The sequence below is a fragment of the Ictidomys tridecemlineatus genome, chromosome 13, assembly GCF_052094955.1.
Source record: "Ictidomys tridecemlineatus isolate mIctTri1 chromosome 13, mIctTri1.hap1, whole genome shotgun sequence".
Lineage (NCBI taxonomy): Eukaryota > Metazoa > Chordata > Mammalia > Rodentia > Sciuridae > Ictidomys > Ictidomys tridecemlineatus.
Genome location: NC_135489.1, coordinates 8453409 through 8525497, shown reverse-complemented (window position 1 = coordinate 8525497; position 72089 = coordinate 8453409). Strand labels below are relative to the sequence as shown.

At 37.0% G+C, this 72089-nt stretch overlaps 1 protein-coding gene across 3 annotated transcripts; it reads right to left on the bottom strand.

Moving 5' to 3' along the window:
* Positions 1-31133: 31133 nt before the first annotated feature.
* On the bottom strand, positions 31134-69154 carry Tmx3 (thioredoxin related transmembrane protein 3). 3 transcript variants are annotated; one of them, XM_005340231.4, is made up of 16 exons: positions 68881-69154; positions 67977-68031; positions 64919-64958; positions 63276-63399; positions 55736-55781; positions 54384-54464; positions 52037-52136; positions 51261-51338; positions 47335-47401; positions 43022-43120; positions 41267-41324; positions 41031-41084; positions 39687-39743; positions 38131-38260; positions 36690-36758; positions 31134-34564 (listed from the first exon to the last, which is right to left on the bottom strand). In XM_005340231.4, exons 1-16 carry the CDS (start codon positions 68933-68935, stop codon positions 34301-34303), a joined length of 1377 nt encoding a protein of 458 aa, XP_005340288.1. In that variant the 5' UTR covers positions 68936-69154; the 3' UTR covers positions 31134-34300. The 3 variants fall into 3 exon arrangements, 2 of the variants coding, with proteins under 2 accessions (XP_005340288.1, XP_040128128.1); XM_040272194.2 differs by lacking the exons at positions 63276-63399; positions 64919-64958; positions 67977-68031; positions 68881-69154 and adding exons at positions 59589-59740; positions 61970-62318; XR_013429487.1 differs by lacking the exons at positions 31134-34564; positions 36690-36758; positions 38131-38260; ... (2 more) ...; positions 41267-41324; positions 43022-43120 and adding an exon at positions 49410-49523 and having other exon boundaries at positions 47360-47401.
* Positions 69155-72089: the final 2935 nt, after the last annotated feature.

The window sequence follows — 72089 nt, the reverse complement described above, 5'->3', positions numbered from 1 at the left end:
TCTCATATCAGTTTTATTATTTTTCACTTTTCTCAAATTACAGTTATCACTTTATCTTTAAATCATCTGGGATTTTAAATTTGATAAAACTATGAAGCAATATTTTTAGAAATGTACTTTAAATATAGCTCATAGGCTTTATTTTTTATTACCTCTGTTGTTGATGATAAGTAGATTTCTTAGTACTCAGAGCACATTGTTTCTCTGGGGAGTTAACAATATAGTTTGCAGCTTAACTCAGGGTCAATTTCTGAGACTGCTTATCAGTGTTTAAAAATAATGCAAAGTTGCCCTTCATGTGTGTTCTCCTGAATGCTTAAGCCTAATGGTACTGTTCAAATCCACAGTATACATACTTATTTTTTCGCTACTTGTTCTGTCTGTTGCCGAAGAATTTTTAGTTTCCCACTTTGATTATTTATTTCCATAGTCATGTATTTTCATCATTTTCTATTTTGGATGTTTAAAATTTGCAATATGCATGAACATTCATGACTTTTATATTTCCTTATTGGATTTAACATTCTATCAATATGAAATATGTTTCTGAATCCCCTTTACATATTTTAATATACAATTCTAGGTTGTGAAAGAATACTACCAAATCTGCTTCTTTTAAGTACTTGCCAAATATTATTACTTTCCTTTCTTCTCTTTCTATCCATTTCTCATTCTTGTGCGCTTTCTCTCTCTTTCTCTCCCCCACCCCTGTTTCTCTCTCTCTCTCTCTCTCTCTCTCTCTCTCTCTCTCTCTCTCTCTCTCTCTCTCTCTCTCATTTTTTAGTTTCATAAAATGATAAAAGCTAGGGCAAAAGTAAAATTGTACTAACGGGCAAATGAAATCGTTTTCCTCTTAATCAAAATCTCTTCAATCTTCAGTGTATTTTAAAATTAGAAATCTAGATCATTAATACATATCATTTTATCTAAGCATTGTGATTTCAAGAGTTATAACTATGATTTTTAAAGACTTCTTCTAAAATAAAGATCGTTTTGCAGGCAATTACAGTTTTTCTATCCTGGTGAAATTTCAAAATCCAAATTTCTCCAATTCTCCTTCTCTGCCCAGTAGGAAACAGGGACGTGATTATTTAACATCGCAGACCGGACAGGAAGAATGAACAAGAGAAAATGGTGATCGTTTTAAAATTCCAACTTTTTTTTCTTTCTTTTTAAGGAGAGAACGAAGATGTCAGAGGTGAAGGGAAGGAAGGGAACCCCACAGACTCCCACGGGCTGCGCAGCTGGCGCCAGTGTCCTCCTGACGGCGTTTGCTGCCCCCTGTTGGTCGGCGCTGAATGCAAAAGAAAAAGGGGAACGGAACCGGGGCTCAGAGGCCATCTCTAGGGACAATTCCAGGGCTCGGTGAAACCCCGCTGCAGAGGACTCCGCGAGCCTGCGGCCGCCCCACCCTCAGCCCCTAGGGATGCCGCGGTGGGGACTGTCCCTCTGTGTTATCTGACTGCTCCCCCTTCCAGCCGCCGTCTACACAGCACAGGTGGGACTGGAGAGCCCCACTCAGAACTGCACAGGAAAAGCCCTTCCTGTTGAAAAATGGTGAAGTCACTTTGCAGGACTACTAAGAGCAGCGTAGGAAAGAGAAGCAGCCAACAAAGGTAGAACTAGGAAAGCCAGAGGCGGAAATTGGGAGGGGAGGGTGGGGAGGGATGGTCAGGAGACATCAGAGAGAAGTTGAACTGGGAGAAAAATCAATAAATAAAGAGTTCACTACAGCAAGTTAACAGACATCCAACATCCAGTTCTGAGGGGACACTGAGGCTACTGTCGTGCCTGCCCAGAAAGGAATTCCAGCTCCAAAGGACACCTGTTTGAGAGACTTAAAATACTGAGATGATTCCCTATACATTTTTTACTGATTTATTCTTACGTTCTAACTAAGGGGACTTAAATATGTTTTCTTCTATGTGGCTTAAAAGCCTGTGGTGTCTTTCTCTATTATTTTATGTAATCTAATTTAAAGATGCAAAGGTATCACATTTTTTAATATGTAACAAGGCCCCTAGATATGGTAATAAGAAAAGATCTGGCCCTGCTATCAATTTTTAGGAAATACAATTCAATAACAGTGAAATTATCATTCATATGCATGTGGGGAGGGGGGTATTTCCATAGAAAGTAAGTTGAATTGGGAGTCTAATCTTAGGAAAGTAGTTTAATTTCTCAAGTTTTGTACTGATTAACTATTGCTACTATTCTACTACTTTAGATGATTGAGGAATTGAACAAAAACCGCTTGATAAACCGCAAAGTGCTGTTTGGATAAAGTATTATAACAGTAAGGTTACATGACCTATCTTACATGAAGAGTGAGGATATAATAATAGATGTTTGTTTATCCATAAAACAAATGATTACTGAGTACCTCATTCACTGACTACAGTCTTCAGCCTCTATTCTCATCTAAACCCACTGCAATTAGGCAGAGATGATTGGTTGCCCCCAAACACATGTGCTTTTCCTATGCACTGAGCTCCCTTTATTTGAGAAATAATCTACTTCGTAGGCAGGTGTGGCCATCCAAATGAGCTCTGGCAGATGGAATGTACACACAAAGAAAGCCTCAGTAGTCTCTCCTGGCTGGCCCACAGTGCTTCCTACCCAAGATCCTCTTAGCTTTTTGATCTCCACTGGCTTGATGTTCGCAAACATATAGGGATCTGTGTTGAGACTTAGGAGCCACAGGGCATAAGGCTCCTGAGTTCTTGAGTCACCATTCAGAGAAATCCTGTAAAGTAAAAACAACTGTGTTTTGCTTAAAGTGAGAAAAACAACTGCTTCTGTCATCTTGAGGATCACCCACTTTGAGGTTTACTTCTCATAGCAGCTAGTCTTACTCTAATACAAACTCTAATGACCCTACTTTGAATATGTTCTGTTAAAGGCTCCCAAAAGTGATCTGAAAGGCTAATCCAAAACCCTCATGTGGGAAGTTGCTATGCAACTGGGCACAGATTCAGTTATGTGAGATGAACAAGTTCTGGACATCTGCTATACAACAAAGTTATAAGGAAAAGGAAATGTGAGACAATAATTTTATTCCCATTGATTTTTTTCTAAAAGTATGAAAGGAAATGCTTTCAAGCACATATAACTCAGGGAGCACAGGACTCATGAACTCCTCTTAAAAGAAAAAAAATGTATTTTTAGGTGAAATGCAGTCAACCCAGAACTGCATAAAACAATCTCTGGAAGGGAATCTCGGCCACCATCCTGGGGAGGAGTAGGGTTGATTTACAAGCACAGCCACTGCTCACCAACCGTGGAACGTGGTTCCTGAACAGAATGTAGAAATTACACACCCTGTTAAAATTAAGCCATAAAATCAGGAGTGTAGGAGGGAGGCATGGGACAAAGGGTAAGTATGTTGTTGTCCTCATTTTTCATAACAAGGAGTCTATAGAGGTGTCCAATTTTAATAGTCATTAGCTGACTTTCACCTCCTCCACTCTTCTTCAGGATCTTTGTTCCTAACTTGAGGGGAACTTCTCAGGAAAAAAAAAAAAATACCTCTTATCCTGAAAGCCTTTGTTTGATTTCCCTGTATTCCTGCAGCTCCACTGGAAGATTCAAGAGAAATGATTTTATGCTTACTGTTTAAAATTATATATATAGAAATTAATATCCATCCTACAATGAAAAATAGCATTATTATTACAAAGAAAAGCATGAAATAGCATACTCCAGGCTTCCAGGAACTTATTCAATTTTTGCAGTGCCTGTTTTCAAAAGGCAATCCCTGCTGAATCATATCTTCACTTCTAGGGAAAAAATGCAATCGGTGACATTAATCTGTATGGTCTGGTACCTTGAATGGTGATAGTCTGATATGATAAACATAAGTCAGTGTCTCTTTGCAGTGATACCCTGATGCAGAATCCTAGGTGACATTGTAATGTCAAAAGTTTACTGCTCAACTATAAAATGACTGGGACTTAAAACGAAGGGACACGCTGCTTTTCACCTGTTGCTGCTGGAGATTAGGAATGTAACACGTACCTCTGTGGTGAGAATGCCAGCCGAGCAGTATTGAAACAAGCACCTGTAAGAATCTGTCCTTTGGGGGAAGGACTCTGTCTATCCCCATGCCACACAGTGGCTCTGGAAGACCCACTCCTACGCTTCAGGGAGAAGAACTTGAAATGCTAGTTTCTTAACCAGGCAAATCAACATGCAGATAGCCACACCTGAGGACCCAGAGTCAGCCCAGACCTCAACCCAAATTGCTCATCCTTACTTCCTGCCTTCTTTATTGTCATAGTTCTCACTAGCATCCTATATTTTCTGACTTATCTCATTTGTCATGTGCCTCTGTCACCTACACATGTAGTCATGGAAGGGAGAACTTTTGCTTTTGTTCAGTCCTATGCGCCCAGAAGGAAGAAATAATGACTGTCACAGACTAAAGTGTATTAAATGTTTGTTGACTGAACAACTGCATCCATCAATCCATGAGCTATAATCACAAGTTATCTGCAATAAAAAAAATATATTGTAAGGAATCTTCTATTCCCCAAAGGAGCTGTGACTCCAGGGTAGGCACATGCTACCCCTATTCTATGCCTCCAGCATTGTATAGAATCATTTTAATGCTGAGTGTGTCATCCAATTTGGAAAATTGGAATTTCTGTTATGAACGGCATCAGGGGCTACCATCGGGTGGGGGGGGTAGGAGGGTCAGGCAATGGGACAGCTCAGGAGTGGATCTGCACTTTTTTGTTTCATAACAACACATATTTGAGGGCACTGATGGAGATCCTGGTGGAATAAAAATGGCCTCAAACTTTCTTGGGTCCCCAATTAGCATCGAGAAGCAAACTGCCCTTTCCTTTAACTCACAATGCTGTGTCCCCTGCACCTTGACCTGGAGTGTGGTGGGTAGTTGAGAGGCAGCCCTTCTGTTCAGAACGTGGCTGCTGAGAGCAGGAACTAGCTAACTCTACTGGCTTCCTGGGTTCCCCACACTCTCTCTTTGGATTCCCTGATGCTTCTTTTGCAATGCTGCAGACATGGGTAGGAAAACCCGTGTTTGTCAAGCCTCCATCCTTCCCTCTGCAGGATCTCACCTGCTTATGTTTTAGTCCCTGTCAAGAGTAGGTGACAGTGAGCCCTGCCAGATGCTGCCTTCCGGGTCTCCATGGAATGCCCTGATCCCGCGGGCCTGCCAGGGAGGATGGCAGACGGGCTATCTGGGGTTTGCGCCTCCTTCTCAGGGAGTCGCAATCTGAAGTGGAGGCTTCGGTCCGTGGTCAGCATGCGGTGGCTTTGTGTCCTTCCTGTGACTCTGCCTCCTCTCTTCAAAGGATCTGAGTGAGCTGCCATTTTATTTTAGACACACTGCTCAGCCCGGCTCACAGACAATCCACTTTGCTGGGGGCTGGTCTGTCCCTGGAAACCTGCTCTTTAAAAGTTTTGTGGTATTTTATTGGAGAGTCACAGAGTTCGAACCAGTTCCTCCACATATAATCTCTCTCTAAATAACCACCCAATAATATGCGGTTAGAGATGAGTGACAGGATGTAATGAGAACATTTGTTTGCTCAACTGCTGCACTTTTTTTTTTTTTCCTGAGGAGGAACTATAAAGCTAAATAATTCATGTAACGTTACTGACTCCCACACTATTGATTATAGTCGCTGTCGTCAATTGCTGCCCCTCCAGCCATCCCAACAGGTTATTACTTACAGATTGTGGTATGACTTGCTGCCAGGATTCCATTTTTAAAAATAAGTATTAACAACAGGAGCAAGGATTTAGCACCAGAGAGTTCCTTTCCTCTCCAAAATCACATAAGCTCTCTCTCTGGCTTTTAATTAATCAGATGCCAAGAGTTGATCATAAAATTTCAAGTAGGATCAAAATGAGTGGCAGGTGATAAGACTGAAATAATTACTACGGGAAGGGAAGAAGATTATTAGAATTTTTTTTTTTTTTTTTGTAATTTAAGACCAATGCCAAAGAAACAAACATTGATCATTATTATTGAAAAAAGACTAAGATTAAATGGAACATATTCACTTAATAGACAATGAGATAACTACAATCTTATAGTAAGATAAAGTTGGGTTCAGAGAACCCAGAAGAACACGGCTATCTCTAAACATTATTTATTAGCACTTAGGAGAGGGCTTACCTTGAGTTTCTTGCATTCTTTAGAAATTTGAGAAATTTCTAGTTATGCTGCTTCAATAGCCAGAATAATAACAACCAATCTAACATGTCAATACACCAATCTGCTGAAGGTAAGAGTAGGAAAAAACACCATCACATAATACAACAAAAATGTTCTATACAATACATATAAAATAGTACAAAAGTGCTGATTTTTTTTTAAATGCTTAGTTTTACTAAGCTGTTCTTTCTGCCACACAGGCAATCAGAATTCTAATAATTTTTAAGTCCTGAATTTCTTGATGCTAGAATGTGGTTTGTAACTGGAAGATTCTCACAATTTATTCTAAAATTTTTGAGAAGTTATGCTATTCTTCAAAATTATTTCTAGGTACTGTGTTAGTCAGCTTTTCATTGCTGTGACCAAAAACCTGACAAGGACAATTTATAGGAGGAGAAGATTATTTTGGCTCATGGTTTCAGAGGATCAGTCGGTGGTTGGCCAGCTCCATTGCTCGCAGCCTGAAGTGAGGCAGAGCATCATGGCAGAAGGGCAGGGAGGGGGAAAGAAGGTCAGTGCATGGTGGTCAGGAAGGAGAGGGGGAGAGAGAGAGAGAGAGAGAGAGAGAGAGAGAGAGAGAGAGAGAGAGAGAGAGAGAGAGAACAGAGACAAAATATCAACACCAAAGATGCAAGTAGGATCAAAATGAGGGGCAGGTGATAAGACTGAAGTAACTGCTACTGGAAGGAAGAAGATCATTCTTATTAGAACTCCGCACATGCCTACAGGAATTCCAACCAGTACTCTAGCAGACACAGCAATCCCCTGGGGAGGTCATAGCTCTCATAATCAAAGCACCTCACCTCTGAACACTCCTGCCTTATCCAATATGCACTGTGGGAAGACACCTCATATCCCAAACCCTCACAAGTACAACCTCAGCTCAAGATGATCCAAGGTTCCAAGAAGCCACTAAAAGAGCACCAACACTGACCACAACCCAAGGCACATTCAAGTCCAGTTCTCGCCCTGCGGGTGAGTGCAGGTACAGGTAAGGGTAGGTGCCCTGGCCTCTGTGTGTCCACAGGGGAACAGCTGTTCTACACTCTGCTGTGGCATAGTAAATGAGTCCCTCAGGAAGCACGTGTTAGAAACGTGATCCCCACTGCAGCAGCGAGGGAGGTGAGACCCTGTGAGCAGCAGTGAGGCTGTGCGGCCCCTGCCCTCATGAGTGGACTGGCACCATTATCAAGAAGTAGGCTCCTTCTGGAAAGACAGGTTCAGCCTCCCTCTGTCCCTCCATCCCCCTCTCCTTGCCCTTCTGCCATGGAGGACACAGCAAGAGGGCCATTGCCATATCCTAGGTCATGGTGTTCCTCCCCTCCAGGAAAAGGTTTCTACTTATCCTAAATTACCCACGGCCATGTATTTTGTTAGAGCAGCCAAAAATGTACCCAGACATAGTAAAACCACATTTTATTATAATTTTCCCATTTATGTATCTGTCATCCCCTCAAGACTGAGAGGGCCGCTAAGGTTTAAATACTTTTTCCTACTCTGGTTTTCAAACCTAGTACTTGTTGTATAATGGATGACATGCAAACTCTCGTTACATCAAATTCAGTTGAAACTACCCAACTTAGGGGACAAGATTTTTAAAAATAAAATTATTGGAGTAGTTTCTTTCTCACCTTTCTGTTCATCATGTACACACACACACACACACACACACACACACACACTCACCCTCTCTCCATCACACTGGTGCCTTTGAACTCTACTACTGAAAGCCCCTTTGTTCTCCCTTAAAGAATGAAATACATTCTCAGTTACTTGACAAATCACACACCAATCACCTGGTAGGCTTTGGCACGTCATTTAGCATTTCTACATCACTCTGGATATGCTAAATGCTTCGTGATCATTTTTATTCCCTTGGCTGTCATACTTTTGGTAGGCAGACGTATTTCAAGTGCATCTCGGTTGCTCCTGTATGTCACTAAAGGGAGAAACACAGATCTTAGGGGATGTCCGTGCACAACATGCATTTGAGAGTTCTACTCAGAGTTTGAATATTTCAACCAAGTGGGAAACTTTGGAACAAACAGCACCCTGTGAGTTAAATCACCATTACGTTCCTATAATTTAGAATTTTTTTATTCCTCAGGGGAAACCAGTGCAGCATCCTCTGGGTACTCGGTTTCTAAAGCTAACTTCCTGGTGAGTCAGATCTGTCAGCCATTCCCTGATGGCTTTTCAGATTCTGTGCCACTTTGTTTTTTTCTTTTACATCAGATCATGGTCTCTGAGCCTCTTGAGATCATCCTATTACATCTTCAACTAAAGAATGAAAACCTAGGGATACGGAGTGGCATCTAGATTTAGCAGGGCTCTCTATAAATATATTATTTCTGAAATACATCCTTCACTAATCATGAGACCTGTAGCGTTTCATCATCATTTGCTTATATCTACACTGTTTGGTTTCAAAAAGAAACTAACACCACAAATGCCTTAATGACTTTTGAAGAAAAGAGACATTGAAACGACAAATGAGAGCTATCAAGTTACATTTGTTTTTGAATCTAACTTTGAGTTTAATTAATTAGAGAAAGAACCAATCCATCTATAATCAGGTTTTCCTGACCCAAGTGTCTGACCTGCACTGTTCTGCACATGATGCAGTAAAAACACGACTGCTGTACACACTTTTGAGCTGTGCAGGGCTTTACACCAACAGCATACATTATGTTATTCAACTGGTAAGTGTTGCTCATTGACTCCAAGGGGCGGAGTAGTGTGCAGAGATTTAAAATCAATTTTCATGTGATAAATTTGGGTGATTCTTTTTCCTTGAATTGTTTCGCTTTAGAATAATCATAGATTTGAAAAATAGGTATGATTTTCATTTACTTTTACAAATGAGGAAACTGAGGTTAAGCGAAATAAATGAAATTCCCAGTGCTAAAGGGATCAGCAGCCAGGCAGGAGTCAGGGTTCGGGCTTCTTAGGGCGCACTCCGGAACAAAACCCGAGAGACCTGAAGAGCTGAAGTACTCTTGTCATGCAATCCAGAGTCATACCCCTGGGTATCTACACACTGGAGTTGGAAATATAGCCATAAAAACCCTGCACATAAAGGTTTAGAAAAGCTTGATTCGTAATTGTCCAAATTTGGAAGCAACCAAATGTCCTTCGATGGGCGAATAGGTAAATAAACTAATAGGCACAAATGATGGAAGGAGCTACCAAGCTGTAAAAGACATGGAGCACACTGACATGCATCTGATCAAGAGGTCGATCAGAGAAGGTATCAAATGCATAATTTCAACTGTCCAGCATTTGGTTAAGGGCAAACCATGGAGACAGTGAAAAGATGAGCAAGTACAGGGAGGTCGGAGGGACTGGAGGCTGAGCAGAGCACAGGGGATTTTCAGGACAGTGAGACCAGCCCACGGTACTACGGAGGCAGACACACAACCACAGTCATCTTTCCAGATCCATAGGGTGAGCAGCTTGGAGTGAACCTGATGCAGACTCTATGGAGTTCTGGGTCACGATGGTGTGTCAGCGTGGGTTCCTCAGTCGTGACAAAAGAGCCTCCCTGGAGGCGGACACTGTGATGCGGCCCTGCATGTTTTAGGGCAGGAAGTATATGGGAACTCTCTGTACTTACTGCTTGATTTTGCTAGAAACCTAAAACTGTTCCAAAAAAGAAAGTTTACTTTTGAAAAATGTTTATCAGGTCTCCACGGAGGTGCATTCAAGTGCACGTTGCTAGTGATGTTTAGGGCAACTGCCAGTTAGTTTTGCTGAGAGTTAGCACCTGCTCCTGAGTCAGGTGAGGGGGACAGCCCAGGAGCAGTCAGGGTGTCAGGTCTGGTCTGTAGATATGGAATTTTATAATTCCTCTTCTTATTGCTCTGGCTGCTTTGGTTCCTGGCTACATCTTGTCTCTGTTTACCTCAGAGAAACCAGCAATATAAATCCTGCCCATATAAATCCTGGGCATAAATCAGTCTACGGGAAATATGTACCTAGATGGCGATGACTATTCTCTCAGAAGGACTAAATATAAGTCACTTCTATATACTTCCAGGTTTAATTTTCAAATATAACTTTTCAATGTATTAAAATCGCAAAAGACTTTATAACTTGTAAAATAGACTGCGTAACTGTCGGGAAAATATATTTCACGTATTTCCATTATCTGCCTCTATTTATCCAAAATAATTATAACCAATTAATAGAAACAGCGATGGCAGCAGTGAGAAATACATATCTTCACACAGAGAAGGAGAGAGAAACAGGTAGAAAATTTCAAAAGTTGTCTGGGTTCTACTTGTTCTTCAATGTTCCCCATAAACCTGTTGAGGACAGTGTAGGATTTAAGATGCATCCAGCTGCCAGTAACAGGAAACCACATCCTAAGCTCCACTAAACTACAAGAAAAATGAGGTTTCTTGTAGAGCAAGAAGTACTCAGAAGAACAATCTTAGGCTATTTGAGGCAACAGCTTACACTTCAACCCATCATCATGACCCTGGTCTCCCTTCATCCATCTATACGGCTTGCCTGACCCTCAGTTCAGTGGTGCATAGTCACAAGAGGGCTGCGAGAGTCCCAGTCATCACATGCTCACCTACCTCACAGTTATAGGAGAGCGATGGGATATCTTCCTGTATGTCTTTTGTTCTGGGGGTAAGTACCTTTGGGGACAATTGACAGAAATGTGCCCCATGCCTATTTCTAAATCAGTCACTGGCAAAGGAAAGGAGATTGCTGTGGCTGACTTAGGGACTCACATGAAGAAGGTGAATTTTGGAATCCATCAATGTCTTTAGCTAGGAGTATATTCTGCAGTTCTGGCACCAAGAAACAAGTTATAATAAATAACTGAGGCATATTATTTATTCCTTGCTAAATGACCCTAATTTTGTGTATTCCTTTATGTTTGGCTTTGCGTACTTAAGGCTTAAATTCATTATTTTGAAGATAATCCATTTGTACATTAATTGTACGCTTATGCAGTAAATATTTTTTTTGCAATTCATTACATGGTGATTTAATAACTCATAAGCAAAATACTCCAGGGGTTGGCAGAAGCAGTATGCCTCCAGTTGTAAGCTTCAGTGAACACCAGTGCTGATTAAGGTTAATGCAGGGGACCACGGCAGTGAGTTCCCAGAAGCATCATGTTCAAGAAACAGAGAGTCATTGATTTCTTATTCGCCTAAAGCCACACCTCCTGTCATGTCGGTGGTGTGCCCACATTCATGCAGTCATTTCTGATCCCGTCTTCCACTCCCTAGATGTCTGTCCTTTGATGAGCTGGAGGAGGCACGAGTCACTTCCTCCCATCCCACTGTCTAGAACCCAGAAGTAGGGTCCCAGTGAATCAGAAGGCATAGGGGCTCTGTTACAGCAGGAGGAGGACACAGAGGTAGCTGGACTCCCAGGCATACACAGATCACGATGCTTAACTGGTAAGAGCCCAACACACAAACCTGAGGAACTGTCCCTCGCTGCCAAGGACAAAGCGGACGCTCTTAATAGGTCAGCCAAGTCTGTTTTACATGCAGCACTGGAGCCTGGAATAAAATTCCCAAATTTCATTCTTTTTATGTTACACTATTCAGTTCTCTAGAGGAAATGAACTTTAGTTGTTTATACCTCAAAAGAAGTTTTCTCAATGTCAGTGCATTTTGCTTCCACAAATTTCCGACTGCCAAGGCCTGTCCCTGTGCAGGAGGCCAGGCCAGGCTGGAAGTGCCAAGGAATGAACAGCTGCCACCCGCACACAGCCCTGGATGACACTCCCGGGAGCAGGTGTGCAGCCACCCAGCTCCCTCCCCCCTCAGGTGCCATGCTTCCCAGGCCTGGGCTCCACACCATTTCCCAGAGTTCCCTGCCAAACGAAGCCTCGGTCACCCTCTGCACCTGATGTCTCCATGCGCACCCCTCACTGGCTTCCTCTGGCCTCTCCGTCACCCCACAGTCACCTCCTCGTTTTCTCAGAACTTTCTATGCAAAACTGTTTTCTTCAAACCATTATTTCAGGGCCTGCTTCTGGGAGAACTCAACTCAGACAAGAGTTCTCAAAAGCCTGCATGAAAGAAGGACACACGTGGGAGAATTCACGGACTTACATACCGTTATGTGAAGGTTAGAGACAGAACTAAATAAAACATCAGGCAGGGATTCCTGCATACACGGTGAGTCCCTTCAGGAAGGAGTGCAGGAGCTTGAGCCGTGTGGCACCCCGTGGGAGGGCAGAAGAGCTGCCTTCTGAGATGACAGGGACTTACTTCAGTGGTACTGGGGACGGCCCAGTCTTTCTCAGATGGAGACTGAACTGTGCTTCTTCCTCACTGCACTTCAGAACTTACAAGGGAACAGCACGTATTCATCAGTATGGAAAGAATAACACAGGATTCCAGAACGAATCGTGAGGAGGAAGGAGGGTGGGGAGGGAGAGCTGGGAAAGCTTGACTCTAAGTGCGAGCCAAAGAGGGGTGTGCAGCTCTGGGGTGCTGTCGCAGGGCAGGGTGACTGCAGACCACACCCTCCAGAAAGCCAGAAGACATGATCTTGTTAGAGTCTGTAAACAAGTCAGGATGGCGCCTGGCATTTTGCCAGGGGGAGTGGTTTGTGAGATGGCGCCAGCGAGCCATTAAGTGTGGAGATTCCTTATTGGTTGACTGCTGTATCGAGTTTATGTTAATTAAGATAAGCTGTGTGGAATGTATATACCCCTCCTGTCCTACAATAAACGGCTCCCACTCCTGCTGTATCAATCCACACAAGTTGCTCGTCACCCCTCCCCCTGTCATTTTGCTGCAGCCGGACTGTGGCAGATGGTGGCCCGTACAGGGAGCCCCAGGACACTCGGGGATAAGTGACGAAAAAAACTGCCCATCCATAGATAGGACGGGAGCAAATCTGCTTGTTCCTAGGCAGATAGGCGAGAGGAAAAATGGCCATTTTGAGAAAATGGAGAAGATTGATGCAGTATGTTTGTGTCTTGTTTTGTCTCAGTGTATTGTATTGTCTTTGTGACGAAAATATGGAAGGGGTGTTAAGTAAATTACTAAGGGAAGAAGGCACCCCAGTGGAACCAAGAATAGTTAGGGCATGTGTTGATGGAAGCCCAGGAACTCTAGTCAGAAAGAAGAAAGTTCAGAGGAGGAAGAATTATCAGGAAAAAAGTTGCAGCAAAAGGCTATTACTGAATACTTTTTGTTACCGGAGGGTGCGTGAATCGGTCTGGCAGCTGCCACGTGCACAAGCCAGTCATGGCGCAGCAAGGGCTTTCCAAGTAGTGGCAGCCGGCTCTTCCCCACCCCCCACCCGGGCAGTGGGATGCCACTGCCAGAGCCCAAATCCAGACCTGACCTGGAGGCACAGTCTCGCAGGCTCTTGCTCCCTGTGCCCTGTGGCAGTTTGAGTCCGGGACACTCCCTGGACTCTCTCTGGGGCCATCTGGGGCTGCCCAGGACACTGCAGGCAGAAGACAGCCCTAGTCTCTGAAGTATGATCATTTCCAAGGCTGGTATCTACAATGTTTCTCCCACACCTGGAAGCTAATGAGTAATGAGCACTATTAAGGCTTATTTCAAATGTAAAAAAAACCCTTGAGATAATGTACTAAATTGTTCAGAAGGTTGTTTTCTTAGTGGAATACTACAGGATTTTCTTTAGCCATCCAGAGTTCCTGTCTTCGTCTCAGTGCCAATGAAGATGAGGGTGGAAGAATTTCCAGTGTTGCTGAGAACTGGACGAGACTTTGGATCAAGCTAGCTGCCTGCAGAACTTACTGGGACTGTGATTTAAGCTGGCTGCCTGTAGAACTTACCTGGACTATGATTTACCTAGACTGTGAGGTAATCTATTGAGACACTGCTTTACCTGGACTGAGACAACAAACTGTAATCTACAACAAATTGTAACTCTGTATCTTTGCTAACGGTGTCATTGCTGGTATAATTTTTCCAAGGGCTTCTTGCATGGAGCCATCAATTGGCTTGGTATTGTGGCATTTTGTATCCTCCCCTTCTGCTTGTAGCAGGTTATTTATGGTGTTTCTGTAAGAACCACTATGGTTGTTATTTAAATTAAACAAAAGGAGGAAATGTTAGAGTCTGTAAACAAGTCAGGATGGCGTCTGGCATTTTGCCAGGGGGAGTGGTTTGTGAGGTGGCGCCAGCAAGCCATTAAGTGTGGAGATTCCTTATTGGTTGACTGCTGTATGGAGTTTATGCTAATTAAGATAAGCCATGTGGAATGTATATATACCCCTCCTGTCCTACAATAAACGGCTCCCACTCCTGCTGTATCAATCTACACAAGTTGCTCATCACCCCCCGGTTATTTTGCTGCAGCCGGACTGTGGCAGATCTGAACACCTTCCCCACAAAGAAATGATAAACGTGTGAGGAGATCACTGCCTATGTCCAGACTGCAGCATTACACAATGCACATGTATTGAAACATTCCTTGGCACCCCATCGTATGTATGGGTTTTATCTTTTTAGGTATTGGTTTAAAAATAAATTTAAAGATAAAAAGTTTGAGCTACATAAATAAATAGCAAAATGAATCCATGAACATAGCAGAAAAAGCCCGAACAGGTGCCAGCTTGAATCTCTGAGCTGAGCTGAGGGCACGAGTGTCCCTGGGCAGCATCTGTTGACGACACTTGTACGTGGAGAGGTGAAGAGAGTCAAAGCCCCAGAGAACCCGGCCTGCTCCGACTGCCGATGCCAGAAAACAGTCAGGGGCCCACCTCAGTGTTCACTCAGCCAAGCATGGAATGATATTTTAACATAATATGACCCTGGTATGTCCCCTCATTGTATGGTGACGTCCATTTTATTTATCTTTAGTCCAATGGAATGCAACTTTCTTATTTTCTTACTCCAAATATTGCATGGACATCACACAAAACACTTTTTGATGATCTGAAATTTGAGTTTAGCTGGGCATCCTGGTTTCACCAAATCTTCCAACTCTATCCAAAAGGCTGCCCCACCAGCATTCATCCCATCCTAACCTACTAGCTGTTAAGTGAAACACAGTAGATAGTTCCTTTGCCTCCCCTGTTTGCCAAGCGTGAGTCAATTAAGATCTATGTGGAAATTAAGTGAGATCATAACCTAAGCAATGTTGATGTTAGAGTAACTTGAGTCTTGCTTCTATGGGTCTTTTTCTTTTGTGTCATCCAATTGACAAGGTTTTTATTTTTATTTTTGTCACTACGAATTTATTAACTATGTTAAGCAATGAAGAAATGAACATTAATTAAATTCCATTTCTTTGCACCCTTAAGCACTTAGCAGCTGTCACATAATTCTTAGGGGTGTAGAAAATGTGATCAACAGAAATTTACCCAGGATGAAACTATCAAAATTCTGGTTTTAGGAGTGAAATTCATCAACTTGAAGATTATACACACATATCACCACATTTCAATTCTATATCATTTAGTGAAAATTGAGTATTAAATCTTTAGTCCAAAGGTGTAATAAAAATAAATACTAGAAGATGACATTTTTTTAAAAAAAAAAAGTAGCACTCTTTCCACTGTGTTGATTTTATTTTCAGGCACCTTAATTATAAAATAAGTCAAATCAAATGAGGTGAGCTGGTTAAAAAATAGGAAGGATGCTAAAATTAATGAAGACAAGAGTGAACTATTACTTTAAACTCTAAGTCACATTAGATTTTCATATTGAATATCAAAGATGGACAATGCAAAAAAATACATTGTGTCCAATTACCATTTTTATATTTTCTCTTAAATTCTCTAAGAAAAATGATGTTTAAATTGCATTATTCTGTTTACAATAAAACTGACTAGGTCTAGGAGAGAGATGTTATGGAAAATTTAATGATGATGTTGACACTCACAGCTAATATGTAGTAATTGTTTTTATATGTGCCCACTAAAGGCTAAATAATATATTATATCATCTAATCCTCGGACTGACACTGTGAATTTCCTCCATTACACAGATAAGAAAAGAGAACCAGAGACATTAAGTGAATTCCCAAGGACAAACCTAGGAAGTAATTCAACAAGATCAACTCCCATAAAGTATGACTTTATGTTGAAGGAATCCATAGATATAATTATCTTACTGGTGCCTTGACCAATAGATGCTCTCCAAAATGCATTATTTTTCAAAGTAAAGGCAGTATAATAAGTAATGCATAATCTACCATGTTTTGCATGTTCCCACAATACTGATAATTAAACTGTATCCATTTTACAGAAAAATTGACCAAAATAAAGGTTAACAAATTTGTCTAGGACCACACAGCTAGTTGGGGTCAAGCATAATGTGGTAGTTGGTCTCCCAAGTCCATAGGTCAGCCACTTTTGCTAAGAGACTATGCCAACAGCACCAATCCAAAGTTGAGAGTGTCTAAAGATTATATCCTAGAATTTTATTAAAATTTAGGGCAAAGTTTCCTCCGACCTATGCACCTGTAACTTCCTTAATGGGATTGAAATCAGAAAGGAGTATGGTTGAACGTCGCATAGATAACAAGGTAAAGGTGGGCAAGGTGTGGCATGCCTGTAATCCCAGTGGCTTGGGAGGCTGAGGCAGGAGGATAGCGAGTTCAGATCCAGCCTCAGCAAAAGTGAGACACTAAGCAACTCACTGAGATACTGTCTCTAAATAAAATACAAAATAGGGCTGGGGATGTGGCTGAGAGGTTGAATACTGAGTTCAATCCCTAGTACCCTCACTCCCCAAGAAAGGTAAAATCCTTTCTCTCCCTTTAGCAAGGTGGAAAGGACTCAATTATTGTAGACCTACCCTTTAGCCTAAGTGCCCATCTTATCAGTACAACCACTTCTATCTTTTTCTGGAAACACAGCATGTCCATCTGACTCATGAGTCCCTTCTCCTACAAACGAACTGAACTGCATATTATAACCATATTGGACCCTAGGAGAAACGAAGAAGTCCCCTAGGAAAATTAAAATTCTAAGACTGTCCCATGGCGCATATTCGGGATATCTGCTATTCTTTCAAGTTACCCAAAAGAGAAATCCCACTCCATGCTTTGAACCTGCACAGCAAGGTAGCTGGGGTTGGAGGTAGAGATCCCTTCCCTTAAAGAAGACAAGGATCCACTTTCCTGGCTGGTACTGTACCCCTGGTACTGTACCCAGGTGACCGCGGGACCTAGCTCTCCAAATAAATGCACTTCTGCCAAATTTGACTAGAGATTTAATCAGAGAATCAGATGCTGCATGCAACCTCCTCCTGCAAGGACTATAGCAGCAGCAAAGTGAAGGGCTTCCCATAGTGACCCTGCCTGGAGTCCTGCAGCACCCAGTGTCGAGCCTCAGTGCACTGGCCGCTGAGTGACACCATCAGGTTTTACAGAGTCCATTGTGCGGATGATGTGGACACTGTGTGGCTCTGCTGCATTCAGCCCTGCTTCTCAAGTCTTCCCGGGGACTCCATGAGCATCCCATGTCCTTTAATGAGTTGGTTTTTGTTTAAATTAGGCACAGCAGGTTTCAGTGGTTAGCAATTAAGAATATTTACTGACAGAATGTGGGAATCATAAGCCTTGAAATTAATTTAAAAACACTTCTCTACACACGAACTCATTAGAACCTTATAAAAGCCAATCTGTGAACGTTCTTAGAAAGATCCTTCCTCAGGCCAAGGATGAAAAATTCAATAAAGGACAAATTATCAAATATAAGATCACAGCAAAAAAAATGCTACCTAAACAAGAAAATAAAGTATCATGAAAAAAATGTATAGACGCATATGAAGAAATGATGATCCAAGAAAAAGAAAAATAGGGGAATGTAAAATAGACTAAAAAATGCTTATAATAATTAAAGAGTTTTAAAAAGGAATGGAGACCTGGGGATGTAGCTCAGTGGTAGAGTGCTTGCCTAGCATGTGTGAGGTCCTAGTACCATTCCCATTCCTAGAACTACAAAAGAAAAAAATAAAAGGAAAGGAAAAAAGATGTCAGATATCAAATCACCCATTTATAATTTGCTTTCAGCGCTGGGGATTGAACACAGGAATGCTCTACCACTGAGCTACACCTGAAGTCCTTTTTACAAATTGTAAGACAGGCTCTAAGTTGCCCAGGCTGTCCTCAAACAAATGGTCGACCTGCCTGGGTTTCCTTAGTGTCTGGTTATACATAGTATTTTCTTGCATGTGGCAGGTTCACAACACAGAAGCCTCCTCAAACTGGAAGAGCCTCTTCTGCTCAAGTTGGGATATCAACTAGGAGTAATGAAATCCTGAAAAGTGGCACAAGAACAGGTGGACAGACTGAGACTGAACTGGGCACTTCAAGCACTGGGGTCCCAAGGCACCCTCTTGGCAATGGAAGCTGCTCTTCCAACTCTGTGAGGAGGTTGGCACCTTGGCACAAGGGCCTGACATGGTCAACGGGCCCTGGGTCAGAAGAAACCAACTGTGACCCAGGAAGAGGTGCAAAACAAGCTGGAAGAATGGCATTAGGTTGCCAATTTATCTTGACTGAAATCAAAGACTCGTATCAGAACATAGAGATGGCTGTTCAAATGCAATAATTAAAAAAAAAAAAGTTTTTGAAAATGGGCAAAGGCTCTGAATAGATATTTATCAAAAAAATACGAAGAAGTCAATAAACATGAAAGATAACCCAATATCCTTCATCACACACCCTCTGAGATGTCTAAGATGGCAGAGCCCAATGCTCACAAGTGCTGGCCTTGACGTGAAGAAACCAAGACCTTTATGTGGAAGGCATTTCGAAGTTGTCTAGAGCTGGCTTGGGAGGAACAGGAAGTGAATGCTGAATGAGCCGGGATCTTCCTGTTGTGATGAAAATGTTCTAAAATTAGACAGTGTGGGGAGGTATATAACTCAGGGAACACACTCATACCAACAACATCACAGAATCGTACTGTTTAAAAGGCTGAATTTCGTGGTATATGAATTATATTTCAATCAAGTTGTCCGAAGAAAAAGGCTTAGAAACATGAGAAGGTTAGAATCACGGGGTGAACTTATTTTGTCAGAGCTGATCTGGAAAGGCCTAGAAGACATATCTTTTTTTTGTTTTCAACTCTGAGAAATAAACTCATGAGGAGAGTTGTCGCACTTTTGAGGATCCAGGTGGTCTCTGTCCTCCATGAGTTGGAAATTACAAGGGCACTGAAGTGGGCTCTCCAAGAAATGGGAGAAAGGGAGCCAAGGGTCATGGGAACCAAGTGAAGGCCCTCAAATGAAGAGGCCCGTTCCCTTTGAGAAAGACACCACCACACAGCAAAACGAAAAGATGATTTGTATCTATAAATAAGCTTCTTTGCTCTCACACAAAGGGTCTCACATGGTGACAGGTCTGGATGAGGAAACACTCAGAGATGAAGGATTTGTTGACATCGGTTTCAAACTAGTGGTACCTGCTGTGGTCACTGGTCTGCGTAAGAAGTTATGGAGATCAGATGGCGGCTGTCATTCCTGCAGGAATCCATCTCACAGCAGACCCACCCTGCCATCACCTGCTTAGGGCCAGAATGGATCAATGAGTGGACGGACACCATCTTGCAGAATTCCCATGTCACCTGATTATGGAGCGAGAGTGGTAACAGAGAACACAGTGAAGCACTAGCCACCTGTGCCTTTGAAAATGGAAAGCCAAAGCAAGGCCACATTTCTGGGGGAGCAACAGAGATTACTTCCACCACCAGGGGCTCAAAAGATGCAGGTTTGGCAATTCTATTCCAATCACCTATCTTGAATGCATCGAGTGCAGATGGATATTGAAGAATGAAAGCAGAATATTGAAAATTTAATCAGGTGGTGACTCCAATTGCAGCTGCTGTTCCAGATGTAATTTCTTTGCTGGATCAAATAAACATATCCCCTTGTATCTGGTGTGTGACTATAATCTGGCGAACACTTTTTATCTCTATACAAGGCACACTTACAGGCAGAAGCCAGCTTGCAGCCTGCTTTTGGAGAGTCCCTGGCTTAGAAAGGTCTTTACATTTCTAAAGAGTCAAAACAAACAAACAAACAAACAAGCAAAAAATGTGGTCACAATCCCTATGTGGATTCCAAAGACGAAATTACTTATTGTCTGCCCCTTTGCAGAAAAAGTTGCTGACCCCTAGTGCTCCAGCTTCCTGCTCCCCACCACCTCGAGTCCACCTTCCCCTCTTCAGAGCTAGGACTGTAGAAGTCAAGCTCAGGCATCAAAGGCAAAGTACAGGCCTACAGAGCTGGTTCCACCAGACTCCTGTAGAAAATTCCCGTGGGATGTGTGTGTTTCTGTGTGTGTGTGTGTACTCCATATTTCAACCTCCCTTGTGGAGGTCGAAAAAATATATTTCTATGCTATGTTTCTGCACTAAACAAATTAGACCGAAACTTGGGACCTAGACTAAAAACAGCCCAGGAAATTGATTTTTTTACTGGATACACAGGAATTCTGAGAGCTTTACTACCTGGAGCGTTTGTCTTCACTCCAAGTGGTGCTTCAGTGGCTCAGAGTCAACCCTGGTTGCTGATCTGGACAGAAGGAAGGTGTCTCTCCACTGGAGGGACTCATTTACATTTCAAAGGGTTGGAATGAGAACTCTAAATCCTTTCCTCTCAGGGGAGAGCTGGACAACATGTACAGAAGCACACAGACTCTTCTCTGTGTCTTGCCTACCATACAAACTCCATACGTGTGATGCATCAAACTTTCATCTCAGCGTCTGAGGGTTAGGAATTTGGGCACAAGGAAAACTTAAAATTATTGATTGCTGTGAATAATGATGAGTCCATTGTACTGAAGGGACCTAGAGGATGCATTCAGGATGGAATTAATAAACGTCTGCTTTAAGCTGGTGAAGGCAGCCATACACATTATTGTTTGCCCTCAAGGTTTTCAGTCATGTGCCAGAATCTGGCTTTCGGGAATCCTCATGGATTTTTCTTCCTGGGAATGTACACTGGTGTGGGACATTGATGACACTTCTATCAGTTTTCTAGGACTACCATAAGACAGACCGCAGGCTGGAAGGCTTAAACAACACAACTTTATTTCCTCACCATTCTTAAAGCAATCAGTGGGAGATGAAGGTGAGGGCAGAGTTGGTTCTTTGTGAAGTCTCTCTCCTTGGTTTGTAAAAGCCAATTCTCTCTGTATCTGTATGTGGTGGTTATGAGAACCCCTTTCACTTTGAAATGAATATATATATATAATTATATGAATGCCCACACATGATATGTATCTTGTAAATATCTGGGGGTTTCTAGTCCCTCTGATTCCCTTACATTTAATATAAGTGGTGTTAATGGCAGTGAACATTTTATGTCAGTATTTAAATTACAAAATTTAAAAATGAGGTATGTGAACCAACAGCAGCAGAATGAATACCTCCCAAAGACAGAAAAAGAACTCAGGATCCTCTCCTACGGAAAGGGGTATCATGTTACTGACTTGGGAAGAGTGCTCAGATATGACTTAGAGATGTCTATCCCGGGTGACAGTGTATGGCATCATGTGTGTGGGAGCCAGTGACAGCAGGTGGCTGTTCCTGGCTTCGCACCATGCCCATCTGGTAGGCAGAACACTTTCAGAATTCCCTGTGGGGCACCATGCTGAGAAGGTGAGCCACCAGAGGGACCTCTGGTGAGATTTGGAAGTAAAGCTCAGGTATTTACAGGTCATTGACGTAGCTGATGAGCTAAGGTGGACCTGCAAATGTGCACCTTTCCTTCAGGCTTCCTGTAGTTCTGTGTCTCCTGGGCCACAGGTTTAGGTTCAGCACCATTGAAAAGGTGTTGGAAGGACTCTCACACCACCAGGTGCAGAAGCGGCAAGAACTGGGATGGGTCTCAGTCCATCCTGTGCGCTCCAACTTCCTGCTCCCCTCCACCTCATGTCCACCTTCCCTTCTTCAGGGCTAGGACTGTCGATGTCAAGCTCAGGCATCACAGGCAAAGTACAATGCACCGTTAACCAATGTACCATTACCGAGCGGGTTCCACCAGCCTCCTGTAGAGAATTCCTATGTGTACGTGTGTTTCTGTGTGTGTGTGTGTGTGTGTGTACTCCATATCTGCTAGTAGTTTTGCTTCAAAGCAACACTACATGTATTTTATTTAACTGTCTCTGCACACATGACATTTTCCTGTTTTCATGGAAATACAGTGACAGCGTTGCCTTATTATAGCCAACATATGAGAAACATCATTTTATTTGTATGTATGTGTGTACAGTTGCTCCTAAACAACTGCCAATGAAGACAGTAACCTCTATTTGGATGTTCTTTTGGAGGAAGTGTGGTTTGTGTCTTTATAAACTTGTTTTTAATCTTTTTAAAAAGTCTAACTCATATTTCCATTCACTGAGTCAATCATTCCTTCTTTCAAACTCTTAAGAACACGAGGCTCAGGCAACACAATTTCAATTCTTAAAAATGTCATTAGATTTTCAAGAGGTGTGTTATTACATAAATGGATTTAATTAATTAATAGTGGAATTCTGTACATTAAACATAAAATCTAAGTGTATACAATGTACCATTAACCAAGATGAAGGAAAAAAATAACACCTACAGAAGTTAGAGAACACTTCAAAGATGTGCTGATTTCTGATTTGACGTGGAGTTTTAAACAGTAATGATACTCTGATATAAACTAAGCAAGAGTAACCAGATATTACATTTCTGACAAAAGTTGTAATTAGGAGTTTACTTATGTGATCATTTTTCCAAGTTGAATAAAAGGGATAAAATTTCCAACCTGTGTGCATGGTTTCTGAATATAATTTATTCATTTATTATTAATAGCAAAAGACCTTTCTAAGTACCCTTGAGCCGATCTGTTGAAACTTTTCATGTGCATCTTTGATATGAAGGTTTTCATTTTACATAAACTCCTTTCTCATCTGTTGTATAATACTTTCATAAATCCATGCATAATGCTGCCATAGTCTATCTTATCCAAAGCTCCCTGTATATTTCTATCACATTTGATATTCTAGAAATCTCTGGTTGTGTTTGAATATACAATCAATTGGTGCATTGAAAAAATAATTTATTATATTGGTTATCATATTTACATTTTTCTAAGTATTCTGAAACATTTCAACCTACATAAATGTTGAAAGAGTTATTGGTGATTCAAGGAGAAGGGTAAGGAATTGCAGGTGAAGGGCATATAACTACTGTAAATGTTTAGCCACAATTGCTTTGCCTATTTGTCTAAATATGCACATAAGAAGGCCTTATAAAGTATTTTTTATACCTTTATATTTTATAGAGTTTTTTATACCTTTATTTTTTTTTTTATTTCTATGTGGTGCTGAGGCTCAAACCCAGTGCCTCACACGTGTAAGGCAAGTATTGGTATCTACCACTAACTTACAGCCCCATTCCCATAATGTTTTTTGGTTAAAGCAGAACACATACAATCTGCCTTCTGTATTTGTGAGGTCTGTGTGTTCAAAAAACCATGAACAGAAAAAAAAAAAAAAACTGCATGTATAGTGACCTGTGCAGACGTTTCTGACATGTTTTTCCTCCACAATACAGTGCAACAGCTATTTGCATAGCATTGACATGGTGTAGGGATAACCTATTAGTAATCTAGAGATGACAGGAAGTACATAGGATGTGGGTAGGTTTTACACACTTATCATGCCATACATAAGGGTGCTGAGCTTCCATGGGATTTTGGCGTCCACTATCCACAGAGGTCCAAGAATCAGTCGGAGGATGCCAAGGGACAACTCAACTAGAAGTAGCACAACTGTGGTTAAAGTCACGGTACTTTCTCCTCTTCTAGCAGGAGTCGTCAAACTGGGTGGGGGCAGGTAGGGATTTTAGTTCCTCCTTTTTTCTTCTACACTCAGTGGAAGAACTGACTTCCGTCACAAAAGTCAAACTTATATTTAGAATCTGGCAATGGTCATTACGTCTTGTAGAAGACAAAAGCAGCTGGTGAATATGTTTGCATTTAAAATATGTTTGCAGTTTAAATGGCTCATGAAGAGCAGGAGAGAGAGCACTTTGGTAGAGACCCCTCTCGAGGGCTGCTCTGCAGCGGGTGTCCCCAGCAGCAAAGGCTGATGGAGTCATTTGAGCTATTGCTCATCTCCAGAGCAGGAGTGGAGCGCGTGGCCCCAGTTGGAGCCCCCTGCCTTCCCACCCACAGGGAAGCAAGGCTGTGGTGCCTGCCGGCTCATAGTATTTGAGGGGTGGAGAATTATTTGCTTATGTAAATATTTCCATAGTAGTTGACATCTATTCTTATTTATCCAAAGGTAACTAAAAAAATCTTCCCATATTAATGTAGATTACTTTGAAAGCTATGACTATTTTAATCATTCTTCTTTCTTATTCATAGCAATCAGTATTTGACACTTTGAAACCATGCATTTAAAACCTTCAACTTGAATGATATATATGCTATTGATTTTTTACTCAAAAAACTTCAACTAGTAACACTCTGGTGATAAAACCATTATCATCATTCACTCCTTGCTTACTGAATGCATACTACATGCCAAGCATGTTTAAAAACCAGGACGACAGCCTTGAAGAAATAGTCTCTGACCACTTAGAATCTTCAGTTAAAAAGTGTAATCGAGGGATGAAGTCACTATAAAAGAAGCACTTATAAGAATAAAGCAGCAATCTTTGTATAGGGTTGGAAAGGACGGGAGACTGGGAGGTCTCATGTATATGGAGTGGTAAATAAAGGCATCGATGACAAGATGACCTGAAGTAAGGCGGAGAGGAAGCCACGTGCAACTCACAACAGCCTCCAGTCTGAGGAACAGCAAGTGCTAGGGAGGATTCTCAGTGTCCCAAGGCAAATAAAGGAGCAGGAAGCTGAGATGAATTCTGCAAGCTGCAGGTGGGAACAGGTGGTAATGGTGGGAAGCAGGGAGACTGTTACAAAGCATCATATAAGCCATATAGGCTTGTTAGGGCTGTCATAACAAAGTATCACAATAGGAGTGACTTAATTGGAATTTACTGTCTCAGTCCTGAAGGCTGGAGGTCCAAAGGGGTGGGAGGGTTGGTTCTCTAGCCAAGGTTATGAGGAAAAAACCTGTTTCAAGCTCCTCCTGGCTCCTGGGGATGTGCTACCATTTTTGGCATGCCTTCTGGAAACCTCAGCTGAACTCTGCCTATATGCCTACGTGGATGGCACTCTCCCAGTATGCACGTCTGCTTGTAAAAGTGCCCTTTACAGAAGGACACTGGTTATACTGGAGACAGTCCACCTACTCCAGTATGACCTCACTTTAATTACAGAATTACACCTTCTTAGTTACATCTGCAACAAACACGTCCAAATGAGGTCACATTCTGACGTCCTGGAGGACAAGACACTGTACAACCTGGGGCACAGGCCATGGTAAGGACCTTGGCTTTTACACTGAGTTTGAATGTTTTGAACAGAAAAAGGTGTGAGTTTGCACTGTAGAAAGATCTCCTTAGTGGCTTTGTAGAAAGCAGACCACAGTCATGCAATGGCAGAAGCAAAAAATCCTGGTAATGCACTGATGATGGCAGTCTGAAGCAGGAGCCTGAACTCGAGTGTGGTGCAAAGTGTGCAAGGCAAGACAAACAGCGTTTCTCACATCTAATGTGGGGTTTTGAAGGAAAGAAGACAGATCCAGGGGTTTGGGTTTGAGTAATTAAAATAATGAAGTTACCATTTACTGAGACCAGACTGAGCAGAGGCAGGCATTTTGTGGAGATAGCAAAGGTGCTATGGTCATGTCCTTTAAATTGCACATTAACCACCCAGGTGGAGACATCGATCGTACACACATTTGAAATTCAAGATAAAAAATGATGAAATAAACATGTATAGATTTTTAAAGCCAAGAGACTGAATGAGCAACGATGCTAAGCACGTTTAGAGGCTTATTAGCTATATGGCTCCCTCCGCCCTTTGGTAAATTCTTATTTGTGTCTTTTGCTTGCTGCTTTTATTGGATTATTTTTCCTTATTGATTGAAAGGTATCCTTTATATATTCTGCAGAAGTCCTTTGGTAGATGAGGATTTTGTGAATACCACCTCCCAGCTTCTCTCCTCCCTTTTCACTATTTTATTAATTAACTAATTTTACTTAGGTATATCTGACAACAGAATGCATTTTGATTCACTGTACACAACTGCAGCACAACTTTTCACTTCTCTGGCCGTGCCCCTATGCACTCTCTCCACCCCTTCCTCCCCTTTGCCCAAAGTTCCTCCATTTTTCCCATGTCCCTCCATTCCCACTCCTCTCCACCCGCCCGACCCCCCATTATGGATCAGCATCAACTTATCAGAGGGAACATTTGGCCTTTGTTTTTTGGGGAGTGGATCACATCACTTAGCATGATGTTCTCCAACTCCATTCATTTACCAGCAAAAGCCATAATTTTATTCTCTTTTCATGCTGAGTAATATTCTATTTTATACATATATTAGTTTCTTTATCCTTTCATCTACTGAAGGGCATCTAAGTTGCTTCCACAGTTTAGCTATTGTGAATTGAGCTGCTGAAAACATTGATGTGGCTTCCTTTTCACTGTTAATGGTATCATTTGATTAACAGAAATTCTCACTTTTAATGATATCCAATTGATAACTCCTCCCAATAATATGCATGCTATTTCTGTTCTCTTTACCCAATTATTTTCAACTAGAGTCATAGATTCTTTCCCAGGTTTCTCCAAAAAGTTATTGTTTCATTTTACACATTAGGTCTGTTATTTATCTTGAATTTCTGTGAACAGTGTTACAGAGGGGTCAACGTTCACTTTTCATTTCAGAGATATTGAATATATGTAAATTGTATAATTTCACATATACAGTGTACAATTAAATGAACATTTACTGAAATCCTTCTCCCACAGGAGTTTACCTAAAACAACATATGGTGGATACAACCTCCTAGAAACACCTGACTGAGCAAAGACAGCATAGCTTGGCAGTATGGTGAGCTCATTTAGGTATCCTCCACCTAAAGGAGGATTAGGATAAGATTTTGAGTTACGGAGCATCATTTCAGTGTTGAGGAATTAGTGGATCTTTTATATTAAGCTTTAGGAGATTCTCTGGGAATATAGCTCCCATAAAAATTTAGTTGAGCTACTTGTTTTTTAAGATTTCCAGGGAATCCATGACCAATGACCAAAGTCAGGGATTTTCTGGGGTCTTGGCCTTTCAATCTGTATACCATCTTTACAAATGGTTGAAATCTCAGATCTGGAAGATGAGTTAGTCACAGTGCCCTGCTGAGTAGCCTGCTGGTGGTGGAGGGGAATGGCAAAGCATGCAGCAAGTGCTGGGTCCAGGGTCAGAGGGTGGCAAGTGGGGCTGCCTTCAGGTTTCCAGTGCCTTCGGGAGTACCAATTATGTCAGTACTTCACTCTCTCCCTTAATTTGACCTTGAGCAAGAAATCTGTTTGCAGATAAAACAGGAAAACAGCTTGCTTCCTGGCACGCCGCACTGCTCTCTCTAGGCAGGAGGCTCTGAGTGTTCACCTTCCTGTTCTCCTGTCTTCTCTTTCTTGACCAGACCTTCCCGAAGGCCCCAGGAAGTGGTCAACACAGTCCAATATCCTGTTTTTCTACCACGTCCCATACAACTCCAACCTCTGTGTGGATCCTCCACACACCAACAACAGCTTAACATTCCGGCTTCATTGCTGGGAGCCAGGAGACTGCTCCCATCCAATTTTTAATTCAGCCAATGAGATAACAATAAAGAAATGTCAAGTGTTCAAATTAAACAATTATTGAATGATTATACTCAGATATCAGTTTATCTCCCAAGAGTCCTTTGAATCATAATCCAACTCTTAAAAAAACTGAATGACAGTTTTTCCTCAGTAATACTTCTGAATAATACCTCATACTTTCCTATGTAACTGCATCCCTACAATGATGGAGATCCAGTGTTAGGGAAGGGAGACAACAGAAATTCTATGAGGTGGACTACTATGAAATAGTATTTGGGAGAAAAATATTTCTAATATTTTCAAAGCTAGCAATTCAGTTATTTCAGAGTATCTGAGATCATGACATCAACAACTTTAAAGAACTGCAGTCTAAGTTTAAAAATAAATCACAAACAAAAAAAACCATAAAATATTCTCAAATGTTTAGTCTATCCATTTGTGTATAAGCAATCAATGTCAATTGATCCAACGAACTATTTAAAAACATTGTTATTCCATCCAAACATTTTTTTGTTATTTTCAGTAATATGATTTCATTGTAATTTACATTCTAGTGTTCAGACTGTGAACTTCATGCCCGTCCTCTAAAGTCAATGAACTTGTATCGAAGTGGCTTCCAGAGCACTAGAATTCAAAATCTTCCCACACACAAACTACTACACAACTGTTGATATTCTTTAATGCAAACCAAACATGCTAAGCATGGTGCTTATCAGTAGTAATTCTATCCTTCTCAAGAAGGATAATTGGATAATTGGGGCGGAAATTTATGATCATCTTAGCAAAATAACTAGTCTTTAATGAAAAGCGTTAAGTCACCTATATCCAAATATGAGGTGAACGGATTTTAAATTTATTTCCTCTTCCAAAATTATTCCTTGATAGTAACCTTTAAATCCTTACAAAAATCCTTCATATTTTAAGTCATTCCCTCAATTACTTGATTTACAGTTATGATGTATTATTGTTCAGAGAAGTTATATAATCTTGTAATCTCAATAATGCCAATTCAGAATGCTTATAAAAATGTTCTGATGGTCAGTTTAAAGAGGGAAAAAAGACAAAAGAATTTAACAGGTTAGTTACACAGATTATTTGTTCATAGCTCACAATCTTAAGTGCTGTCCTATAAGCCATTTGCATCTGTTTACTGTATTTTGGGCTAGGTTCTTAGAATGGCAAGAAAATTTTCAGTGACAACATCAGACATAGAAACTGTGATATATCAAAGGATTCTGTTAGAACAAAACCAGTCATATACATCACCAGGTGACCCTGGTCACTTACGAAGACAATAATGGGGATTTCTGTGAAAAATTTCCTGAGTGAAGGAATATTCTGAGTTTCTAGGGATTCTTCAGGTTCACTGAATTGTCTTAGCCATCCACCTAAAACTGAATACATCAGATTTGGCTAAGAACCTTCTTGACTTTCTCTGTTGGAAAGAGAAGGGACTGTTGTGTACAACAGAATCTCAGACCAAAAGGAACCAGTACCAAAGGACAGTCTGGCTTATGCTTGGTCATTTTCGGTGTGGGGATCCTGAGCCTCCAACATTCTCTCTCTGGACAGTTCTTTTATTGTTTCCTTACTTTGAACTGCATTCCATCTCCCTTTATCTCTATCCCTGGTACCACTACAGTTGCAGACATGCAGAATAAATCCAACTCTCCGTTATTTGAAGAAAACTGACAAGAAATTCTCTTTGGCCCTGGTCACCAATACTGTCCCAAAGATACAACAATGCTTTTACGTTGAAATATGGATTGCAAAAGAAGGGAAATTAAGAAAAACAGAAAAATAGAATTGAAAGTTTTAAATACAAATGGATTGGAAATTACAGTAGCTTAAAACTCCATGAGGACTGGGAACTGACTGTCTTTGAATGCTGCAATCTTGGTGGTACAAAGACAACATTTAATAAACATTTGTTGAAAGATTCAGTCACAGAAAATCACTGCCAATTTTTCACTAGATTAAAACACCATTCCAGTTTGTAGGAGATGGGCTTGGTAAACCCTGGAATACTTTGAGTTTTAGCCAGGAATCTTTGAAGGAAAATAATCTTTTCATTTGTATGCAACATGCATTCATATCCTAATTCCAAATCACATATTTACCTATCTAAACAAACATTCACAGAAATCAATCAATTATTCTACCAGATACTTACATTTTCTTTGTGTTTATTCATTTTGTTTCAATAAAAAAGCACAAAGACCAGAGGCTTTTTCAGAGATGTCTAAACCTAAATATTTATAATTGTTTAATTTCAATGTTAAATACTTTTTTTCCACTTTGATTCAGAATGTTAAAACTTAAATTGCGGAAAGTAGCCAAGCAAATTTAAACATAAAGATTTTATATTCATAATGACTTGCCTTTTCTCTGTGGTAAACAACTATAAAATTCTAAATGAAGTGAGAAATCAAGTCCCTGTTCCAAATATGCTTCATTTAATCTTCACAATCCAAGGAAATAGGTGTCATTATCCCCAATCATATTTGACTCAGGAGCAGAGGGGTCAAGTGGTTTATCCAACTTCACACAGCACACGAGGGAGAGAGAGTATGAACCAGGCAGCATGGCACAGGAGCTCCTGTCGAGACAGGGTGCCTCTGCCACACTTCTGTGGAGCTCAACGTGCTATGCCCTTCTCAGAAGCAACTATCCTAACCAGCTAGTCAGTGCAAATTCATAAATTCACAGGTTCATTTTTGTTGACTGTTATTCTTGTGCCAGTTATTCCCATTAAAACACATGCTCTTGGTATAGAATGACAAATTTTAAAATTAACTTGTATAAATTTATGTTTTGTAATATACTCTCAACCAATGCCATTTCAAAAAAACAAAACACTGAGGATTTAAATTCTCACTTCATTGACAATACAGTGAGGGGGCTGAGGCCATGTTGTACCAAGATCATAACTTTACAGCTGACTTAAGAATACAAATTCAATTCTTCTATCTTTAAGTGTTGTAAAAAGCAGGTGAGGCACCCTTTTAGAAAAATCAGTGTGTAAAAGATACCAAGTTCTACAAATACAAAATATACCAAACTCATGAATCCCAAGTTCTAAATCTATCAGGGAATAAGATTACAATCTGATCTCAAATCTGTTTAAATTCTAAAACTCCAATTATGAATTACTTAAAATTTTAACAAAAGAAATAAAAACTGTATGAAGATCGGTATTAGTTGCTGTCTTTGCTCCTACAGAACTATTCATGTGGCAAACTGCCAAAGGACACATAGTAAAAATAACAAACAACTACGTTTTGAATTACTTTATTTTAGAAAAACAAATGTTTACAACTGATGCTATAAGACAGAATATCATGAATTCAACAAGTTAGTAATACAGACTTTCAAAAACCACCAGAGATTAGTCCAAAGAAGAAAAGTATTTTTTGTCTACTCTTGGACTCACACATTCAGGAAAAAAAAAAAGAATTATAAAAATAAAATGGTAAACTTAACCCTACCAATTAATTGATAGTCATAATATCTCACTCTCACACTGGTTTATTTCAACAAGTTCTGCTTAATAAGAATAGCTAAGTAGTTTTTCCACCTTGTCCTACCTCTTGGTCATACAGAACAATGATGAAATTATTTATATTACTTTTTACAAAACCAAAACAAACAAACAAAAAAGCCCCAAAATCAAAACACAAGGAACATCATTAACAATAAAATCCACCAAACAGCTGTTTTAACTACTCACATAGACCCTTCCTTCAACCTTAAAACATTTGGCATCTTAAATGTTATTTCTAAATCAGATACCAGGAAGCACTGTGAGGAAGAAAATGAAAATTCCAGATTTAATATCCTTCAAACAAGTTTCAGACAGTAGCTAGAGAAATACTGATGCATACAGTGAAACAAAAAAGGTTGTGCGCTACCATGGGGTGCACAGGGTACATGATAAAAATATGCACTTTCCCTCTGGAATATTGGTAATATTGTTCAAGGATCTAGAAGTTTGAATTCCAGAAAACAGATATGGAACTTTGCTGCAACTGAAAGAGAAAGTGGGACTCCAGTTTCCTGAAGGATTCTATTAAAGATATGTAATCATGTAATTCATCATCTGAATTATCACTGTGTCTACCAGATTTAATTATTAAGAGATACACCTTTATTTTTAAATAATTTTTCCTGAAATGAAAACAGCATTCAGAGTAAAGCTCTGATAATCACATTGAAGGGAAAAAGCACACAAGTGAACCATTTTTTTTTTTTTGGTGAGGAATCTGACAAAGTAATATTCTAAAACAGAAACAAGTTAAAAGCAAAATTTTAATACAAAAAGAAAAAAAAACATTCACTTATCAAACAACCTACACATTTTGTTTTCTCAATAAACACACTTAAAATGTGCAAAGAGCACATGAGGCAAGAGCACAGAGTTGTGCAAAGGATGACAGAGATCTAAGGCCATGAACTAAAGGGTCATGTCCCAGAATACAAAGGATCATCACTGGATTTTTGCTTCTTGAACTTTACTCTTTTCCCTACAGAGGTGTTCTGTATAGGTGATGACTAATAACACAAAAATATGCAAACTAACATCTGATAGTGATAAACATGAAGGAAAAAAAATCAGTGACATTTTCTGTAATTTTATTTCACTTCTTTACTAAACTGAGTCTTAAATGAGGCTCTATACTTATCTAAGTTTTTTCTACTGCAAAACCAGTCTGATCACTGGGAACATTATTATCTTCCCAAAGATACTCTCTGTATTCTATGCAGAGGAATCTCCTTTTTGAATTACCAGCATTTATGTCCAATTTCCATTTGAGAACTTTTCATTTTAGTATTTTCTGAAATTCTCTCTGACTACATACTTATTTCATTATTAAAAAAGTTAATAAGGGGTCAAACATTAAAGATGGATATTTAATTATTATATGCTAAAAGAACACATGAACACAACAAAACAATTATTTGTAATTCTGCAGCATTTAAGATACAAGAGTTTCAGTTAGTCCAGATTAGTATGGCATCAGAAACAACCAAAAGCTGCCTTTGGCAATCAAAGCCCTAAATAACTTCAGTGTAAGGACCATAAATTACATATTTTTAAAATGATTAAACATTTTTAATACAATCAAGACAATCTTTACAATGGATAATAAAACTAAAGAATAAGTACTTAAATAAGTTACCTAGTAAAAATTCCAAACTTACGTAAACAAAGGCCTCAAAAATAACAAATTAATCCACAATAAGCATATCAAGCTTACTGCAAAATACCAATTTTTAGATATTACTGTGTTAGAATTCCTACACTATTTCATTATAAATGAAATTAGAGATACTCACTGAAATGGATGACAGAACTCAGAGAACAGAGAAAGTAACCAGCCATCTCTATTTTTCTCACTGTGCGTGACACACTGCTTGACATGCTAATTATGTCACTCATTACTCATTATGAACATGTGTTCATAATGGCATTACAAAATAGATGTGCGATAATTCAGATTTTAAATTGCTATAAAGTAAAATTACCACAAACAAAAATATGATATATTACTTTTCAAAAGCCAGATTTTTTAATCAAATGAAATTTTAGAAGAAATTTCAATATACAAAATAAAAAAGAAAGAATACAAAAATCCTAAACTGCTTTGGCTAAAGCTAAGCAAGACAGGATTGACATAGCTCCTTTCCTTCCTGGAATGACTGATGAAGACAACTGGTTAGAGAGCATTCCCAGGAACGGGCTGAAGTTACTGTTCCCTGCACAACCTGGTTATTTTGCAAAGATCAACCACAAAACTCCCCCCACACACTATACAGGCTCATATGAAAATTTTATAATAATGAAACCAAGTATAAAGTTAAAAAGTAACATTTCCTCTCCTTTAAAAATAACTAACAAAATAAAAGCACTATGCTATATATAAAACCACATCACTTTTAACCTTGTAATCTTAATGTGATACATGGAAAAAGTTGTTAGTTTTCCTTAAAGTGCCTAACTTTTATTAAAGACTTACATTGTCCATACAAATCTTATGCAAAATATATGAGAATGGACAGCTGTAGGTAGATGTGTTATTTTTTCTCTATCAGACATGTATTTTCTACCTGAATGACCAATTTAAATATTCTCTCCAAGAATCCTAACTTTGTCACAGAATATTCAGATAGAGAAACATGCAAATAAAACTGACCTATTATAATAACATCTATAAGGTAAACTCTGATGGAGTGGTTTGATTCTGTTTGTTTTAGATACACCGTTTCTTTACTCCAAATATCTCCCCCTTTGTAGAAGGACTACTTGAATCCATGCAGTTGATATTAGCAAAGTACAAATAACATGTTCTCTTCTGTAAAGATCATGATTAAATATCTATATCCAATAAATAGACTCTTTAATGATTTGAAATCCTATCAAATGTTTTATACTCGTCAAGTCTCAGTCTTTCTTTTTCTCTAACACATCCTTGGGCTCTTGGGCAGTAGGTGCTGTAGAATCTCCACTGTTTGGCTCTTGATCTGTGTTCTCCTCTGGCTGTTCTTGGATTTCAAATTCACTTTTAGACATTTCATATCGCTCTTCCATATAACCTCCATCTGAGTCTGTGTCAGCTGTGTAGATTCCATAGCACATGATACTGATGACACCCAGTGGCAGGCCAAAGAGAAAGCAGCCCATAAGTGGCGAGCTCCTGAATATCGACTGAGGAAAGATAATTAAAACTCAGTTGCCCTCAGATGTAATTCTGATATAAAAAGCACACAATAAATTTAAAACCACTGCAAATTTCTTCTTGTTGCTTAGCAACTTTCTTGAAGTATCAATATTTAAATGTCAACACTTAAACAATAACTACCATGCTAAAGACACCATAAGAGAGAGATTCAGCATCCATGCATGTAAATATGCACACACACATGCTTGTGTGTGTGTGTGTGTGTGTGTACCAAATTGCTTAAATCCCTTTTTAAAAAACTCATTTTTCTCATTTTAACTGAAAGGTCTCTTTAAGGTGATTACTATGCCTGCCAGTTTTTGAGCTATTCATTGAACTATAGAAACCTGATGCTCATGGCAAAGGCGGAGTTATTTACCATGAAGAGAGTATATACATATTCCCTTCACATGATGTTTTTATCATTTATTATTCATCTGGTAAGCAGTAAAGCATCATTCACTTATTAGTTTCCCTCATGTTATATGTAATCTCCTTAGCTCCCACAAAAACAAAAGTAATTTTACAAAATGTTTTTTCCACTACATTGTATTTTATGGGTTGCATTTGTAACTCACAAGAACAATATCCACAAGTTCAGAAAGATCATTATTTTGGATTAAGATAACAGAAGAAGGCTACACAGAGTCAGGGTATATTTTGAGGTAGAAATAGGAAAAGGAAGAAAGAGGCAGAACAAGGCATAATGTGAGTACTTGCAATTAGATCCAGGAAACTTTGTGCAACATTTTAAAAACAATGAGAAAGTATTTTAGATGGACAGAGTTCATTCACATTCTGATGTGCATCCCTGGAAAAAGGATGAACAATGGCCAAAGTTGATTATTCTAGAAGCATTAGTGGTTTACATAATGGAATGGAGACCAATAAGTGCCCAGACCAGGTAAAGAGGAGAAATAGTTTGATAATGTCTAATCCATGTTAGTGGCAACAGGAAAATTAAGAAATGCCACTGATAACTGAAGAAACAGTATGCTATGCATGGTAAGCCACAGATTATGAGAGTCACTTCTCAGAATAGAGAAGGCTAGCTATAGTTGCGTGCCTGCTTTCAGCTAGGAAGAGTGAAAATGCTGATGGCATGGCTCATGACAGATAATTAAAACTAAGTTTAGGCCTCAAGCAAATTTTAACATGCTCTACTGTCAAAGTGACTAAGAATTGAAGCTGGGGAATGAGAATGAGCTTTTAGAATACACTTACAAGCAAGAAGGCTCAGCTCCAAGGACTCAAGTGGGCAACAGAAAGAGACACTGGAAAGGCATGGATTATTGGAGAAATGGGGTGGAGGTGGGGGAAGTAGTAAGTATCACAGCAGCAGGGAAAGGAGAATGACGAAGAAGAGATTCCTTGAAGAAATCCAAAGGAATACACCAGAAGACTCAACTATCAGCAGGCTATCAGTGAGACTACATGGAAGTTTCATATGGTAAAAACAGATGGAAATTAGAATGGCAGAAAAAATCAGGTAAGAAGTGAGTGAATAAAGCTGAGGAAACATATTTCGAAAATGAAACTATAAAAGAAAATATCTGGGTAAACTATACAAATCACAGGGATGCCTAAAACTTTAAGATCTGGAAGTTTACTTTGAATATTGCAAAAAAAAAAAAAAGGAATTCTTGAGACATTTTTTTTTCAACAAAAATGATCAATTCACAGGAAACAATGCTTAGTAGAAATAAAAATTTCCTATTATCTAAATTTTCAGTAGGTTGGAGGAATAGTTTTTTAGTGCATTTAGTGATTCTGAATTTCAGTAATCTCTTCAATCATATGGAAATAATTAGAAAAACTTAATTTCTGGGGCTGGAGATGTGGCTCAAGCAGTAGCGTGCTCGCCTGGTATGCGCAGGGCGCTGGGTTGGATCCTCAGCACCACATAAAAATAAAGTTGTTGTATCTACTGAAAACTAAAAAATAAATATTAAAAAAAGAAACTTAATTTCTATGATGGATGCAGTTCATACCTTTCAAATTGAAGACACACTTTGAACAAATCCTTTGAAATTCTCTATTTCACCCTCATTAGACATGAAGAACCCATACTTTCTAAGCTTCCAATGACACTAAACAAACTGTCCAACTTACCACAACAGTAGACTTGGCATCAAATAGTACTCTTTTCAATCTCTGCAAAATGCTATCACCTCCTTGGGCCTTCAATTTAATAAGAAAACAAAAATTAAAATGTTATCGGAGGCCAAAAGGTTGACTATAAAATGTTTCATAAAACACCTGAAAAAGCCATTTTAACACATTTGCTGGTTTTTTTTTTTTTTTTTGTCTTCTTGTGTTAACACAACCCGATTCTCTTCTGAAGAATTTAATTCTCTCCTATTCATAATCCATGCAGCTTAGCTGAACCTGACCTACTCCCCAAATCCAGGCATGCCCAATTTTTGAGTTTAGATCTGGGACTGCTGAACTAGAACTACTATAGGATACCTTTGTTATCATTTGGGGAAAGTCTCCCTGAGGATAAAGCTCAAAAGGAAGTGCTGAAAGGCAAAGAGAAAAAACTTCCTGATGAAAATCAATCCAATCCCTGCTCTCAGCCATCCAAGAACTCTGGCCCACTCTGAATCACCAACCTATGAGGACCAGTGTAATCTCTGTGTTATTAAACAGTTCAAGCCATCCGCTCGCTCACTTACAATGGAAGGGTTCTCATTCATACAGACAAGTTTCATTTGAACCAAAATACTATTTCTGCAAACATAAAATTCCACTATGTGATTAAGAGGGCTTTACAAATTTCTCGACTTTGATGCAAGGTAGATATGCATATTATGTTTCAATAAGGTTTGTGTAAAGCTAAAATGAAAATCTACAGAAAATAATAATAATTAAACTTCATGAAAGCAGTAAAGTCTCTTATTTTCTTTGAGTCTATTAAGATATGTGCTAGTTACAACCTGTGACCTGGAAGGAAAAACATGATCCTTTAATGCTAAGGGTGGCAACCAACTTAAGATTTATAGAAAAACAAAAAAACAATACATTACTAAGGCAATCTATTAAGTGAATAGATTTCTGAGATATATTTTATAAGATTATATCTGAAATTCTCCACAGGGGTTTGATTCTTAATGAATATCCTTACCTCTTAAGAAACTAGAGTCTTCTTCACAAATTTTCCTAGAAAAGTCATCCTCATAACTTAATTCAATGGTCCTTTTGGAACTAAGCAGTATTTAGAGTCAGGGATTACCTCACACAATATAGGACCTCTGAGCATTCAGAGCCAACTCTAAAAGCCAGTATCACCTCCCCCATCACTGTGGCACCCCAAATGTCTCCAAATTACCCTCCAATGGGGCATTCCCACCTGTTAGCTACTTCCATAGAAGATCTTCTATGTCTGAGAGAATGTGACAATGCCTATGAAAGGAGAGACCATCACATGGAAGAATGTTCCCTCTCACCCCTCAGCAAGGGCCTGCTATTCCTTTCAGAATCAGAAGTATGAAAACAACTTGCTTCTCTTCTACTTCCTATCATTCCTCTGAAAGAGAACTGAACCACTTACTTCTACTGAGCCATCCAAAATGTTATTAATGAACTCGATCAAGTCTTTGGCATCTGAAATCTGTCTATCTAGCACAAAGTATTGTTGGTTTGATGTGTTCAGTACAACTACAGTTGGGACTTTCAATTCACTGAAAACATAAAAAGAAATCAAATAAACATTAAACATATTGATAACAAATATTCTGGAATTTTTATATCTCAATAATTATGGAAAAAGGAAGCTGTATCAATAGCTTCACCTATAATTTCAAATTGTGTATCAATTTGAAATTAAAATTATATGAAATAATATATAATTTATTATATAAGTTAAATTATATGAAAAACATTCTAATGTATAATATAACAGAGAGCTGAGTAATCATGATTAAATGTAAAGATAAACATTATGATATATGATATGTCAATTGCTGGGACAGATTCTTCCTTGTCATAAGTCCACTTCAAATACTATCATTGTTAATCATACACAACCCACCTTAGCTACACAGCATTCAGAAAATCAGGCTAAGAGTGTGGCCTCTGAGGCCCACTTCGAATGTTCAAATCTGGAGCTTTCCCTGAAAGTTACAGTATGTCAGGCAAGTAACTAAGCTTCACACACACAACATTTTTCATTTGGAACAAAGCAGGCAATGCTACAAAAATTATACGAGATAACTCAAGCCTAGCATTCTGCATGTACCTTATCATACGTAGTCAAGAAAACACTATTGCAAATTCTCTGTTCTCCCTTTGTCACACTGTGTAGGAACTTTACCCAACAACATCAGAACACATGTATTTTTCAAGTGTACTTGGAACCCTCAACAAGGCAAATTGTATCCTGGGACATGAAAATATAATTCTATTGCAGAGTGTCCCGTTCATAAACTTCTCTTAGGTTGATGAGGTCAACCATATACTTCCTAAAACCAACAGGTATCCTATAACAATGGGAGAGCATAAAAAAAACTGTTTTTCCACTTTAAGTATTAAAAAATTTAGGGTCAGCTATTTCAAATACTCTACAGAGAAACTGTGCTTTTTCATTCTCTTGATTTCATTGTATTCTATATCTGGTCCACAACATAGTTTGGCAAACTACTCTCAAATCCTTATTAGAATGAGAGAGTTAATATCAAATAGTTACAAAAACATACTAGGTTAAATAATTATAAAATTACATTTTTTTCCTACATAGTTATTTTAATCTATTAAAATAAATTCTTGTATAATTGCAGTTAGTTCTTGAATGTTCAAAATTTTATATTTAATAGTCATAACTACCTATTAAAAATGAACTTGTTAAAGTATGTAAGTCAGAGTTTCTGAATAATGTCATTTCAGAATAGTATGAATTATAACACTGAGCTGGGAGACAAATATTTTTAGTATACAGCAATATTAAAACACAGTAAGTTTCATATACAGGATTTAGAAACTAAAGTAAAATAATGAAAAGACTGCTGTCATCAGAATATACCAACAGCTTTTTTTTTTTTAACTGTTAAACCTATCTCTCAAAAACAAATTTAAAGATGTGATAGCAAAATCACCCAGCACTTTACTCACTCCATCAGCAAGGTATTGATGTAGTCATTTCCATCCATGTGGCCAAACTGAAAATCCCTAACAAACAACAAAAAAAACCAAGAGCTTGATATTTAAAAAAATAAAAAAATAAAAAAAGCCAACCAATACAACAAATAGCTTCAGGGCTCGATAAGTATATAAGCTGTAAATATCTACTGAATGAATCACATAATATACATACATAGGAAATCTGACTTCTACTGGATTTTGAGACAAATATGTGAGTAGCACTAACAAATTCTAAGACATCTCCATTTATAAATGGTTAGATGCATGGAAATAAAATCCTGTCTAACAGAAATATGTTTTAAGATAAAATACCTGTTTACTCTAAAACTGGACCATTCAGAAGATACAACCTACTGTGTATTTTGTAGGCTTACTAACCTTTCACTAGATTTGGAATAAGATAATAAAAATCAAATAATATAAAAATACACATTATCTTTTTACATTTTTTTTTTAGTTGTAGATGGACACAATACCTTTATTTTTATTTTTGAACCCAGTGCCTCACACATGCTAGGCATATGCTCTACCACTGAGCCACAACTCCAGACCCTCAGTCTTTTTTGACAACAACATACAGAATGATTTGGCAAATAGCAAAAGTATTTCTGATGATATTTTTATATTGTTATTCTTTGAGTTCTTGTTACAATTATCTTTATAGTTTTGTTCTAACTTTTGACAGCTCACGTAACATAACCTCAAATTTATGAATATCTGAGCATCTATTTCCTTCCATAAAACCTGTCTCAATACTATAAGGAAGCAGGTATGATACAAATTATAAATAAGGCTGCATTCTTTTCCTAACTTGTAAGACATACTATCAATCAATTTCAAGATCCAGAAAACTCTGAAATGCTACAAGCTACCATTTACTTCAGTTCCCTAATTTACCTTGGGAAGTCCAGAATACAGACTGAGCACCCTTACCTGAAATGTTCACAACCAGTCATGCTTCAGATTTTTTTTTTATCATTTTGAAAAATTTACATATACATAATGAAATATATGGGAGGCAGAACCCAAATCCAGACATGAAATTCATTTGTTTCCTACACACCTCAATCAGCTTGAAGGGAATGTGACACAATATGTTAAGTGCACCTGCATTTTGACTGTTACCCATCAAATGAAGTCAAATGTGAGATTTTCCATTTGAAGTGACATGTCAGAGCTGAGAAAGTCTTATATTTTACAGCATTTCAATATTCAGACTAGGGATGCTCAAACTATACTACCACTTTTGCTTTACTATATTAGAAAATAAAACTAAACAAAAATAAGTAAATCTTCCAGAATGTAAGCACATACCTACTGAAGTGGCCTTTGTATTCTCTTGCAACTTCCTGAATAATTGACTTTAATCTGTAGAACAAATACATAAATATTTCAATTCATCACTTGAAACATATAAGTATCAAATAGCTTCCACCTTGTTTAAAGGCAGTAGTAAAAGTAAAATACTACTGTATCAAGTTGACTTAAAGCCACATGTAGTCTGAATTAGATGACATTAGAAGCTTAAAACTATTTCAAGGCAACTATACCTGGTATGTTCAATTGATGCATTTTTCTCATCAATAACTGCAATAGCCACAAGCTTTCCTGAAATTAAGAATGACATATCTAAGTTCAATAACTCTTTTTAAACAACTTTTAAACTATCATTTTCATTGAGAATAAGGAATTATAGCAAAAATGTTTTTAAAATTTAATTACAATTATCGTACATGTTAAACTTCCTTAAACTAGCACATTATAGTATAACATGCATTTGAATCAGAGAGAACCAGTGAATTAGTCAACTTCAAGTGATAATTTCTCTCCAAGCACTCACTCACAAAATGTTAATAGTAAATCTATTAACAATTTATATACCCAAATTGTGTTTTCACATTACCTACAAAATGATTAAGATAAATTTTTTTATTAAAAGCTGAAACCATAAGAAGTGAATTGGTAAAAAGTTTACTAAGAATTGTTATAGTTGTTAGTAAAAAGAAAATGAATGTAACAGTAAGATGGTTTTTATGTAGCCTATTTGCCAGTAATAATAAACAGAATTAAATGTCTCATGTTAATCTTAAATAGAACATGAATCAAATGTATGTGATTAAGCTCTAGGAGAATTAGCATGATATAATCATCAGTGCTGGACATTATGTTCTTGGCACTATTCAAGCCCTGGGAGAGCAATGGTAAGGTTCAGTTGAGTATTAGCTATGTAACAACTTCAGCAAGCTTCAGTTTACTCCAAGAAATTAGTATCTATTTTATAGAGTCATTGAGAGGAAAATGAGATTATATACACAAAAATACTGGGATACTATGTGGCTCTGAGCAGGTATACAAAGCAAGATTAAGTTAATAGTCTTTCAACATCCTCCTCACACTAAACATGGCTTCTATTGCCCCCAATGTTGCTTACACTTATCTCTAAAGTCCACACAATCTTGAATACTTTTAACACTCTGCTGAAAACATTAGTTCACAGTGATTATTTCCATTCTTAAAATATTTCACTTACTATTCAGTGTTTGCTTTTTTACCATGTGCTTCTTAGTTTTTACATGCCTCATTAGTTTCCTTTATTCACAATGTCTACAACATGTATGGGATCTTCCCATGTACGAAAAAGATTCAAGAAACACAGGAACAGTTTTTCATGTTAATTTACCAATTACTGAGTGCCAAATAATGTGCCAGACACTAGGCTATTTACAGAAGGCTTAATCTTAACATTGTGAATTAAAACAAAAATGGCAAGAGAATCCATGATTTCTCATTTGCTGTATATTTACAAAACGATTCTCCTTAAAACTTATAAGTTTTGCAGTTTGCATCTATAAAACTATGTAATTAACTTCTTGTAACTTCCATTTTTATGCCATATTTGCTTTGTCTGTCATTTTTAATCATGTAACTTTAAGAAATTGCCAGTTTGATTCATTCCCCCACCCACCACAAGTACAAGTAGACCTTATAATAAGGTTCTGATAAGTTTTACTTCAACTCCTATACAAAACCTGTGGATAGCCTCTTGGTAGATAACTTTTTCAAATCCCTTCCTATCCAGGCCTTTTGACTTCCTGTCATCAGTTTGATTAGTAAGCCCTGTATTTAGCTAATCTTTGACCTGCCCCCCACAAGTATATTTGGTAATAAGTTTCTATTCTCAAAAGCAGTACTAACATTCAAGTTTACTTCATGAAATGGAGATAATGATCCATTTCTTTTAGAAATCGATTTTAGTCAATTAAGGAATCCCAAAGAGTAATGAAGACTGTACATATGCTTGTTACCTGTGTCTCCAAGTTCATACAAGAGGAAGCCATCCATAGTAAGGTAAGTCTGAAACCTCTCCCTGTTGATCCATCCTGACAGGTCACCATCTTCATATTCTTAAAAACAAAACAAAGTGACTAAATTGTAGTACCAATATGTTTAACAAAGTTGCAATGTTTTAATCTGACAATACATATAAAATATCTGACAAAGAATATAATCTTAAATCCATAAACAGTACTTTTAGAAATTTATGGTAAGCAAGCAATCAGATGTAACAAAAAGATTAAAGCACAAAGCAACTTATAACATCACTAAAACAACAATTGAAATGTCCTAAATCAAAATAAGTGCATATTGGTACATGCTGGGAAGGATGATTTATAAATTTTAAAAATTTAATAAATTTTAATATAAATGAATAAGTATTATAACTAACTTTGCAAAGTTAAACAAGATAGTAACAAAGGCAAAATAAAAGCATAGGGACTGGGAATGTGGCTCAAGAGGTAGCGCGCTCGCCTGGCATGCGCAAGGTGCTGGGTTCGATCTTCAGTACCACATAAAAAAACGTAAAAATAAAGGATGCTGTATCCACCGAAAACAAAAAAATAAATATTAAAAAATTCTCTCTCTCTCTAAATAAATAAATAAATAAATAAAAGCATGTACTCCTAAATGGTTATCCTTCGCTTGTATGATAGATGGCATTTTTATTACAATTTTTTTGCTCATCTCTATTTTATGAATTTTTCTTAGTTTAGAAATCTTTTTTGTATGTACAGCTTAAACACACACATAAAACCAGAGCATAACAGCTTTTTTCCAACATCAAATTCTTCCTGTGGAAAGCAGATAGAGAAGATAATATTCAAAAGAAATATTATATCCTGATTAAAAATATAATTCAAGTAATTCTGAAGTAATTACAATTGTATGAAAAAAAAAGCCAATTGTAAACATCTTTTAAAGCCTATCAATAATTCTGGCCGAAAACTGTATTTTACTGACTTCTTGAAAGGTATGCTTTATGTCACTTGCATTGCTAAACAAACATTTTCAAGTCATCAAAATATAAAATAAGTAGTATAATGCAAATCTGAAAGTATGTATGCATTTGGACTTACAAATCAGAAAAGTAAATCTAAAACTAGAAGTTGCTTTCTGGGCCACAATCTTCACTCTATGTCAAAAGCAAATTTTGTACAGATTTCTCAAAGTGATAAACTGGAAACTCATTAGAAAATAAACCATCCTCCTAAACCCTTAACCCAATGCTTCTAAACATATTATCAATAATTATTAAAATAAATATTTAACGGATAACCCCTGGTCTATCTGAAGGCTCCAAGCAGGCTCTAAATACCATCTACTCCATGTTAGAAAAGCTTGGCCTTTATAAATGTAGAAACCTCACGTTAATCCTGTCTCAAGCATAGAAGTCTCCACAGCTGAAAACACAGAGAAATGAGAATAGGGTACTTTCTTATGCAGACTCAAAGAATAATCTAAATCTAAATTGATGTCTTCCCCCCAAGAAAAAACAAAGAAACAAAGTTGCTTTCTACGTTGTTAAGAAACTCATATAAGATGAGAATAAGAAATTTGTGTGACCAACATTGATCCCAATGACTACACATTTTAACTTGGGGAAAAAAAATCTCTTCATGCTTTAATCAATTTGTAAATTACTAAGAATATTAATCTTAAATGATTATTTTAATAAATAATATACAGAAAACGCTTATGCAAGGAGAACTATAATCAAAGAGTAGACAGAACAGATACAAACTATCTCCCTCTCTTTTCACATATGCAAGTTCCTCTTAAGTTCCTTTTTAAGCTTGATGTCTAACATAGATATTTAATAAACATTCTAATGAATGACTGAACACTCCACATAAAAAACTAATTGTACATGCCTCTACCATCTAACATTATCAGTTACCTGCCCTGAATTTTAGGACATTAATCAATCTGCCATATTAACTCCCTCACAGATTACTTTGAGGATAAAAGGACAACATCAGGTTAAGTAGAGAGATAGCATGCCCTCTATACACTTCTACTACAAGAAACTAAATTCAGTTCTTGTAATTAAAGATAATTAACACTAGAAATGCTCAACTTTCATATGACTATCAAAAGAAAATATTCCTTTTAACTAAAAACATTCTTTCACTGGATACTCTTCTGTTACATTTGAATTAAGAAATTCAAGGTCTATTGTTCTCAACTAGTTCTGGTTTCCTTTCTGTTCCATAGTATAATTCAACAAGAAAAACAACCACACTCCACAATGTTCTGGTAGTGAACAGAATGCTCCATATTTGTGCTCTCCAACACAGTAGCCACAAGTCACTGGCTAGTGAGAATGAGAAACTCAATTTTTTGTTAAACTTTAACTGAGATGGCTGCTAAGACTGCATTTACTTTCACCTTGGAGCAGTTATGTAGTGTCCAACAGATGTCTTGTTCTTCCCCTTCCCCTGAAATTTAAATTATCTCCTGGGGTCCCAGGTAGTCAGGGGCACTACCTACAGTACTCAGCAGTCTGGGAACCATGGGGGTAGAATTGATGGTATTAGGGAATTATAATCATCCTAGTTGTTCTAACAGCATGAGGCTATCTAAGACATATGGCTCACATTTTAAAAGACTGGTATATGAAGCACCAAAGTGATAAAATAACACTGGGATTTGCGTTAAAATATTTCAAGAAGGGGAAAAAAAACCCAAAACAGCTAAAGTAAATGTGGTAAAAAACCTTGCTGACTGTACACAATGTAGCATCACATCACATGTGCAGTCACACATGTACCTTGGGTAATGATGTCCATCTCATTTCACCATCTTTCCTGTACCTATTCACCATTCACCCTCCCTAACCCCCCGCCAACACCCCACCTCCCCTTTGCCCAAAGTTCCTCCATTTCTCCCATGCCCTCGCCCCATTATGAATCAGCACCCAATTATCAGAGAAAAATTTGGCCTTTGGTATTTGGGATTGGCTTACTTCGCTTAGCATGATATTCTCCAACCCTATCCATTTGCCTGCAAATGCCATAATTTTATTCTTTTTTAATGCTGAGTAATATTTCATTGTGTATATATACTAGTTTCTTAATCCATTCATCTACTGAAGGGCATCTAGGTTGGTTCCACAGTTTAGCTTCCGTGAATTGAGCCATGAGCATTGATGTAGCTGTGTTATTATAGTATGCTGATTTTAAGCCCTTTGGGTATAGACCAAGAAGTGAGATAGCTGGGTCAAATGATGGTCATTCTAAGTATTCTAAGGAATCTCCATACAGCTTTCCAGATTGGTTCTACCAATTTGCAGCCCCACCAGCAATGTATGAGTGTGCCTTTTCCCCCACATCCTCACCAAAACTTACTGTTGTCTGTATTCTTGATAAATACAAGAGAAATGAAAAGCTGTGCTGCAATTGTGTACAATGAATCAAATGCATTCTGCTGTCATATATACCTAATTAAAATAAATAAAATAATAAAAAAGAAAAAAAAAGTGGCTAAAGTTAACTCTCTCTGCATCATGTTATGTCTTTAACTGTCATATATTAGAGATTCTGTTCCTGCTTTTGTATAGTGCTTCAAGTAAATGGGTTATGAATTTTATTATATATGTTAGGGGATTCAACTATTTACCATTTTTTATGTTGCTATTTTAAATAATGTTGCAGCTACTATTTTTCAGGAGTTTATAAAATGTCTCTTGGGGTTTTTTGTTTGTTTGTTTGTTTTTAATATATAAAGAGGGTTAGGTTTTCCTTTAGTTACATTTTTTAGTTCTGTGCTTGGGGGGGGGGAAACCTTGCTGATAAGTATGCAGGATTTCATCATATCATTCTCTTTATAATGTACATCTGACATCAAAATAATACTTTTTAAAACAGATCAAGTATTTGTTCAATGAATGGGTTTCTCTGATGAGGGAGAGATGCAGCTGGAAAGGAATTTATGAAGGCTTTACTACGGAAGATGTTTTATTATTTCATCTTTTTATATATCTGAAATATTAGGTAGGTATTGGCTAAAATTAATTCAGAACATTTTTGTAAAGCAATGTATAGAAATTGCATATGGTTTACTTGTCAAAATGTCATATAATTTGACAAAAGTTACTATTTTTTAATTTTTTTATTCTAAATTCAGAATAAAAGTATAAGAAATGGAAAAACTAAAGTTGAAGAGCAAAAACACATTAGTCATTCAACTATTAAAAAATCTTATCAATACCTCCTGTAATAGACAATATACAGCATATAATTTTAAAATGTTCTGCATGGATTAAAACGTTGGAACTTACCATCATAAACAAAGTAATTCTCATCTTTGAAAACAAGCACAGCGGGCACCTCTTTTAGGGTCACATACTGCAAAACATCAGAAATGTAAATAACTTTTATCACTAAAAAATTTTAATTGATAGCTATGGTTTCAAGTATTGAAAGATACCAAGTGTGCATTGCATAAGCTTACACAAACCACCCCCCGCCAAGAGAAAGGTAAGTTAGGAATTTAGTTATCAAAACATTTCAAAGTTAAAAAAGTAGCATCAATCCAAGATTCACCTAAAGATTGGGTCTGAATTTCCTTACACACACTGGCACACTGTCCAGTTGACAATGGTGAAAGCAATGGATTTATTCTTAAAACTGAGAACAGACCTAAAGGTACCATTATGGGAATCACAGCACTCAGCAGAACAGCAAGGGCACAGTGCCAATCAGCCCATCTGGGTTGATCTTCCCAGCCACTCACCAGTTGTGTGATAATGAGCCAAACATTTTTTCTAGAGGAATCTGCCTCCTCCTCTGTGAGATAAGGACATTCAGACCACTTCCCCCTACAGGGCACTTATGAGTTCTATTAGATAATGAATGAGAGCATGTTTAAACTATAAAGTGTTTTACAACAGTCTCAATAATAATGAATTCATTCAGGAAGTAATTGCTTCTTATACCTACATGGTACTAATTTTAAAGGAGTAAAATTATAGTAGAGAATCAGAATGAGATCAGAAGATAAAGCCACTGAGAATTATTATGAGCATGGCAAAATGAAAGTAATTACAAATAAAGGGAAGGAGAAGATAAGATACAATGATTTGGTTACATTACCACTAAAAAAATGATATAGCATCAGAAAAAAATAAATAAATTTAAAAAACACCTACTTACAGGCAGTGGTAAAGCTGCCTTTACCACTTTACCTTTACCACATGCCCCATTTACCTGCTCTTGTCAACTGACCCACACAGATGTATGAAATAATTTTTCAACATTCAGCATGTCTCTCTTTCAAAGACATATGAATGGTTTGTCCTAGAACATGACTAAAGGAGTCTGAAGACTTGTACCTATCCAGGATCACATACTTCCATCGACTTTTCTCCCCTGTGCTCCTTTAAACTCACTATCTTATACTGCAGTCATCTGTCTACATGTCACTCTTCTCCATACACATTTAAGTATTCTGAAGTCAGAAACTATCTTAATTCACCCCTCTTATCCTCCTACAACACCAACTAGAATTTTCATAAATCCTAACTGTAAAGGTAATAAAACTCTGGCAAAACACTAATATTCAAAATATGAATGAACTATAAAAATCATGGACTTTTTAGATTTCTCTCTACTGGAGTAAAACTCCTTATAATATTTCGCAATAACGATTATTTCCCCAAGCACTCTTTGCCAACTAGATACTCAGAACTAAGAGATGACAAAGACTGATATTTCCAGAAATAATTTAAAACTGCTTAAAGAAACTAGTTATCAGAGCTAATAACAACATCAACCGTAATACATAATAACCAAGTGTGCTCATGTAGCAGATGCTATCTGTGCCTACTCAGAGCCCTGGTGTCTAAGAGAAAGTGCTAAGAAGACTCTATAGATAAGGATTCACCACAGACACTCTAATATTAAAAAGAATGTTCCACTGGACTTAGGAGATAACAAACAATTAGAAGTTCTAGTTCAAGTTCATTTTAGGCTTTATATCACACATTGGCATTCCATACGTAAACGTAACCTTTTGAGTCACTTGTTTGAGATCTGATGGCAAAGTTGGCCCTTTTTCCATTCCATCTTCCCCTGCCTGCCAAAAGTAAAAGTATAAACAAAGAATACGTTGCAAAATAACTTGAATTACACCTAACTACATAAACTAAAAGTGAGTTTAGATTGACCAAAACCTGCCTGCGGTACTCTAAGGAGTTGAAAATCAGATCAGAGTACATATTTATAGCATAAACACCTGCATACACATTGCAGGAAACATTAAACGTAGCTTCTAGGTAAGTCTGTAATCTTCTTACATCAAAATATTTAAACATTAAGACATTTTAAAAATATTTACAAGTATAATATGACTTACCTTTGTGAAAATAAAAATATTTCAACATTTTGATAACTTATACTAGTTTTAAAAAAAAAAGCTCCTTTGATATCCTTCATGTTTCCCTTGTTACTGTCAAATTTCTCAGGTACCCTGCAAAGCAAAAATTTTCATACTGTGGTCTCCATGTTCTTATCTGCCATTGATCTCTCAAATGACACCATATAATATCTGTCCCCATTACTCCTCTCAAAAACAACCACATCCAGGTGGACACTGTGGTTACTTCCTCACCCTGATTACTTCCTAAGCAGGTGACACAATTACTTACTCCTTTGTTTTCCTACTTTATTGGTTATTTCTACTCATTTTTCTTTGCTGTCTTTGGGTTCTGGGACTACTTGTTTCTTTCTTCTCCATCTCCTGTCTATGAAGTTTATTCATGCAGCCTTGACTTATCTCTAGACCTCTATATCCAACTGTTATATTTAACACTTGAAATCAGATGCCTGACAAGTTACGCCAAATCAAATTAAAAAGAAAATTTCAAGTTCTTTATCACTATTCTACTTCCCAACCATTCTTCCCAACATTCCCCAAGCTCATAAATACCACCACCACTGACTGTGGTGTTCCAACCAAACACTCAGGGCTCACCTTAAGTCCACCCTTTTACCTCCACATCAAGCCCTGACAATTCTACCTCCTAAACACACCAATCCTTTCACTTCCCCCAGTTCTTTACTAACCCCCAAGCCCAAACTCTGGAGATTACTACAAAAGTTCAACTGACCTCCCTGGATTTTCTTTCCTATGTATCCAATTTACAATTCAGTCTGTATTTAGCACAGATGTCCTTAAAATGAGCATCAGAGGAGATTGGGCATGTTCAGGGTGGCCGAATGTTTTCTTTGATATAAGGAAGCTGATTCATAGTGGAATAGGGAGGGGGAGCATGGGAGGAATAGACGAACTCTAGACAGAGCAGAGGGGTGGGAGGGGAAGAGAGGGGGCATAAAGTAACTATTGATGGTGGAATGTGATGGTCATTATTATCCAAAGTACAGATATGAGTACACAAACTGGTGTGAGTATACTATGTATACAACCAAAGATATGAAAAATTGATCTCTATATATGTAATAAGAGTGGAATGCATTCTGCTGTTTTATATAAATATATATTTCTTTTAAAAAAGAGAGAGTCTACATTTAAAAAAAAATGAGTATCAAACCATGTTCTCCATCAACCTTAGCCTCATCAGCTGTAAGTGCCCACTCCTATCTCCTCTTTCACATCACCACAGTCACTTTGGCCTATTGTTTGGTTCCTCAGATATGCTGGGAATGTTCTTATCTTGGTATTTGTATTATCTTTGCATGACTCTTTCACATCCTCTTAAGTCCTTTTTATCTATTTTTTTCTCATATAAACATTTCTTAATTAACCAATTTATAGCAACTATCTCACTCCCCTATGTCCCAACTATCACACTGCTGCTTTTTTTTTTTACAGAATTTATGAGATCCTGTTTATAGATTTGTTTACTGAGAACTGTATCTTAGGACCCAAACAGTAGACTTCATGTATAACACACAAGCATGTGCACAGACCCAAGTTAATCTACTACTTATGAACAACTACTTATGAACAATCTTAGAGTGTGAGATATCATTTGTACCAGCTTTGTTATTTAAAAAGGAAAAAAAAACTATAATAATAATTCCTAAGTTTCATGAATCTGGTGATATTTGTTTATTAATAATAAGCAGCCTGTCACCAGCAGTAAAGAGTAAACATGTTTACTCTATGCCTCACAATAAATAAATCAGATAAAATCAAGTAAAATTAAAAATAAAACTGTCATTAAAATACAACTTTAAATGTTACCTCAGGAACCACCTCTTCTGAAGCAGAAAAGAAGTATGAATAAACAATCAATTCTGAAGCAGCTTCTATGTATTTCTCCTGTAACAATATAAAGAGGAAAAAAAAGGCCTTTTTAGAATATCAAAAGATGAACATTTATTATTCATTAAACAATCAGAGCTACCTTATGTAGTAAGTAGTAGTGTTGCAATTTGCTAGCACATTGAGTGAAAAGATGAAATACAAGCAAATGAAATGAGTTGTTTCTAGGGCAAAAGATAATTGTAACCAAGTGTTTATAACCTCCTCCAAATATATTTGATTGTTTATTTGATATTTAATTTTAAACTTGATTCAATATATTAATTTAAGTTATATTAACAATGTATAATAATGACAGTGATGATTATAAGGAAGATATGTGTGAGCACACACACACCTAAAATAACTTAAGACAATAACAGCCTTTTGCCTTTAGAGAGTTGATATTCACACTGCAATTTGTAGTCTTAAAGATGTACAATGCTAAAAAGCAATGTGAATTTTAAATAACCAGGTCAGTAATGAAAGAAACACTAAGGCAGGTGGCATCTACCGATGTTACCAACTTCTGTTGAGAGCAGCAAACACCACAGAAGGTATCCAAGAAAATGTTTTTATTACAAAAAATACTTAAGATTGAACTGAAAGATTTCCTGTAAAAATGGAGTAAATTTTGAGGCTCTGACTAAGTCTTAACTATTAAGCAAATTTAATTATAATCGTATGTTTTTATAGATCAAGAAATAATTTCATACTTTCAAAGGTGATTCTCCACCTATATAAACAAAAAATACACGATGTCTCTTCTGCACATGTTCAAACATCTGCTGACTTGGAAGTGGCCGAATTAGAGCTCTGTGTGAAAACAAAACAAGTATGAACTAAAGATAGTACATAATTTACTCTACTCCTACTTATGAGGGCTGGTCATGTCTACAGTTAAAAAGCTTTAATAATATATTAATTCATTATCCCCAAATCCATAAAGCAAATAAAGCTTCAACCCATGACTATGATTATTTCCACATATTGACAATATATATACACCTACAATTTAACCCACCAATTGGAAAACAAGTTTCAAATATATCTCTTCAGAGAATATCACCACTGCCAACATTTTGATAGGTAAAAACAGAATTATCATCTATTTACAGCCCTTGGTTAAAAACAAAACAATTCACATGAGAATGTTTTTCCCCTTTTAAAAGAACATTCACAAAACATACTGTGAAATACCATCCCAGGAGTATACGACATTTAAAAATATTTATATAATATTCTGTCAATTTAAATGTTAGTTTCTAAGTAATCTACAGAGGTTAAAACCTGACAAGTTCCCAGAACAGATTATTACTTATTTTCAGAAAAAATAAAATAGTATGCATTATAGTGCATAAAAACCTTGTAGATAGAAAACAGAACTCTACAGCTTTGTTAGTATTTTTCAAAAGCAAACAGAAATGAATTACATCAAAATTATTATAAAATGTATCACCTATAAATGTAATTAAATAACTAAAAGAAGAATTATCTTTTTAAAATTGTATATATTGTCACACTTTCACCCCACAAAATTCATAAAGGAACAGAAAACACTTTGCAAAAGGAAACATTTTCAAAATGCACAATTCTTGGGATTCATTGCATCACTTTTCCTCAACCTCTATTCTAATGCTCAGTAATTAACTAGCAAGTGATGCAACTCCAGAACTGACTCCTGAAATTTCAGTTGCAATAAAGTCAACCCAAGTTACATCAGAAGCCATTCTTAAGCTTAAACCAAAAGCATTAAAAACCGTCAAAACCTGTAGACTAATAAGTCATGGGGGAGTAAAGCCCATTCCTCAAAACATTCCCTTCATATAAAAGTTATTTCAAAATTTATTTACAAAGCAAAGAAAGGAAATAAAACATGCAATCAATCAATAAATACACCAGAAAGCATCCTAAACTTCTACAAAAATATTCAAATTTTGTGAATTTTCTCAAATAATTTGAGACAGTATCATAATAAAATATCATAATAAAATCAATCTTATTCTAATAAAGTTATTAGAATATCAATATATCCAGTCAAGCTCAAATGCTTTAAAGTCAATGTTTATTAACCTAGCTTGATAAATGTTCTCTTCAAGAGGTTCCACATAATCACATTAAATAATTACAACCATAGATAATCACATTAAATTATTATTCCTAAGCAAGATAGATTTTTTTTAAAAAATATCAATTTCAAATCAATAATTAGGTTGTAAGAAAATTTCAGCATAAACAATTTTGAGTTGTGCACCATTCTAATTAGTGTGGTGAAATCTCACACCATCCCACTTCAACCTGTCAAGGGTGTGAGTTATCCCTTTTTCCAGCATGTGGATGCTGTATAGACTATTTGCATATTAGTCACTTAGCGGCCCTTTTCATTGTCAGATGGACTGTGAAAGTACCACAGTGATTATGTTCAAATAATTCTTAATTTACTTGATAATGGCTTCAATGTGCAAGAGTAGTGATGCTGGAAATTTGGATACCAGAGATAAGCCTTATAGAATTTGCTTTAAGTGAAAAGGTAAAAGTAGAATAAGATATTGAGAAAAAGAAGAAAAGAGACCACATTCACATAACCATCATTACAGTATATTTCTAGAATCGCTGTTTGATTTAATCTTTTGCTGTGCTTATTTTATAAATTAAATTTTATCACATGTAAGGATATGTTAGAAAAAGCACAGCATATACAGGGTGTGGTACTACGTACAGTTTCAAGAATTTGCTGGGGGTTCTGGGATGTACCACCCATGAATGAGGGAGGACTGCCTGGTAAGTAATGCAAAGTTTGAAAATATATTAAAATTCACTTTAGAAAATTTCTTCTATACACAAAGGAATTTAAATGTGAGATTAACAAATATGTAATACAAAACACTATGTCTTTAAAATATCTCTTTGCTTAAGCTACATAACTACCTTCCATAAATAAATCAGGAAACAAATACTTCTTATTTAAGTCCCTAAAATATGTGCATTTTAAGTGGTTTATTATGATATATCTAATTTTCAAATGTTAGTGTTAAATACAGGTTTTTCCTGATAAGAACTTACCCAGATACTCTGTGAGCAAATTCAATAATATCATCTTTTGTACGTGGTCCTCTGTAATTATATGCCAAGTTCCCCTTTAATCTTAAGTAAAAAAATAAAAGGACATGAATTATTTTAAATTTTAATAGTTAATGTTAATAACTATTATTGCATAAACTTAAAGTACATGAAATAGTAATTGCAGAAGACTTTTACAAGTAGTATAGTTATGTAAAATATAGCAGGCAACTGGCTTCAGAGGATCAGCAACTCAAAATATATAGGAAAAGGCTGTTTTCTAATAAATTATACAAAATATTTGACTCTGTATTACACTGAGCCTATGCCTTTTGAAAAGTGAGTAATCTACATATTCATGGTCAAGAGCTTCAAAGCACTATGATTCTATCTTATCTGTCAAAAGGAGGAAATTAAGAGTATTTTAGTAAAGCCATTCAAATTTAAACAACAAATATCATAGTTATTTAACATATGCTCTAATATCTACCATAAAAATTACATACATTTACTTTTCTAAAAATTTAGATAATTCTTCAAAAGCCTGCTGATGTGTGTCTAATTAACAGAAATTACCAAAAAGAAAATTAGGAAGTATAACAGAACACCTATAATTAAACACAAAAGAAAGGAAAATTAAACTCAAAAAGTAAAAGAGGCTTAGCAAACATTTTGAAAAGGTGAAAGAAAGAAATCAACATAATACCAAATATATAATGAATTTAAGTTACTCAAATTTTGATATTTGAGATTTTAAAATACTGAAAAAAAACTTTCATTGTAAAAATAACTTTTAAAACAATTTCTCACCTATCCACATTACCAACATAAGGGCAATGAATATCCTGAGAAATTAAATAAAAGTTCTTTAGAATTATCACACCATTTCTTCCAATTTGTACACTCTGTTAGACTTGATCAATTACCTACAAATTAAACTTAATGACCATCAATTTTAATTCCCTTCATGTCTTTTATCCCTAATGAAGTAAATTTGATCATACAATCATTAAATCTGTTAGGAGACAGGATTTACAGAGAGAAAGCAGAATACATACTTGAGCATCTCAAGAATAAGAGACATTTCATAATTTATGACTGTATATCATGTCTTGCCCAGGACATGTCACACAGTAAGCACTCAAAACACACTTATTGAATCAGCCATAAACAATGTATTGACTTAAAAATGAAGAGCATTCCTCTCCTTTGAATACAAATTTTATCTTTAAAAAAAGGCAGCTGAACCCAATCCTCAATCCACCAGTGAAATTTTACTAGAAATGAACGTACTAAAACGTAAGCAGAGTGAACTAATAAAAAATACACATATAAACATACAACACTTAACTTACAGCTTAATTGTTGGATAACCTCGAACTCCAAACTCTGAAGCAAGGCCTTAATAAGAAAAAGAATAAATAATTCTAAATATTTTATTTAAGAAACTAGATAACAATGAGTCTTTTACTTAAAAAAATATAGATATATTTATATAAGCCCTTGCAGATATGTTGCAATTGATTGCTAAAAAGAAACTCACAAAGAAAAATAAAAAACATGACATTCTCATTGAAATCAATTACTTAACAATCCAATCCATGGCAGGAAATAAATATTCTGATAAAATAAAAAATGCCAAAAGAATAGTTCAAAATTTATCTCCAGAGTAATCATTCTAAAAGACATTCTGGTTATTATTGTTATTAATATTTTAAAGTACTCAGGTACTTTTCTTTTGACTTTATTTCCAGGACAAGCATTTCTTCCTAGATCTAACTCATTTTTCTAGGGAAAAAAAAAAAAGACCCATCTCTTCCTTTATTGTTTACTACATTTAATTTAAAACCACTAATTGTAATTAACTGCAGTAAATATATGATTGAAACACAAGTTTATATTTTGTAAGTTTCTGCTTCTGTAATAACCTAGAATAATTCCAATAAACTCAAATGATTATTCTGAAATCCTCAGAAGTAATTAAAATGAGAAGGATTTGCTCCAATGGCATCTTTTGAGACAAAAGAAGAAATAAAAACACAACCAAGTAAATGCCAATAGAGAATTAGGACTTTCAGAAGTATAAAAAACATTCATCAAATTAATACTATACTCAGAGCAACAGGAGAGAATAAATATTCTCAGTGGACATTATACAATATAAAACATTTGCAAAGCTATACTAGTATTTGTGCAGAGTGTACCATGTTTACCCCAAACTTCTCCCTTGGTCATCTCCTCTATTTCCAGTATATGCAAGTATATGTGTACTGCAGTTGGGGAGAAGGAAACTGCTCGGCCATGGCTCTCAGCACTGAGCTCCAGTTAACACTCACTTCATGTCCAGTTTCTTATTATATGTCACCAATTCAGAATAACAAGGAAAATTTGTAGCAAAATAACACCCCAATCTCTCTGTCTTCCCTTATCACCTTAGAGTTCTTCCCGAGGCACACGGAGGAAGGTGACCATAACAGTCTGGACAATGAACAACACCTATGTTCATAAGAGGTACCATAAACAGCAAAGCTAATGAAAATTCAAGTTTTGGAGGTCCTGTCTCTGAATATCCACGTGAACTTTGAGCAACTACACAATTTGTGCCCATCTCTAACTTAAAACTTAATTCTGTAAAGTGTATTCTAACTAAATATGATTGTGACTACCCAGACGGCAAAAACACTGATTTGGGAGAGATTACATGAGTAAACCCTGTCCTTCCCAAATTACAGAGGCAAATAAATATAAGCCTATATCATCTTCACCTAAAAATTGATTAAAATCTGCCAAAACATGAGAATATAACTGATTGGAGGAGGGAGTTATATCCTACTAATTAATCAATCCACACAAATTGTTTTAAGTTATTTATGTACAAATCCAATAAAGAAAACAAAGTACACACTGATAAATATAGTGATGGTATCTCACAGCATGAGGTGAATCTCTTTAAAGGTTTCAGAGCAAAAATCCTTGCTCCACACTGAACTCTATCAATCTCTTTGACCTCAGTTTTCATATCTAGAAGTTTTTATATCACCTATCCTAAAAGCCCCTTGCCTCCTTGATCTTCACGTCTGATAGAATTTCAGTTGACAATGACTGTCCTTAGCTTCCCCTAGAGGGGAATGACAATATAATAAAAAGCACACAAGCAAAGGCTAGGTTGCAGACGTATAATGACCCAGGTTAAGATTCTGCTCCATTTATTATCGAGTGCAATGCTGGATGATTCAACTTCTCTGATTCTGCTTCAGAAGATACTACTTCTTAAGATACAACTCACCTTTCAGGACTACAGGTAGAATTTTTAAATGTGAAAATATGTAGAAAAGTGTCTAACACAGAGTCTGGCACATAAATGATCCTTAAATGTTAGAGCCATTTCCTTCCTACTCTTGTTCTTGACCTCACTAAAGTAAGGAGATGAGTAACTATCTGCTGATACATCAACGTGTAAATAATACTAAAATACTAATATGTACAAATTTTAACAGGTTTTAATATCCTTCCACTGAACTTTGAAACATTTTTGTTTGGAGGGAAAAAATACTGCAAATTCAAATTAAAGAAAACTTTTGAAAATGTGGTAACTTGTTTGAAAACAACAAATTAGGAAGCAAGGTTGCAATTGAGACTCGGTCTAAGTTTTCATTCTCTACATGTTATATTAAAGAATAATAATATTGATTTCTTTAGAAACAGAAGATCCTTCTTATAAAATGAATAACTTCCTCTGAAGTTGTATAATTTTAAATATTTTTAAATATTTCTAAAATGAAATTAAAAATGAAGCAATCTTTTATTTCTGGCTTCTTGAAATTATAATAATTTGATGGCAGAGACAGGTAAAGATATGAATCATGGTAATCTTGAATTCTGGGCATAATTCTATCTCAAATTCTGGTATGTATAATTATTCTCATGCCACTTAGTTACCATGCTACTTAACCTATAAACTGGAGGTGGGGGAACGTAGTGAGGAGTTAGCCTCAAACTCTCAATCTCTATTTCAGCTGAAAAATACTATCTGTCTTAGTACTCTCTAAGTATCACTATATATCCAACATGAAAAGGACATAAAAGACAATAGTGATTGTCAATCAAATGGAGACATTTTTCATTGACACAATGTGGTGATGGGAGTGGGCAGTGAGGAGGTGGTATACCAGTATCTAGTGGGTAGAGGCAAGAAACAATGCTAAAAAAAAAAAAATTCCTACAATGCACAGAACCTCTGTACCCCTCCCCCCCAAAAAAGACCCCAGAATTATCTGGCCCCAAATGCTGATAATACAAGGTTAGAAAACTTGAAATGTAATCACTGATCAAACAGAGCTTACAATCTAGAAAGTAAAATTAATTTGTAAATATAATCTGTAAACATGAAGTCAGAATAAGAATTTTATTGTTCAAACACCACTGCATGTTTAGGCATCAAGAGAGGTAAACTATGATCTTTTTCATACAACCATATCTAGAGACTACACATAATTCCATTGGTTCCACAATAAAATCAGCATCCCACTACAGGGCACACAATATCACAATTTAACTACTGAATGAGAAACTTGCAATATTTATTCTTGAAGGAATACATACAAAAAAGAAAGGCTAAAATATGTATCTGAATTTACAGTGATCACATACAGCTTTTTTAATTAAATTTGATATTAGTTTCTGTGCATGAAGGGATTAACATAGTAGTATACACCTGGGATCCCAGCAACTAGGGAGGCTGAAGCAGGTGGATCACAAGTCTGAATCCAGCTTCAGCAACTTAGGGAGACCCTCAGCAACTTAGAAAGACTCTGTCTCAAAAATAAAAAGTAAAGAGGACTGGGGTTATAGCTTAATAGTAAAGCATCCTTGGGTTCAACCCCTAGTACCAAAAAAAGAAAACAAAACAAAAACAAAACCATGCATCAAGAAGTTTCTGGTACAAATCTAAACACAGAGAACTGAATAAACATACAGTTCAAATTTCTCCACTTCAAAAGTTCTACGAACAGATATGTTGGATTGAGTTTGATGGCATTTGCTTTCAACCACTACAAAGAGATGAATAAGAAATAAGATATCATCAAAGAATCTTAGAGACTTTTGCTGCACATGATCACTTTAAATAATCCTACCTCACTCTGAAACAAAGTCCTGTAACTATCTATTAATCAAATTAATAGTCTTCTTTGTGGTTCTTCAACTTACGTGTGCAGCAAAATCACTTGAAGTACATGTTCAAAATATACTTTCTTGACCAAATCTGAAAGATTTCCATTTGGTACAGTGGTGTAGGCCTCAGGATCCTGAACTGACAATGAATTCCCACGTCATCCTAATGCATGTCATAAGTCTACAGACTATAGGCCGAGAAACAGAAGTGGGTTGTGCGGATGGAAGAGGTATTAGTAAAATAGCCAAATCATTAACATTCTATAGTTAAGACAGAATAATCCCAACAGATTCAATTTCTTTGTCTATTTAACTCTAAATTCCACCAAAATGCCTAAATTTGAACTGCCTTAGAGTATTTAAAGAAACATTGGAAATTATAAGCCAAAAATGTATTTGTAATGTCTCCACAGTGGTTCTGAATATTTATCAACTTTTTTTAAATACTAGGAAGACAAAATTTCTTTCTGTCTACAGCAGGGAAAAGCATCCATGACTAACATGAAATACTGAATATTCACTCATGTTTATATTGATTGTTTTTGTCTCTCTCCATAAAAATGCAAGCTCTACAAGAGTAGAAATTTTTGTTCATTTTGCTCACTAACAAATCACCAACACCTAGAATGTTCCTGTCTTGCCCCAAATACGTGGTATTTAATGAAAGTGACTCAGTAACTTTCTTACAAAGGAATGACTTTTTTGAATAAACCATGTTTCAATTATTCAAGGAGCCACAAGTATTCACAAGAACACATCATTATGTAGGTTGAGGTGCAAGGTAGGGTGGTATATAAAAAAACACCTATCCCAAAACCTGGCAGATAGTGGCCTCAGTGTATATCAGTTCCTCTTTTCCTTTTTCCCAAAGCTAGGTGGCTTGTGTGAGATAATGTGTTGTATGTATATTTCCTTCAAAGCAATCTCTATAGTGGTTTTTCCTCCCCATTAATCCAATATAACATGTAATATGATGTTAAGATGATTTCTAATCAAGACATAAGGAATAAAATCTGCAACAATCATGAAATTATAGGCAAAAACCAAATCTCTGGTTTATGAAAAACAAAAAAAGTCCCAGTCCCATTTTAAAATTAAAATTCAAAAACAACATATAGTATATATATGTATACAGTGTGTTTGTGTGTGGATACTCTTGACTTATATACACATTATATTCTGAAGATGCAGAAAAAAATACTGATTTTTAATCACAGCATTTAAAATACTTCTCTAAGTTACTCAGGAGAAATGCATGGGCTTTTTTTTTTTTTTTTTTTTTTTTGTGTGTGTGTGTAGTGCTAGGGATGAAAACTAGGACCTTTTGCATACTAGGCAAGTGCTATAACATTGAGCTACATACCCAGCCCTTGAATATCTATTTTGCCCCTAATCAGAGTTCCAATGTAATAATGGCACACAGAAACACTTAATAAATAGTACATTGATGAATTAGATATTATAATGAATTGTGACAATGTAAATTGTTAACTATCACTGAAACATCACCTGACCAGTTTACCATAAAAATTTTTACTAACTTATATGAACTACTTTTTCAATGACTATTTTTTTATATTTCCACTTTGCTTTATACATTATTACTCCACTCAATGATTCAAGTGATCATAAGAATTTACAGTTTTTATGACTTTTTTACACTTACTGCTTTGTTTATCTTTCTACCTCTATAAGGCTGTATTATAAGCATTTCCAAAACAGGCAGGATGTGTTTGAGTCTTTCTTTAATCTCTGGAGACTTGGTGGTTTATAAACAGTAGTTAAGAAATAATAATTGAGTGAACTAATGAAGGACTGCACCTATGATCTATGTATACATTTCTAATCAAGACATAAGTTCAAAACCTAATTGAGTCAAATGTATGAAAGATGATATATCATGAGCTCTGTAATGTTTTGAACAATCAATAAAAAAAAAGACATAAGAACCTATTTCATGTGTAACTACGAATGCCTTATAAAGGGATTCCTTCAGTAGTTACACATGAAGTTAAAAGTTTATTTAAAAGTTTATTTCAAGAAATAGCAACTCAAGAATATTATTTTCTCCCTTTGACAATGTCCTGTCTTATTTCAAAGTTGCAAAAACTGATGTGTGATCAGTAACTCCAGCTCTAAGCACGCAAATGAACTCTAGTTCCTCGAGTCAGAAACATGAATGAAGCAATGGCTCCAATTCAACTGAGGTTGAAAATGCACACAATATCAAACTTTTCATTCTTTTCCACATGACAGTAGTATTACAGGTGAGTGAATATAATGAAGCACTGTCAAACTATCTCATCTGCTACTTCAGCCTTGAACATGATATAAGAATTCCTTCTTCACTTTACTGCTTCTACCCCGGCCTAAGCTCCTAGTGACCCACACCAGGACACATAAAAAAATTCACTCACGTGATTTTCTTGTCTCCACCTGCTCTTCTTTTTCATTTACAAGTTGCTGCCAAAAAAATTCTATCAAATAATTTGTCTTCTCAAAAATGTGTATAACTTCCTTAAGGACAACTAATAAAATGCAAAACATTCTGCCGTGGGAGGTTCTAACAATCTGAAATCATCCTTTACCACTGTATATATGCTATTGCAATAGGGGGTTCTGAACATAAAACAGTAATAAAATCTTCACAACCCTGAAAATATCACTGTTCCTTACAGACATGGAAACTAAGTATTTTAAGTATTTTCCCAAAACCACAAAAGTAGAACATGAGAAACTTGAAATTAAAACATAGGTATGATCCAAAATGTGCAGTTGATTTCCTACAAAGAAATACATATTACACAGTTCAACTTTCTTTTTCAGCTAAAAGAAAAGGAAATATATATTTATAACATACAATGGATTTTGCAAACACAACATCATTCAAGCTTCAGAATAACCAATAAAAGCTGCATTACAATTAATTATGTACCAATATGGAAGTAGTAGCAGGCAAAGCCAGGCTTACTTCTAGAGTCATGCTCTTTTTAAATTTTCATGATAATTCATACTTCTCTAAACTCAATTTTTTCTTTGCCTAAATCCTTTAAGAGAGCACTTTTTTCTATAATGGATTAGATAATAAATATTTTAGGTTTGGGGGAACATGTAGTTTTCGTCATCTACTGAATTTTGACACTGGTGCATCAACACTGTCTAAACAACTGTAAATAAACAAGTGTAGCCATGTTCCAATAATTCTATTTACAAAACAAACAGGAGGACAGATCTGTTCTGCTTCATTTTATTTTGTGTACATACTCATTAAACTCATTTTCAGTTCTGATTTTTGTTCTTATATTCTTTTCAGCATGAATACCTTCCTGATTCTCATATTTATCCTAATTCATCTTTAAGTTCTTATGTACTTCTCTATCATACCATCTATCTACTCAGACAATAAACTATCATTCACTTAACTTATATCAACAATGAAACATTCAACTTTCTATAGTTGCCTCATGTAAACTAAGTACCTAAGTTGGGTTCAAATACGAATACACAATGGCTTGTACATTTATGTTAGGCCTAAGACTATCACAGGTTGTATAGTAAATACTCAATGGCTAATTCATTTAATTTATAAAGTAGAGTCTTAAACTAAGATAATTTTACAAGAGCAGAAAATTATGTTTTCTTCCACCTTGAATACTGCTGCATATAATTAAAACATTTTCTTTATATGAGAAAAGTAAAATAATAAACTACATCAAGACTTACTAGAATAGGAAGTAGCATCCATCTTTCCAACTTTAACTGGAGAACCAATGCTTTTCATCTCAAGGCCAACTTCATTCCAAATTGGTTCCAGTTTTTTACAATGGCCACACCATGGTGCATAAAACTACCCAGAGGGGGGGAAAAAAAATCACTAAAAATGTTGTACTACTGTAACTATCAATCTTAATATTTAAAGAATCTCTTTGATTAAATAATTGCTAATAATCTATTTGGAACTAAATGTTTAAATATATTTCCTAATTGGTTATGTAGCAAAATATAAAAGACACACAGAAATCTAGATAGGCTAACTCCTAAGTCATACCTCAAATATAATACTAACTTAAGTTCATTTTAATAGATTATTGATACCTATTTAAAACAGATATATGAATTTTAATAAAATGTCTTTGTTTCCAAGTGAATGTATCTATGTTCTTCAAAAAAAAAAAAAAAAGAAACCAGTAAATAAAAATGCATATGTCATAAAATGTGCACATCCAAATGTTAATGATAAACAATCTATTTTTATTACAAAAATCCCAACAAAGTGAGTGCCTTTGCTGAGTTTATTTTATCTACTGGCAAGATACAGGAGACTATTAAGACAATTGGCTTAGCATTGGAATTCAAAGCTTAGAAGCCTTAAGAAACCTTCCCTGTGTCACACAGCAGTAGTAGCAGTAGTGACAAATCTGACTGATAAAACTAAAATCACAGACCAGAGTCAGCAAATGGTGGGGGTAATACTTAGAACCCAAGCTAACAAAGTGCTTATTGCATTTTCATGAAGTAATATTTCTTTTTAAATTTTTACCATGGGAATGTTAAAATATACAAAAGGAGAAAAAACTGAACAGTGGACTCTCATATCCCATCACATAGCTTCAATAATCCCCAACTCTACCATCTTTATTTCATTTCTTTTGCAGCTACTCTACTTTTGCTGAGGCAATGTTAAAACAAATCTTCAATGTCACAAGGTTAAAATTTATTCCAAACTAGAAAGTGAGAAAAGGATGCTAAATTTTAATTTTGTTCACTATTAAGATCAAAGTACGGCTGAGCATGGTGGCGTACACCTGTAATCCCAGCAGCTCAGGAGACTGAGGCAGAATTCCAAGTTCAAAATCAGCCCCAGCAAAAGCAAGGCACTAAGCAACTCAGTGAGACCCTGTCTCGAAATAAAATACAAAATAGGGCTGGGGATGTGGCTCAGTAGTTGAGTACCCCTGAGTTTAATCCCCAGAATCCAAAAAAACAAAAAGGATGAAAGTATGACTGTGACTAAATGATATTAATATATTCAATATCTTGGAAAACAAGAAGAAATGAGTGCATTCTGTAATAAAATCATATCATAATCTCCTAAAGACATAATCTATAAATTTACCGCATTATAAGATAGGGTACTAGCTTCCCATCTTAATACTCTCACCCCCAAAATTTCAATAAAATAAGTCCCTTAAACCTTAAAGCTCTAAGGTTCATTTTAACAGAAAAAACAATACTATCTGCAAAAACAAATTAAGAAGATACATAAGTACTAACTTATTAGTTAGTACTTCTTTGGGTGAAAGAGAATAAAAAAGAGTCTTTAAAATGGTAGGGGCAGGTAATTAACATAAAATTTACATACTCACATCTATAAGCCAAATGTCATCTTTTCGATTTTCTTTAAACCTAAAAACAAAAGCAGATCTCTGATTTTTATGTTTGTGTTCACTTTACAAATATATCATAAGGGTAGGGATAATAAATTGATAAATATAGAAACATGAAACAAATTCTTTCAATAAATGTGGGTAAAATTTTTCCTCAGTGACCTCCACATCTTATTCTATCCTTTGAATTTTTAAAAAGAACCACTCAAAGAAGAGGAATAAAGAATGCAACAACAACAAAAAAAAGTGGAACTAAGGTTTTTCTGGGAGAAATACAAATGTAATTGGTTTTCCTCATCTGTGGATCACTAAGACCTGAAAATACTTGGTGGGACGCAGGATAGAAAACTGCCTCTCCAATTCTGTAATGAACATGCACAGGTTTTCTTGCTTTAATTTTCTTTCTTTCTTTTCTTTTCTTTTTTTTTTTTTTTACACTCTTTAAGTCTACAGAACAGTTTGTCTGATGGAAGAGAGAACCCTAATGCCAGAATAGTAGTTGAGTACCCCTGAGTTCTTGCTATAGCAAGCTCAAATTGTTTCAGACAGTTTTGATCATCTGACAGAGTGTTGCTTGCAAGGTTTTCTTCTCTTGAAATTATGCCCTAGACAACAGAAAATAATAACTACTTATATGACATTTATATTAAATACTATAAATAATTTAGATGACATAAACTATACAGGTGAATGTGCACAGAGCACCGTACCACTTATATAAGGTCCCTAAGCATCCAGATTTTCGTATCTACAAGGAGTTGTAGAACCTATCCCCATGGATACCAAGGGATGACACTGTATACCTAAGTTCTTCACCCTTTTATTACATTTTATACCTCTAGAGAAAAGTTAATATAGCAAAGCCTAAGTTTGCTATGCTTGGAAAAATCCTGTTTACAAACTGGCGGTTTTTAATCTGTTGTTTTTAATCTGAGAGGTTGGATTCTAGGAGGATTCCCATCATTTCCTGATGGCTCAGTTTTAATGTTTGAGAAAAGTACCCAATTGATATTGCATTGAAATAACTCAGTAAATGTGTAGTCGAGGCAGGCGGGGGTAAAGTTGTACATTGTCATCAGCTGTCCATTAAAATGTTCAACCATCCCTATGAATTGGAGTGATCTGGAGCATAGAGAGTGCACTGTATGCCCAAGATCTGTCCCACCAATGTATAGGCTGAACCATCAGATCAGTAATCTTGAGAGAATGTGAACAAGAAGCAAATGTGGTCATGTTAGGGTCTAGACAGTGTGGCTCAAGCCAGTGGAACGCATGTGGATGGCTAAGGCAAATCCAGAGAAGCATCAATTCCAGTTGGGATCCAGAGCACGATTAATGGAATAAGGGGTCCAGTGTTCTCTATTTGGTAAGAATACCCTCACCCATGAGCTTGAGGAATCTGTGCCTGGGGAAGTACTTTTAGCTTTGATCATGGTGAGACAAGTGGAATACCTTTTCAATGCTGTTTTGGTGCCTTCTCAAAATAATGGCATTCCATGCTTGGTCCAGAATCTTACCAGAATCTTCATGGCCCCTGTCTTACGGATCCAGGAAACAACTGATGGCACATGTGCTTACTCTACTGTGAGGAACCAGTTTCCACATTTATCTCATAAGCATGTTATGCCCTTGGAAATGTTCCCCAGTGTACGGGCCTTTCCAGTAAGCATCTACACAGCTAATGGAATGATCAGCAGGAGCACAACTTCTCCTTCCTCCTCAGGCAGTCAGCACTGCCAGGATAAGCTGAAAACTGTAATGACACACCCCATTGGGTATCACTAAATTCAATAAGGTTACTTCTTTGTACCTAATTGTTTTCCTCAGCACCAGAAAGTTTCTATAAGCAATCTGCAAATACTCCCAAGATCCATCAGCATGCCTGGTACACATAGGATCTTAGGTTTTGCTCTTCTGTAACAACATTGTGCTCAACTGATCAGCCTGAACACCACACTGATTCTGTCATGCAATCAGGTTTTCAGAAGGTAAATCAGGACAATCAGCTAGACTGGAAGTAATAATCAAGCCTTTATTCACTTACTTTCACAATGTGAGCCAAGAGACATAAAAGAGGTGCCAGCTCCTCAATGTACCATTTTAATACATGAAAGAGCACTAACAGAGAATCAGGTTGATGCAGCAGACAGGGAAATTCATCTCGCTGCTGAGAAGAGCTGAACAAAAGGATTCTGCCTCTTTATGAGTGACTATTGATGAGGAGGTCTTGGCATAAGTGTCTGAGAAATGCCTCAGATGAAGCTCCAAATAAAGAGGTCTCCACACAGAACTGGGCTAGGAGCACACATATACATATGAACATGGTTGGCCCAGGAGGTCTGAGTCCTTGATTACAAGACCCTCCAGAGACTACAATAAACTGTGCAACTAAATTTGGTGTGGGGAAGGCACCTTCCCCCTGTGGCTTGGCAGGAAAGGCATTGTTGTCACCTTCACTCAAGCCAAATCACACATAGAATTTTTATTTGGAGCTAGACAGCTCACCCACTATAAGCAAGGCCTTGTGATTAAGGCTGATACTACGAAAATATACACTAAGCATGGTGGTTGCATGCCTGTACCTCCAGGCTCAGGTGGCTGAAGCAGCAGAATTGTGAGTTCAAAGCCAGCCTAAACAAAAGCGAGGATCTAAGCAACTCAGTGAGACCCTGTCTCTAAATAGAATAAAAAATAAGGCTGGGGATGTGGTCCAGTGCCCCTGAGTTCAATCTCCAGTACACCCCTCCCCCCAAAAGGAGAAAGTAAATTCCAGTACCCACTCTATATGATTTAGAGCACAAAGAAATAAATACAAGGTAAAATGATGTTTGCCAGTTTTCTGATCTTTTAACTATTAGTAAAAATATTTGGGGTACATATATAGTATTTAGAACAATTCCTGAAAAAAAAAGTAGCAACATATAAACACTGGTCATTACTGCCCCTATCATTAAAAGAAAAGATTCACATGCAACTATTTAGATAAAAGCTCAAGTTTTTAAAGTTAAAATAACAGTTTAAATATATATATACTCACGAGTCATCTAAATCTTGTACAACACTTTTACAAAAAGCCATATCGAGCAAAATAACTGCAAAACAAAAAGAGAAGACAAAATTCAATGATTTATCATTTGCCTCTTACCATATGTTTAGTCACCTATAAAATATTTTGATTCTTTGTTATGGTCTACCATGGATCAATGATTCATTCCAAGGATTGAGTGATGCAGAAGAATTACAGTGATGCAAATGAATTACATCCATTTAACAAGCATTTACTCTGCGTGCCATCATCCTGCCACTAGCAAATGCTATGTAGGCTAATCCACCTATGACATGGTGCCATTTTCCACGTATGTTTTTTTTTTTCACTACCTTCTGGATGTAGACAAAACTCGCTTCTCTTATTTTTTTTTTCTTTTTTGCAAGCAATCACTTCTCTTCATTAAAAACTCCAAAATGTTACTGAAAATACTATTTTTAAAAAAAGGAGAGAGAGAAGAAGCCAAAGCCGAGCTACCCCTCTGATACTCATTGCCCACAGAATGGAAGCTGGCACACGGCAGGTTCTAATGGTGGCCGAATCATGGAGCCACCAGAGCCAGGGCGCCCTGGGAAGGGCTCACCAACACCGTCAAGTCACGCCTCACAGCGCACCATCCTGGCGATCGGGCCGCGGTGGTAAACACCCTGGAAGGTGACCAGGCAGACCCTCGGGCCCAGGCAAGGTCTGCAGGAACCCCGGCCGGCATTCCCATCGCCCACCAACCGAGTCAGCGCTGCCCCTGCGGCAGAAAGCCAAGGAGCAGCCGCCGCGTCTTCCCAACACCCCGCGCCCAGTCTCCAGCCCCTGGAGACAGCCGCAGTGTCGGCCCCGCGGCGACCCCGGCCCGCCAGGCCCAGCCTGGCCGCGCGCCTGGCCTCAGTGCGCTTGTTACCTGTGGCGCAGAGACCCAGCGCCGCCCGGCTCCCCAGGCCCGCCACGATCGCCATGGTGGGCTGCGGCAGCTCAGCGTGCAGGGGAGAGAAGACAACGCAGGTAACGACCGGTCGTCTGCCCGGGGGAAAAAAAAAAAACGAGCCGACGCGGTGCGGAAGAGAAGCTCCGCACTCACACGGGGGGCGGGGCGCTTCAGCTCCGTTACCCTCCGAGCTCTCCGAGCTCTCGGAGCATGCGCGGCACTGCGACGCATGCGCATTCCACGGCGCAAGCGCAGTGGCATTCTCCGGGTTAATTTGCCCTGCGGCAGTTTACGAAAGCGTGGGAACCGGGCTGGGGGGCGCTCCCTGAGCAGACGGTGCCGGCGGCGGCACGCTGGGGGGTGGACGCCAGGGTTGTCCGTCAAAGTTGAATTTATTGGATCTTTTTATTTTCTACAGTGAGCGCACCTGCGCTTTTGGTCTTGGACAAAATTCGTGGGAAATCGTGCGTTAGCCTTGCGTGCGTGGAAAGTGGAAATCTGTGGGTTGCCGAGCTGTGCATCCGGCCGTGTGTTTTTAAGATGTCTTTGAAACATCTTAAACGTTGTTTGCAAAACGGGGGCTCATAGAGTCGCAAGCTCCTTCAGTTGACCAACTAAAGGAACCCCTCTTTAAAATTTGTTTCCATGGCATCCTGGAAAACTGAAGTTGAGCTTAAGATTTTTTGTTTGTTTGTTTTAGATGATTTTTTTTACTGTTCCTGACTGAGGGAATAAGTAAGGTACTTAGTATAGAATATTATTTATATTGCTATCAGTTTTTTCCCCCATACATGCATGATATATAAGAACGATAACAGTTTCTGCACCTGTCACTACATATTATTTAAATGAAATTTTTAGAGTACAAACAGTATCAAAGTATCCTTGAAATTCTTGCAACTTAAGAGAACAGCAGAAAGAGATTAGGATGTCAACTGATTCACTCTACGTTCATAATTAAAACAGACAAACCTCCTTGGACAGTATTACAAGAAGTTTATAAGTTACACGCATCTGAGAACAAGCATCCAGTTTCACCCCTTATTGTATACAGCATGGTATTCAGTGCAGCCTCTCACAAACTCAAATATGTATATATGCATAGATATATATTACGAAGAAAGTAAGGTGACTATTGAGGTGATGAAAGTGTTCTACAAGGTGATAAAATACCTAGATATATAGTGTAAGATTTGACATCTCTGGAGAAACTGAGGTGTGTGTGTGTGTGTGTGTGTGTGTGTGTGTGTGTGTGTGTTCTCATCTATTTCAAAATTCACTGCTACAGCCTGTAAAAGAAAATATTTTCTCTTGAAACTTAATTCAAGCTGTTCAAAACAGTAAAACCCACTGGAGCTATACCTATGCCTTCCAATGGTATTCCTATTTTAACTATCTTAAATGTGGCTAGTGTGGCAAGTAACCAAGTATTTAATTTTAGTAAACTTGTAAACTGACACAATTTAGTTATTGGAAATAATTTTGTGGTTGGAACAACTAGGGTATGTGAATCTACTTCCTCCTCCCTCATTATTGGGAATTGAACTCCAGGCCTTGCCCATACTAGGCAAGTTGTCTACCACTGAGCCATATCCCCAGCCCATTTTGTTTTACTTTTTTGAATTAGGAATTGACTAAGTTGCCCAGGCTGGCCTGCAATTTGTAATGCTCCTGCCTCAGCTTCTCAGTTTCTGAGATAATAGATGTGTGCCCAGCACCTTAAATATTATTTTCTACTGTAAATTTTATGAAATCTAAATACTAATCAAGAATTAGTATTTTGAAATTTTAGAGTCTGTAATGAAATGTGTTATAAATGTAAAATGTTGGGTTTTCATCTATTGAGTTAATAAAACATTGTATTGATTTCAACTTTACATATTTTTCAATTTGACTAATAAAAAACATGAAATTACATATGTGACTTGTGTTATATTTTCATTGCACATTACTAACCTAGAGAATCTGAAAATGGTAAAAAAAAATTGCATTAATCTGATAATGATCAAAACAAACTTTAGTATTCTTGTGCAGAAAATATATTACCTTTCCATATGGTAAAACTTATACTAAGTAAGTTCTTAGTACTTACTCATCTGTCTCAAGTAGTGATGAATACCTTTAATATTTAAAAGTTTTTATAATTGTGACAAGTGTTTTTTTCTGAAAAAGACTTTCAGATGAACAATGGATGCATACATATGCTTTTTTATATTTCACATGCACATTGCTATGGTCTAAATATCAAAATTTATATGTTGAATTTTTATTGCTTATGTAATAATAAGAGATGGGGACCAACAGGGGTAATAAATTCGTGATAGTGGAACCTTCATGAATGGGGGTAGTGTCCTTATCAAAAAGGTTAAAAGGAGCATTCTAGTCCCTTTTCTGCTTCTAACTTCTGCCATCTGAACACACAGCAAGAAAGTGCCACCTTGAAAGCAGAGAAGACACCCAGTCTGCCGACACCTTAATAATACTTCTCAGCCTCCAGCACTGAGAAATATTATTTTTAATTATTTGTAAGTCACCCGATCTGAATTATTTTGATGTAGTAACAGAAGTAGGCTAAGACTTACATCTTCACCAAAAGGTGTGTATGAGGATATCTATAATAGAATTGTTTCTGTGAAAGACTAACAACCAAAATGTCCAATAGTAAGATGGATAAATTGTGTTGTTCTCCTATAGCTATAAGAACAAATGAGCTTTTGTATAGGGAACTTACAACTATGCATACAATAAATGTCAAGCAAGGAAAGCCATTTTATTATGATTTTATTTTTTATTTTTATCTATTTGTTTTGGGTCCAAGGGATTGAACTCAGGGGCACTTGACCACTGAGCCACATCCTCACCCCTATTTCGTATTTTATTTGGAGACAGGGTCTCACTGAGTAGCTTAGTGCCTCACTTTTGATGAAGCTGGTTTTGAACTTATGTTCCTCCTGCCTCAGCCTCCTGAGCCTCTTGGATTACAGAGGTGCGCCACAACAACTGGCATGATTTTATTTTCATAAACTCAAAACTAGTGGAACAATAGCACTGAAATTCAAGGATTACAGGTAAATGTTGTTTCTCAATCTGGGTTTGTGGAAATGCATCAGACTCTTAGTGTTTGTGTACTTTTCAGTGTGTACACTCTAACAAGAACAGTTTAAAACAGAATAATAAATAAAATG

Bases quoted from the DNA above. Each gene is read 5' to 3' on its own strand.
- Tmx3 (XM_005340231.4), bottom strand. From the start codon at position 68,935: ATGGCGATCGTGGCGGGCCTGGGGAGCCGGGCGGCGCTGGGTCTCTGC. The intron at 55,782-63,275 runs GTAAGTCTTGAT...TTTCTTATTAAG, and splicing joins GGATGCTACTTCCTATTCTA to GCCTTGCTTCAGAGTTTGGA. The intron at 47,402-51,260 runs GTAACATTTAAA...GATGTTTTGCAG, and splicing joins CAGAAGAGGTGGTTCCTGAG to TATGTGACCCTAAAAGAGGT.